The following is a 72,089-nucleotide window of genomic DNA, read 5'->3' as shown; positions in this document are numbered from 1 at the left end:
CGCTAAAAAACTCGCTGTAAAAGTAAATCAAACCCCCCTTCATCACCCCCTTAGTTAGGGAAAAATTAAAAAAATGTATTTATTTCAATTCTCCCGTTAGGGCTAGGGTTAGGGTTAGGGCTAGGGTTAAGGCTACAGTTAGGGTTGGGGCTAGGGTTAGGGTTTGGATTACATTTACGGTTGGGAATAGGGTTGGGATTAGGGTTAGGGGTGTGTCTGGGTTAGAGGTGTGGTTAGGGTTACCTTTGGGATTAGGGTTAGGGAGTGTGTTTGGATTAGGGTTTCAGTTATAATTGGGGGGTTTCCACTGTTTAGGCACATCAGGGGCTCTCCAAACGCGACATGGCGTCCGATCTCAATTCCAGCCAATTCTGCGTTGAAAAAGTAAAACAGTGCTTCTTCCCTTCCGAGCCCTCCCATGCGCCCAAACAGGGGTTTACCCCAACATATGGGGTATCAGCGTATTCAGGACAAATTGGACAACAACTTTGGGGGTCCAATTTCTTCTCTTACCCTTGGGAAAATAAAAAATTGGGGGCGAAAAGATAATTATTGTGAAAAAAAACGTTTATTTTTACGGTTCTGCATTATAAACTTCTGTGAAGCACTTGGTGGGTCAAAGTGATCACCACACCTCTAGATAAGTTCCTTAGAGGGTCTACTTTCCAAAATGGTGTCACTTGTGGGAGGTTTTACTGTTTAGGCAGATCAGTGGCTCTCCACACGCAACATGGCATCCCTTCTCAATTCCTGTCAATTTTCCATTGAAAAGTTAAATGGTGCTCCATCGCTTCTGAGCTGTCATGCGCCCAAACAGTGGTTTACCCCCACATATGGGGTATCGGCGTACTCAGAACAAATTGTACAACAACTTTTGGGGTCCATTTTCTCCTGTTACCCTTGGTAAAATAAAACAAATTGGAGCTGAAGTAATTTCTTTGTGAAAAATAGTTAAATGTTCATTTTTATTTAAACATTCCAAAAATTCCTGTGAAACACCTGAAGGGTTAATAAACTTCTTGAATGTGGTTTTGAGCACCTTGAGGGGTGCAGTTTTTAGAACGGTGTCACACTTGGGTATTTTCTATCATATAGACCCCTCAAAATGACTTCAAATGAGATGTGGTCCCTAAAAAAAAAATGGTATTGTAAAAATGAGAAATTGCTGGTCAACTTTTAACCCTTATAACTCCCTAATAAAAAATGTTTTGGTTCCAAAATTGTGCTGATGTAAAGTAGACATGTGAGAAATGTTACTTATTAAGTATTTTGTTTGACATATCTCAGTGCTTTAATTGCATAAAAATTCAAAGTTGGAAAATTGCAAAATTTTCATCATTTTCGCCAAATTTCCGTTTTTTTCACAAATAAACGCAGGTAATATCAAAGAAATTTTACCACTATCATGAAGTACAATATGTCTCGAGAAAACAATGTCAGAATCACCGGGATACGTTGAAGCGTTCCAGAGTTATAACCTCATAATGGGACAGTGGTCAGAAATGTAAAAATTGGCCCGGTCCATAACGTGCAAACCACCCTTGGGGGTAAAGGGGTTTACACACAGTGAACAGAAGCTCTTCTCCTGTATTCTGAACTGGCTGCTTTGTGCCAGCAGTGCAGGAGTTAACCTTATTGCTGAGAGCTGGGTCTCTCAGCTGAAGTGGATTTTGTAATCTCATTCTCTATATAGACCCAGCCCTGACTACAGCTATTGTCAGTGATCAGTTCTGCTGCCTGGCTTGGAGGTTGAAGGAGTGTGGGATTTGGAGTTTGGAGGTTTTTTTTTTTTTAACAGAGATTGGTGTCTGCTGTTGTGGTTGTATGTTAAACCTGTTTTCCTTCCTAAGTTTTTTCCTTCTTTTCCCTTCTCTGTGTTTCCTCTGTGGTTGTGTGAGCATTTGGTGAGTTTGAGACTTTTAGTTACCTTGTGTGTATACCCTGTTTATTGTTGTATTTATACACTGGTGCAGTGCACCTCCCTTGGGGGGAGAGGGGGCCACTGACAGGGCCTGCACAGGAGACAGGGATACGCTAGCGGCTCAGGCCTCCTTACCATCATCGGTACCCCTGAGATAAGGGAAAGCCAGGGCCCCATTATAGTGGCAGGGACAGGTGCGGGTCCCAGTATGCCATCCTGCCCCTTTATCGCCGTTAACGTCGTGACAGGTGTACTGACTAAAAAAAGAGCAGAAAACGTACTCACTGAAATTCCAGAAGTCCCGCACTGGTTTAGCATACCAAAGGTTCACAAGTCTATAATAAAAAGCCTGGGATGCCCCATAATATCGGGCATTAATTCCCTAACAGAACCTTTGTCCCATTATTTGGATTGGTTATTAAAAACACTGCTACCACAAATACCATCCTATTTCCAGGATTCTGGTGATTTTTTGTTGGCTTTAAAAGAAGTGGAGTGGCAAACTAGTTTGTCTTTATCATCAATTGATGTGGAAAAGCTATATACCCGAATTTCTCAAATCAAGGGTATTGACGCCATACATAAAATTCTAGTAAACACAAATAAAAGCCATGATTTGATCACCTTTATCCTTGATGGACTAGAGTTCGTTCTGTCCCATAATGCTTTAAAGTTTGTTAACAAATGGTATTTGCAAAAAAAAAAAATAAAAAAATCGGCACTGCAATGGGGACGCCCTTTGCATCCGTTTTTGCAAATCTTTTTCTGGCAGCTTTTGAGGAGAAATATATAACAAGTGTTTCCAATCCTTTCTTAAAGCATATTCGAATATTCTTGAGATTTGTGGATGATATTTTCATAATATGGGATGTTATAAAGAGGATTTTGAATGAAACTAATACAGATAAGATGCGTATCATCTCCTGTTTTGGGTATAATAGTCTAGAATTGTTGGACGTTAAAATTGATATCGTGGATGGAGTAATTAATACATGTGTACATAGAAAGCCTACCGCTACAAATAATATGTTACACTTTAATAGTGCACATCTAATACACACAAAAAGTAGCTTGCCACAGTCAAATGGTTACATACTTTATTAAGGTTGAACGAAGACTATAAGTCCATCTAGTTCAAATGGTAAGATTACGCAAAATAAATAATAATCACGATTAGTGTTGAGCATTCCGATACCGCAAGTATCGGGTATCGGCCGATATTCGCAGTATCGGAATTCTGATACCAAGTTCCGATACTTTCAGTATATCGGATACCGGAATCGAAAGATCCCATAATGCAAAGAGCCAGTTTCATTTCATTCAGCCAATGAGAAATCATTAGAAGTGTGGGCACATCCTGTTCTGCATGTTAGGGATGTAACTACTGGCATGGCTGTGATTGGCTGCTGAAATTATGTCATGATGCACTATAAAAGTCGCCACCGCCATTTTGGGCTCACTCTGCTGTGAATTCAGTTAGGGACAGGACGCTGTGTTCTGACTGAGGGCCAGTTTTGAGATAGCGATTTGCTTAATTGTGCTTTACCCAGGCTAATTTAGCAACCACTGTGTGAGAACCTTGTTTTTGCCTTGCAGCGCTGTTCACGGCTGTCTGCAAGGTTTCTGTGTGAGTGCAGCTCACTCTGTATTCTGTTCTGCCGCCACAGCTGGTTGTAGTCAGCTCAGGGTGCGTCACTGCCTCATACTGTTCCATTGTCCATTTTTCAATTAGTGTCGCCTGCTGCACATTTTTTCAAATTTAGCCTATTAGTGGCTTTCCATCCGTATCCTGCTAGATTGTGGAAAAACACTATATAGGAGTACATAGAGGAGCTTTTTTTTGGCCTTGCAGTGCCGTTCATGGCTATCTGCATGGTCTCTGTGTGAGTGCAGCTCACTCTGTAGTCTGTTCTGCGAAAAAAAAAAAAAGTTAATAAAGTTCAAACACTCCACCTTACAGTTGTGTAGGCCACATTAGCAGATATTAAAGTCTAGTCCACACTTTATAAAATTAGTGTTCTTATACCTCTGTTAGAAGATGTTCAGGAATAAGCACACTAAGCCTTAGTACTTTTCTGCCTATCTTTATCAGTCTACCAAGATGAAGAAGGTAGGGAGTAAGGCACGTGGTCTGGGCGTGAAGGTGGAGCAGGGAGAGGACGTGGGGATTGTGTGCCTGCTGCGGGCACAGGTGACTCATCATCCCCGTTTTAGCAGGGAACAGTCCTTCATGGGCAGCTTTGTAGGAGCTCGCAGTACCCCGCTGCTGCGGGACGAACAAATTGAAGCCATTGTCGGATGGATGGCAGCTAATGCATCGACTTCAATTAGTGCCACATCCTCTCAGGCACAGAGCACTGAAGAGCACCCATCTGTTTCTTCACCACCTGCCAAATTGCCCAGGCAGTCAGAGAGCCCAGGACAGGAGCCATCTCTACTTCTGTTCTCTGAATCTCTTGGCTTGGAAAGAGGGGGCCAGCCAAGCAGCATTCCAGAAATGGAAGAAGAGGCAGGTGGGCCAGTGCCTCCGGTCAGCACACCTCAGTACGCATCTGATGATGAGACTCAGGTGCCACTTTCTCGTGCGTACTGTCCCGCCGAGACTACCCAGGAGAAGTAGTTGTTGGAAGAGGGTAGTGTAGATGATGTGGTCCTTGACCCATCATGGCATGAGGCACAGGAAGGTGGTGGGAGCAGCTCTGAGGAAGAGATTTCCCGAATAGCCCAAAGAGGGAGAGGGAGGGGGAAGACTGCATTGCCTGTAGCCTCCACTTCGGCACCCATTAGGAGCATGCCTCTTCCAAAAGCCAAAACGGGTGCTCCCAAGACTTGCAATGCCTGGTCCTTTTTTGACACAGTTGCAGATGACATTTGCATTGTCAAATGCAAGCTGTGTCATCAGAAAGTCAAAAGAGGGAAAAGTGTCAGCAACCTAAATACCACAAATATGTGGAAACATATGCGGACCAAGCACGCAGTGGAGTTACAAAAACACACTGAAGACCTAGGCCAACCTACAGCAGGACCTACCAACTCTTCAGCTCGTGTTGTAGCCTCTTCCTCCAGCTCACACACAGCTGGTTCGGCTTCATCACAGGATCGCCATGGAAGAACCTCTGGCACTGTTGTCCAGAGACCCAGTGTAATTACACCAACAGCACCATGTTCCCAGTCATCCTCACACTCCCAGCCCAGTCTACAGGTAGCACAGGCATGGGAGAAAAGGCGGCCATTCTCGGCAAACCACCCCGAGCACAGGCTCTGAATGCTGGCATTGCAAAACTACTGTCCCTTGAAATACTGTCATTCAGACTGGTGGAGACTGACAGCTTCCGTAACTTGATGGCATTGGCAGTCCCACAATACAACGTGTCCAGCCACTTTTATTTCAGCAGGCAAGCTGTCCCTGCCCTGCAAAAGCATGTGGAGGGAAACATTAAACATGCGCTACTAAATGCCATCAGTAGCAAGGTCCACCTCACCACCGATGCGTGGACCAGTCCATGGACAGGGACGATACCTTTCCCTCACTGCCCATTAGGTAAATGTTGTGGAGCAGAGTACAGATTGTGAGAGTGGCGCTGTACGTGTTCTGCTAACTCCAAGGATTCCAGGAATCCAGTCTGTACACATTGACTCCTCCTCATACTCAAGGTCCTCTGAATCAGCGCTGCAGGAGCCGTCACAGTCCGCCTCCACATGGACCCGTGGACCCTTACCTGTTACGACCGATATGAGCACAGCTGTGGCCAAACGTCAACAGGCCATATTGAAATTAATTTCTTTGGGGAATCGAAGCCACACACAGCGCAGTAACTCTGGAATGCCATCAAGCAGGAGAGCGACGTGTGGTTTGTGCCAGCGAATCTCCAGCCAGGCATGGTAGTGTGTGACAATGGCCGAAATCTGGTGGCAGCTCTGGCCCTAGGCAACCTCAGTCACATCCCATGTCTGGCACATTTGCTCAACTTGGTCGTGTAGAGTTTTTTGAAGGACTATCCGGATCTTGATGCACTGCTGCATAAGGTCTGCCTAGAGTGTGCTCACTTGCGGCGTTCCAGCATGGCAAGATCGCGCATTGCAGCTCTGCAGCGCCGATTCCGCCTTCCGGAACATTGCATCATATGTGACCTACCCACCAGGTGGAATTCAACGTTACATGTGTTGGAGCGGTTGTGTGAGCAGCAGCCAGCAGTAATGGAGTACCAGCTGCATCAGGCGCTAAGAAGTCGCACTGCGCGCTGTTCAGACTTCACAACCACTGAGTGGGCCACTATCAAGGACATCTGCCAGGTTTTACGTGCCTTCGATGATTCCACGTGGATGGCGAGTGCAGATGATGCACTAATCAGCATGACTATCCCCCTTATCTGCCTGCTTGAAAGAACACTGCAAGCGCTAAGGGATGATGTTGTGGAAGAGGTGGAGGATGAGGAGTCACAAATGGCATCGGCTTCAGGACAGCCTGCGCTACGTGGTTCCTCACAAAGGCCTAGGCAGGGGACACTTTGTGAGGAGGATGAGGAGTCAATGGAGGAGGAAAATATCTGTCCAGAGGAGGGAGTTATACAATTCTCAAGTAGTCAGTATGTAGAGCGAGGGTGGGGTGATACAGAGCAGGGAGAGATCATGCCTCAAGCAGGGGACAGCGTTTCTTGGCCAATTGGCAGTCTGCAGCACATGGTTGATTTCATGCTGCAGTGCCTGAGAAACGACGGCCGCATCGCCCACATTCTCAACACGGCTGATTATTGGGTGTACACCCTCCTAGATCCTTGCTACCGGGACAACTGTCAAAGCCTCATAACACCGTTGATCCGGGAGCGTAAAATGCGGGAGTACCAAGACACACTGGTGCAGTCCATCATCTTCTCCAGTCCAATCGAGAGCAGTGCTGCTATTGCTTTACAAAGCAGCTCAGTGCGTCGAGGCAGTGGAGGAAGCTCTGTGCAAAGAGGGAGCAGAAGCAATGCCTCAGCACAAGGCAAGACCAGTATGGCCCAACTGTGGGAAAGTTTTGTGTGCCCGCCACAAATGTCTACACCATCACAGACGGCTCCAGTCAGCAGGAGGCAACGTTTCCGTCAGATGGTGACAGACTACATGTCTTGCCCTCTCAGTGTACTCCCAGACTGCTCTTCCCCCTTCAAGTTTTGGGACTCTAAGCTGGATACATGGCCAGAGCTTAGCCAGTATGCATTGGAGGTGCTAGCTTGCCCTGCTGCTAGTGTATTATCGGAACGTGTCTTTAGTGCCTCCGGTGGTGTACTAACAGACCGTCGCATACGACTATCCTCCGATAACGTTAACCGGCTTACTTTTCTGAAAATAAACAAGGCCTGGATCTCGCAGGAATTTGCCAGTCCTCTTCCAGATTAATGAATTGGCTGGCAACAGTATCCAGGTCTCCTGTTGTGTTCATGTTTCTACCACCTGAATTGTAATCCCTGGGCTACAACACAGCCAGTTGCTGCTCAGAAGTGCCGTCTGCACAGTCAACACATGACCCAGTGTTATTGGGTTTCAGTAACGTCAGCTGATCCCCAGCTGTATTCGGCAATTGCTCCTGCTACCTCCACACTCACACTACTACAGAAATTAAAGGGAAACTGTCCCCCCCTCCCAGGCAATTGTAACTGAAAGAGCCACCTTGTGCAGTACTACTGCTGCACAAGGAAAAGGTGGCTCTTTTAGTTATGCTCCTTGCACACGCTGAACTTAACACTTATAAAATGTGTCCCCTCATACCGTGAAACCGTCCCGGAGGTGGGACTTTCCTTCGTAATGAGACACAGCACAGCCGTCATTCATACCCCCTTGGCGCCAGGGTGCCGCCTCCTCAGCATTGTTTGAATCTGTCCCGGAGCCAGCGCTGTTATGTTCAACCATGGGCATGCGCAGTTAGTGCTGCCCATCTTCTGACATCATTTGGTGTCAGGCTGACTGTGCCTGTGCAGCCGCGCTGCCCGAGATCGCGCCCCGCAGTGTCTTCTGATTTATTCACACTGCGGGGCTGGGATTCCTGGGCATGCGCAGTGCATATCTTCGCCTCTCACATCTCCTTCTGGCTTCTTCAGACTGTGCGCCATCAGCTGATCCCTAATCGCATGCCACGGCCTTGATGCCGCACAATCTGAAGGCGGAAGGAGATGAGTGAGAGGCCAAGATATGCACTGCGCATGCCCATGAATCACAGCCTCGCAGTGTGAATAAATCAGAAGACACTGCTGGGCGCGATCTCAGGCAGCGCGGCTGCACAGGCGCAGTCAGCCCGACACCAAACTATTTCAGAAGACGGGCAGCGCTAACTGTGCATGCCCAAGGTTTAACATAGCAGCGCAGGCTCCGGGACAGATTCAAACTGAGGAGGCGTCGCCAGTCGCCAAGGGAGTATGAATGACGGCTGTGCTGCGTCTCATTACAAAAGAAAGTTCCACTTCTGGGACGGTTTAACGGTATGAGGGGACACATTTTATAAGTGTTTAGTTCTGCGTGTGCAAGGAGCATAACTAAAAGAGCTACCTTTTCCTTGTGCAGCATTAGTGCTGCACAAGGTGGCTCTTTCATTTACAAGCGCCGGGGGGGGGTTAAAGGTTCCCTTTCAACTTGCTCCATTTAGGCCTCAGCCTACACTCTGCTTCTCCTTTATTCCCTGGGCTCCAACACCGCCAGTTGCTGCTTGGAAGTGCCGTCTGCACAGTCAACACTTGCTGCCGTGTTGCTGGGTTTCAGTAACGTCAGCTGATCCCCAGCTGTGTATCCGGCAATTTGGCCTGCTACCTCCACGCTCACACTACAACAGATAATAAACTGCCTCGAGTGTAGGCCTCAGCCTACACTCTGTTTCTTCTGGATTCCCTGGGCTCCAACACCGCCAGTTGCTGCTCAGAAGTGCCATTTGCACTGAGAAAAACACTCGCTCCTGTGTTAGTGGGGTTCAGTAATGTCAGCTGCTCCCCTGCTGTGTATCTGGCAATTGCTCCTGCTACCTCCACACTGACACTTCTTCAGATATTAAACTCACTCCAATTAGGCCTCGGCCTACACCCTGATTGACCCCGGGCTCCAACACTGTCAGTTGCGGCTCGGAAATGCCGTCTGCACAAAGAAAAACACTAGCTCCTGTGTTAGTGGGGTTCAGTAATGTCAGCTGCTCCCCTGGTTTGTATCTGGCAATACCTCCACTCTGCTCCTCCTGCATTCCCTGGGCTCCAACACTGCCAGTTGCTGCCTGGAAGTGCTGTCTGCACAGTCAACCGTTGCTCCTCTGTTATTGGGGTTCAGTAACACCTGCTGCTCCCCTGCTGTGTATCCGGCAATACCTCCACTCTGCTTCTCCTGCATCGCAGCACTGCCGTCATTCATACCCCCCTTGGCGCCGGGCGCCGCCTCCTCAGCGTTGTTTGAATCTGTCCCAGAGCCTGCGCTGTTATGTTATCCCTTGGCCATGCACAGGTAGCGCTGTCCTTCTTCTGACATCATTTGTTGTCAGGCTGCCTGCGCCTATGTGGCCGCCCTGCCGAGATCCCACCCCGCAGTGTCTTCAGATTTATTCACACTGCGGGGCTGTAGGACTGTGGGTTTTCGGTAACTACGGCCAGCTCGCAGCCTAGCAATTTTTTTCTCCTGTGGACCTTCTGCTGCCTATCTGAGTTCCAGCACCATTACCTGGTTCTTAGGAAGACAAGCTTGAATAGGTCCCTCTGGTTTCAGTACCGTCTGCTGGTTCAGGGCAGAGCCTTTGGCTTAGGTGCCTCCTTCTGGGTATCCGAGTTCCACCAACGTCTGGTGGTCCTTGGTAGTGCTTTCTGGCACGGGTACCTCCTGTTTAGTAACCAGGTTCCAGTACCGTCAGCTGGTCCTCGGTAATTCCATTGAGTCTTGTACCTTTGGGTAGCCATCCGGGTTACAGTACCATCAGCTGGTTCTCGGCAGTTCCTCAGCCTTCTTGTACCTTCTGCTACATTTCCAAGTTCAAGACCCTAAAGACGACGACCCTGAAGACCACCCCGTAGACGACCCTGGAGACGACCCCTGAAACGACGACCCTGAAGACCACCCCGAAGAACATGACTCTGGAGATGACGACACTGAAGACCGAGAAGCAGAAGAACAAGAAGCTGCAGAACAAAAAGCAGAAGAACATTAAGCATAAGACTAAAAATCAGAGCAAAAGATATTATCTAAATTATAAGCAGAAGACTAAGCAGTGTATGGGGGTGAGTCCGTTCCTCCTCGTGGTGCCCCTGGAAAAACCTGCTGCTGCAGGCCAAACTGAACGCGGACAAATCCTGTTGTAAATCTTTTGGGACAGGCAGAACGGAATGTGTAATCTTCAAACTTTTATAGATAACTACAGGAAGGCCTGTCACAAACAACAATATGATAAAGAAGAAGAAGATGAAGAAGTAGAATATGAAGAATAATAATAGTTGAATAAAAAGAATATGAAGAATGTAAAAAAAAGAATAATAGCAAGAAGGTGAAGAAGATGAATAAGGTGAAGGAGAAGTTGATGAAAAAGATGCTGCTGCTGAGGATGATGAAGAAGAAAGTGTGGGAGAAGTAAAAAAGAAGGTGAAGAGCATGGAAGTAGTGAAACAAATTTCTGACAAAATATAAAAAATCTTAACAGTCAATATCTTTGTAACTCCGAACGTCTTAAAAAAAAAAAAATTCCTAAACCTCTATGCCTTTAATGTCTCCTCCACCTCCCCCAATACATCCTACCTTATTCTTTGTTGTTTTCCTTCATGTAGAATTAACCTACAAGGAAAGAAAGGATTTATTTTATTTCCGATATTTTGGTCCCATTGACTTGCATTGTTATCGGGTATCGGTATTGGCCATATCCGATATTTTTTGAATATCGGACGATCCAATCCAATACTTCTGGATATCGGAAGGTATTGCTCAACACTAATCACGATACTTTCCATGAACAGATAGATGAATTAAAAACATGTTTCTCTAGAAGAGGTTAACCCATGTCCTTGTTAAATAAAGTGCAAAATTGGGTTGAAAATGTTTCACAAATGGATTTGTTGAAGAAAAGAAAAAAAACTGAAAAAACAAGATAAAAATGATGAAAGCTCTGGACAGAGATTCATTTTCAGTTTTCAACACAGTGCAAATGACAATATAGTGCATAGAGCGATCAGTAAAAATTGTCATGTATTACCTACGAAATATCAGCTCCATCAGTCCAAAATTTGCATATAAAAGATCACAAAATTTGGCAGATTTATTAGTTCACAACCAGTTGCTACCAATAGCGAGCAACTGGTTAAAACAGAATTCCCCACAAGGGAATCACAAATGCGGTCAGTGCAACTTTTGCCAGTTTCATTTAGTAAAAAATACATTACAGATTGGTTCAATCCAACACAATGTCAGAGATTTTATTTCATGCAAAAGTAAGTTTGTAGCGCACGCTCTGTTCTGCCCGTGCCTATTTTTTAGATAGGAAAAACTATTAGAGCTTTAGGCCGGCGTCACACTAGGGAGCTTTACGGATGTATGAGAGGTGCAGAAAATACGGATTGCACACGGTACAATGATTCTCTATGGCCCAGCTCCTATCAGCCGTATTTTACTGATCTGCATTATACGGTCTTCTACGGCCATAGAAAATCGCAGCATGCTGCGTTTGTCACCGTATTGCGCAAAAAAAAAAAAAAAAAAAAAAAATCGCCAATGAAAGTCTATGGGGGCGAGAAAAATACGGATTAAACACAGACCAGCAGTGTGACTTGCGAGAAATACGCAGCGGTGTTCTATAGAAAAGCCGGTAATTCAATTGACGGCTTTTCCTATCTCCTTCTCAAACCCGACATGATATGAGACATGGTTTACATACAGTAAACCATCTCATATCCCTTTTAAATATATATATATATATATATATATATATATATATATATATATATATATATATATATATATATATAAATATTTCATACAGCGCTAGTGTATCTCACTGACATATATATATATATATAGCCAGTATATATATTTTTACAATTATTTGAGCCCATGGATCCATTGTATGTCCGTTTTGCAAGCCTGCGAGAAAATCTCACAGTACGGATGCCATACGGATTACATACGGAGGATGACATGCGCAAAATACGCTGACACAACCTGCCTACGGATGACATACGGATCACTATTTTGGGGACATTTCTGCGTATTACAGCCGTAAAAAACGGACCGTATTTTCATACGCTGAGTGTGACGCCAGCCTTAGTAAGAAGATTTTGTGAACACAATAATTCTATTACTTCAGGGAAGGGATCACTAAGATTAATAAAACACATGTGAGAGGAACATAATTCCAACACCGATTTTGCTCGTCTTGAAATAGTTACATTTCCTCCCCAAGAGGTAATCACGACAAATAATAATAATCTTTATTTATATAGCGCCAACATATTCCGCAGCGCTTTACAGTTTAACAGTTTCAAACACAAAAGTCATAAGTAACAACGTTAACAATACAATAATTAAAGCAAAATAAGACGACCCTGCTCGTGAGAGCTTACAATCTACAATGAGGTGGGGGAGATGCAAAGTACAGGTGTGTATTTACAATGATGTATTTACAATGATGGTCCAGCCATCTTCAGGGGTTGGGGAATAGATGGGGATAGTGAATAGGCTACACACACACACAAACATAAAATGACTTTGATTAGTGAACGTGATAGGCCGCTCTGAACAATTGTGTTTTGAGCGAGCGCCTAAAACTATGCAAATTATGGATGGTTCTAATATCTTGGGGTAGAGCATTCCAGAGGATTGGCGCAGCACGGAAGAAGTCTTGGAGTCGGGAGTGGGAGGTACGGATTAGTGCAGAGGTTAATCGAAAGTCATTTGCAGAGCGCAGTGGTCTGTTAGGCTGATAGACAGAAATGAGGGAGGAGATGTAAGGGGGTGCCGCACTGTGGAGAGCTTTGTGGGTGAGAACAAGTACTTTGAATTGTATCCTGTAATGAATGGGTAGCCAGTGTAACGACTGGCGAAGAGCGGACGCGTCCGAGTAACGATTAGCCAGATGGACGACCCTGGCTGCTGCATTAAGGATGGACTGGAGAGGGGAAAGTCGAGTGAGGGGGAGGCCAATTAATAGAGCGTTACAGTAGTCCAGGCGGGAGTGGATCAGGGCGACAGTGAGGGTTTTAGCTGTCTCCATGGTGAGAATAGGGCGGATTCTAGAGATGTTCTTTAGGTGTAAGCGGCACGAGCGGGCAAGAGATTGTATATGGGAGGTGAAGGAGAGATCGTAGTCAAATATAACACCCAGACAGCGCGCCTGCTGCCGGGGTGTTATTATGGTGCCACCCACGGAGAGGGAAATGTCAGATTTAGGGAGGTTAGTAGATAGTGGGAGCAGAAGAAGTTCAGTTTTGGAGAGGTTGAGTTTCAGATAGAGAGCAGACATGATGTTGGAGACTGCGGACAGACAGTCAGTGGCGTTCTGTAGTACAGTGGGGGTAAGGTCAGGGGATGACGTATATAGTTGTGTGTCGTCGGCATAAAGATGGTACTGAAAGCCAAATCTGCTGATGGTCTGTCCAATTGGGGCCGTGTAGAGAGAGAACAGAAGGGGGCCAAGGACTGAGCCCTGAGGTACCCCGACAGCGAGAGGAAGAGATGAAGTGGAGCCAGAGAACAGAACACTGAAGGAGCGGTCAGAAAGGTAGGAGAACCAGGAGAGAGCAGTGTCCTTAATGCCTAGTGACTGGAGCCTAGAGAGAAGGAGAGGGTGGTCAATAGTGTCAAAAGCTGCAGAAAGGTCGAGAAGAATGAGCAGAGAGTGGTCACCATTACGTTTTGCTGTCAGTAGGTCATTGGTCACTTTGATGAGTGCAGTTTCTGTCGAATGTAGGGGGCGGAAACCAGACTGTGAAGGGTCTAGGAGGGAGTGAGTGGAGAGGTAACGGGTAAGGCGGGAGTATATCAGGCGCTCCAATAGTTTAGAGATGAAGGGGAGATTGGAGACCGGTCTGCAGTTGTTTGTGCAGGATGGGTCGAGGGTGGGTTTCTTTAGTAATGGAGTAATGATAGAGTGTTTGAAGGAGGAGGGGAAAATGCCAGAGGAGAGGGAGAGATTAAAGATTGTAGTTAGGTGACTTGTGACAACTGGAGAGAGAGACTGGAGGAGATGTGAGGGAATGGGGTCGGTAGTGCATGTAGTCGGACGAGAAGAGGAGAGGAGCTTGGAGACTTCTTCTTCTGTGATGGGATCGAATGTGGAGAGTGAGCCAGGGGCAATGAGGGGAGGGATGGGAGTCACTGAACTTAGTTGTTGGGAGCGGATTTCCTGACGGATATTGTCTATTTTCTCTATAAAGTGGGAGGCCAGGTCACCAGCACAAATATCTGTGATAGGGGCTTGTGCTTTTGGCCTGAGGAGGGAGTGAAAGGTGTCAAAAAGTTTCTTGGGGTTGTTGGATAGTGAGGAGATCAGAGTGGTAAAGTAGGTCTGTTTATCGAAGTGAAGGGCAAAGTTATAGGTCCTTAACATAAATTTGAAGTGTATGAAGTCTTCTGGTGTGCGTGTTTTCCTCCATAAGCGTTCAGCACACCTAGAGCATCGCTGGAGAAATCGGGTTTGCGATGTGAGCCAGGGCCGTTTTATTCTGTGTTTGGAGGTTCTGAGGGTGAGGGGAGCTACTTGGTCAAGGGTACTTCTAAGAGTGTCATTGAAGTGATGTACAGCCAGATCAGGACAGGAAAAGGAAGAGATTGGGGACAATGATGAGCGTAGGGAGTCTGAAAGTGTAAGAGGGTTAATGGCTTGTAGATTTCTGACTGAATGGTGTGTAGGAGGGTGCTGGGGTGAGCGAGGATATGTGAGTGTGAAGGAGAGAATGTTGTGGTCAGAGAGGGGAAGCGGTGAGTTATCTAGGTAGGAGATTGAGCAGAGCCGAGCAAAAACCAGGTCCAGGGTGTTACCGTCTTTGTGTGCTTCAGAGGTTGAGAGCTGTGAGAGGCCGAGAGAAGTGGTTAGTGACAGAAGCTGGGATGCAGATGTGGAAGTGGGGCTGTTGTTAATGGGGATGTTGAAGTCTCCCAGGATAAGGGTTGGTAGTTCTGAGGACATGAAGTGCGGCAGCCAGGCAGAGAAATGGTCCAGGAAGTGGGTGGGTGAGCCTGGGGGCCGGTATATGACTGCTACTCTGAGGGAGAGGGGACGAAAGAGCCTGATTGTGTGGACCTCAAAAGAAGGGAATGAGAGTGATGGAACTGAGGGGATGACCTGGAAAGTGCATTGTGGGGACAGGAGTATGCCAACTCCACCACCAGGTCTGTTTGTTGGTCTCGGGGAATGGGAGAATTGTAAGCCACCATGGATAATGGCAGCAGGAGAGACAGTGTCAGAATCCTGAATCCAGGTTTCCATGAGGGCCAGCAGATTCAGAGAGTTTTTCAGAAAGTAATTGTGTAGGAAAGGAAGCTTGTTACATACAGACCGTGGATTCCAAAGGGCACAATTAAAAGAAGGAGGAGATGGAGTGCAATTAATATTAGTAAGATTATTAAGGTTTCGATGTGAGGTAGGGTAGGGGTTGAGGTTGGTGGATGGTGGACCGGGGTTTGGGGAGATGTCCCCTGATATCAGCAGGAGTAGGAAGATAAAAAGCAAGTAGCTTTTGGGATTGTATGAAGTTTTTTTATGCAGTCTGTTTGGGTAAGATGGACTGAGGTTTTTCAGGAAGGTGAGAAGTGCATGGGAGCTGTACATGGGAGAGGGAAGGAGAGAGGAGCTGATGTATATGAGTCGTGATGGAGGGGGGATTGGGCGGTGAATGTGGATTGCAAGGGAACATAGGAGGATAGGAATAAAGAACATGGATAGACGGGAGAGCAGAGTGTGGGTTACCGGACTCCTGCCCTGACTAACTGCCATGGAATAACTGTGGTATCACGACGCTTATCTTTTGTGACGCTTTGCTTATGGGACGCTAGCATGCACCCCCACTTGCCAAAGTGTTAATAAGGCATGAAGCTAGATGGATAATAAAGGCAAACACCCAGGGTCCTATTGGACTTAATGATAGACTAGATCTATCTGTAGTTTTGTAAAAATTTGTATCTAATACTATGCAGTAGCTTAGTGATTGTTTTTATGTTTTTATATATATATATATATATATATATATATATATATATATATATATATATATATATTTGTACATCAAAAAATGTGTTTTTTTGAATGTTTTTATATACCTTCACTAGTCAAAGTCCCTTTATAAGGATATGACATCATGTAATCACACACCTTCACCCGTGGAAGCGCTCGTTGCGTAAAACGTTCATCTGAACTTCCCCGCATGCCGATACTCACCTGCTGTTCCTATGGACTTTGTTTATTAACCTCGTTATGGAAAAAATAAAGGACTTTGGTATTTACTGCATCTAGGTGAGTGCCGCATCTCTCTCTATGCTTCACAGACGGTTTATGCATTTTTTGATGCGGAGCTCCTTTTACTGCATGCTATCGGATTACATACAGAATCTGTATCACCATACGAGTGTGTATATTCCCCTGGTGCCATTAGTTCTCTGACTATCCTTGGAACAAAATATTTATCTGTAGAAATGTGTCATGCCTTCTGGAGCATTCTATTAGAAAAAACAATTTCGATTCTCAAATCTAGACTAAAGGACGGAGCAAAAATATCAGCCCAAAATGCTTAGATACTGAAAAATATCCCCTGCTTTCTGCAGCACTGTACTACAACACACAATTTAGATTTTTAAATGATGAGGTACTGAATAGTGATGAGCGAGTGTACTCGTTGCTCGGGTTTGTTGATTCAGCTGGATGATTTACATCTCTTAGCCAGCATAAGTAAATGTGGGGGTTGCCTAGTTGCTAGGGAATCCCCACATGTACTCAGGCTGGCTACCAACTGCAAATCATGCTGCTGAGGTGATGAAAACTTAATCTCCGAGCACTAACAAATCACAGGTCACCCGAGCGTGCTCTGGAAAATCCGAGCAACGAGTACACTCGCTCATCACTAGTACTGAAATGTGGCTGCTTTCTGGAAGCCGGTATTAGAAGAAACAAGCCAGAGTCTCTGATGTGGACTCCGGGGTCACGCACAATATTAGCAGCACAAGAGACAAAAGCTGAAATGTGCCCTGGAGTCACTGAGCAAAAGTTCGGTTTCACAGCCACACGGGATCCTATGTATCTGAACTAGCCATCAGCCGCCTAGATAACGTTCTGACTCTCCTGTAGCAGCCGGAGCGGCCTCTGCTACGCTGACAAAATGGAGCTAAAACAACATGTCCGCTCTTTATATGAAGAGGGACATGCGACTTCGGCAAATTTAGGCCACATATCTGACCACACCCATTTCACAACTAGCCACGCCCCAACCACACCCATTTAGCACTTCTGATCACAATGTTTCATAAACAATAATTATAAACAAAAAAATATGGCCACACACGACGCTCCATACTGTACAATGGCTACACACGATGCTCCATACTGTACAATGGCCTCACACGACGCTCCATACTGTACAATGGCCACACACGACGCTCCATACTGGACAATGGCCACACACACGACGCTCCATACTGTACAATGGCCACACACGACGCTCCATACTGTACAATGGCCACACACGACGCTCCATACTGGACAATGGCCACACACACACGACGCTCCATACTGTACAATGGCCACACACGACGCTCCATACTGTACAATGGCCAGACACACGACGCTCCATACTGTACAATGGCCACACACACGACGCTCCATACTGTACAATGGCCCCACACAACGCTCCATACTGTATAACGGCCACACACAACGCTCCATACTGTACAATGGCCACACACGACGCTCCATACTGGACAATGGCCACACACGACGTTCCATACTGTACAATGGCCACACACGACGCTCCATACTGGACAATGGTCACACACACGACGCTCCATACTGTACAATGGCCCCACACGACGCTCCATACTGTATAACGGCCACACACAATGCTCCACACTGTACAATGGCCACACCCACAACGCTCCATACTGTATAGTGGCCACACATGACGCTCCATACTGTACAATGGCCATTGGCCACATTATGCTCCATACTGTATAACGGCCCCACATGATGCTGCGTACAGCATACTTGCCCCACGTGATGGTCCATACAGTATTATGGCGCCACATTATGCTTTGTACAGTATAATGGCCCCACACGATGCTGGGTATAGAATAATGGCCACACATAATGCTGGGTACAGTATACTGGCCACACATGGTTACCCCACCCCCATCATTGCCTTCTCCATCACTACACACAGACACCTTTCACCGCGCTCCCTCGCAGCAGCCGGCAGCTTCCACACCCACGGCGCTGAATGGTGTCATCCAGCTGCGCTGCTGACTGCTCACGTCGCTGCAGCTGTGATATGCCACTGATAAAGACCTCCGTGTCTCCTGTGCCAGTCCGTGTCAGAGCGAGGAGCAATATCTGCTCCGATCTGACACAGCCAGCGTCCGCTCCGCACACACGACTCCGCTCCATACACCTTGCACATGCGGCTCCGCACACACACGGCTCCGCTCCGTATACCTCATACATACGTCTCCTCCCCATACACCTTGTACACGCACGGCTCCACTCCATACACTTCGTACACACACGGCTCCGCTCCATACACCTTATACACACACAGCTCCGCTCCGTACACCTCATACACACGGCTCCTCTCCATACATCTCGTACACACATGGCTCCGCTCAATACACCTTGCACATGCGGCTATGCTCCGTACACCTCGTACACACATGACTGCGCTCCATTCACCTTGCACATGCGGCTCCGCTCCATACACCTCGTACACACACGGCTCCGCTCCATACACCTCATACACACACTGATCCACTCCCTACACCTCGTACACACACGGCTCCGTTCCGTCCACATTGCACACGCTGCTCCGCTCACTATACCTTGCACACACATGGCTCCACTCCGTACACCTCATACACATACGGCTCCTCTCCATACACCTCGTTCCCACAGGGCACCACTCCGTACACCTCGTACACATGCGGCTCTGCTCCGTACACCTCGTACACACACGACTCCATTCCATACACCTTGCACATGCGGCTCCGCTCTGTACACCTCATACACACACGGCTCCACTCCGTACACCTCGCACACACACACGGCTCAGCTCCATACACCTTATACACACACGGCTCCGCTCCATACACATTGCACATGCTGCTCCACTCCGTATACCTTGTACACACATGGCTCTGCTCCGCACACCTCGTACACACGCTGCTCCGCACACCTCGCACACACACACGGCTCCACTCCGTACAAATTGCACACACATGGCTCAGCTCCATACACCTTATACACACACGGCTCCACTCCATACACATTGCACATGCTGCTCCACTCCGTATACCTTGTACACACATGGCTCTGCTCCGCATACCTCGTACACACGCTGCTCCTCTCCGTACACACGGCTCCGTACACGTCTTACACACACGACTCTGCTCCATACACCTTTCACACACTGCTCCGATCCATACACCTTGTACACACACGGCTCTGCTACATTACAGTGTCAGACTGTCACAGGGGCTTTGGCTTAGCCCTTTTTATGCGGGGAGGGGGGCGAATAGCAGCCACAATAGCGTTGTGTTGTCACCCTCTCCCAGGGAGCTGCAGCTGCTCCTCCTCAAATGCACTGACTGGAGACAGCCATGTCAGTGAGCCATCGATCTCACTCACACTGATCTGCAGATAACACAGCAGTGAGCACTGAGCAGCCCCGAGGCAAACAGAGGAGGCTGTGAGTGTGTCCGTCCCTCCCTGCTGAGCCCCACTCATTCCAAGCACGATTACACTAGCCAGGCATTATAATTAGCAGCTCCAGTCCACTCACACTGCTCTGCTGCTTACATTGCCGCCGACACCCAGGCTGTTCGGCTGTTACCTCAAACTAGAAGGGTCCCCTCTCTCTCCCTCTCTGAACAGTGACGCTGGGAGAAAGGGCGTGGCCTAACAAAAGGGGGTGTGACGGAGTTCTCTTGCTGTCTCCCGGGATGAGAGCCTCGTGCGCTGGACAGCGGGGCAAAGAGTCAAATCCGGGAAAGTCCCGCACAATGAGGGACGGTTGGGAGGTATGCCGTACACCTCGTACACACACGGCTCCGCTCCACACACCCCATACACACACACGCGGCTCCACTTCGTACACACACGGCTCCGCTCCACACACCCCGAACACACATGGCTCCGCTCCAGGCACACTGTAAACCCCTCCTGACCCCACACATAAACTTCCCCTCCTCCAGCACCATGACAACCAGCACAGCAGAGTCCTGCATCCACTGAGGCCCCTGATCATGTGACCCCTGACTCCTCCCCTCCTGTGACCTCATCACAGGTCCTGTGCACACAGAGAGTACAGCCATATATGTGGAGTGCTGCTCTGCAGGTGGAGGTCGGTGCTGGAGGCTCCATTATCCTCTATGTGGGTTATTTATCCCTCCTCCTATATCGCTTCCATACTCCGCAGTGCTGTACACACATTATTGCATGGTCATACGCATTCAGACCCTTTGCTCAGTATTGAGTAGAAGCACCTTTTCAGCTAGTACGGCCATGAGTCTTCTTGAGAATGATGCAACACGTTTTTCACACCTGGATGTGGGGATCCTCTGCCGTTCTTCCTTGCAGACCCTCTCCAGTTCCGTCAGGTTGGATGGTGAACGTTGGTGGACAGCCATTTTCAGGTCTCTCCAGAGATGCTTAATTGGGTTTAGGTCCGGGCTCTGGCTGGGCCAGTCAAGAATAGTCACAGAGTTGTTCTGAAGCCACTCCTTTGTTATTTTAGCTGTGTGCTTAGGGTCATTGTCTTGTTGGAAGGCGAACCTTCGGCCAAGACTGAGGTCCAGAGCACTGTGGAAGAGGTTTTCTTCCAGGATATCTCTGTACTTGGCTACATTCATGTTTCCTTCAATGGCAACCAGTCATCCTATCCCGACAGCTGAAAAACACCTCCATAGCATGATGCTGCCACCACCATGCTTCACTGTTGGGATTGTATTGGGCAGTTGATGAGCAGTGCCTGGTTTTCTCCACACATGCCGCTTAGCATTATCACTAAAAAGGTCTATCTTCATCTCATCAGACCAGATAATCTTATTTCTCATAGTCTGGGAGTCCTTCATGTGCTTTTCAGGAAATTCTATGTGGGCTTTCATATGTCTTGCACTGAGTAGAGGGTTCCGTCGGGCCACTCTGCCATAAAGGCTTAACTGGTGGAGGGCTGCAGTGATAGTTGACTTTGTGGAACTTTCTCCCATCTCCCTACTGTATCTCTGGAGCTCAGCCACAGTGTTCTTGGGGTTCTTCTTTACCTCTCTCACCTTTCCTCTTCTCCCATGATTGCCCAGTTTGGCTAGACGGCCAGGTCTAGGAAGACTGTTGTGGTCCCAATATTCTTCCATTAAAGGATTATGGAGGCCACTGTGCTCTTAGGAACCTTGTGTACTGCAGAAATTCTTTTGTAACCTTGGCCAGATCTGTGTCTTGCCACAATTCTGTCTCTGAGCTCCTTGGCCAGTTCCTTTGACCTCATGATTCTTAATTGGTGTGACATGCACTGTGAGCTGTGAGGTCTTATAGACAGGTGTGTGCCTTTCCAAATCAAGTCTTATCAGTTTAATTAAACACAGATGGCTCCAATGAAGGAGTAGAACCATCTCAAGGAGGATCACAAGGAAATGGAGAGCATGTGACTTAAATACGAGTGTCTGCGCAAAGGGTCTGAATACTTATGACCATGTGATATTTCAGTTTTTCTTTTTTAATAAATTTGCAAACATTTCTACATTTGTTTTTTTTCAGTCAAGATGGGGTGCAGAGTGGAAATTAATGAGAAAAAAAAATTTGTTTTTTGAATTTACCAAAACGGCTGCAATGAAACAAAGTGAAAAATGTAAAGGGGTCTGTTATGATCTGGTGGCCTAGGAGCAGCATGAGATGGACTCTGGAGAAGGTGGTCCCTGTACTGACGGCAAACCCTGCACCTAGCAGCGCAACTAGAAGTATCCGTGGGGGGTACCTAACACTCCCTAGACCCCTCGACACAGCCTAAGAACTAACTTCCCCTAAAGACAGAAACAGGAAACCTATCTTGCCTCAGAGAAAATCCCCAAAGGATAGATAGCCCCCCACAAATATTGACTGTGAGAGGAGAGGGAAATAACATACGCAGACATGAAATCAGAATTTAGCATAGGAGGCCATACTAGCTAAAAAGAAAGAATAGAACAGAGTACAATGCGGTCAGTATAAAAACGCTAGAAAATATCCACCACAGAAAATACAAATCACCACATCTGACTAAAGACAAGGGGGGTATATCTGCATCTCCAGAGACACAGCTTGGCTGCAAAAAATCCTTCACAGACAAAGCTGGACAAAACAAAACATGAAAATGCACAGAACTATATGGTCCACAGCAGTGGACAGAAAAAACAAGGTCAGAACTTATCTTTGAAGAAATGAACAGACCAGGAGAGACCAGGTATGGATGTGAATCCTCAAAAAAAATGGACAACTGGCACTGACCAAAGGATAAAGCAGGACTTAAATAGCCCAGCCCAGATTGCAAAAAATGGATAAACCTGATAAATGCTGCGATCCAACTACCGCAGCACTACCACTCATAACCACCAGAGGGAGCCCAAGAGCAGAATTCACAACAGTACCCCCCCTTGAGGAGGGGTCACCGAACCCTCACCAGAGCCCCCAGGCCGATCAGGACAAGCCAAATGAAAGGCACGAACCAAATCGTCAGCATGAACATCGGAGGCAACAACCCAAGAATTATCCTCCTGGCCATAACCCTTCCATTTGACCAGATATTGAAGCTTCCGCCTCGAAAAACGAGAATCCAAAATCTTCTCAACCACATACTCCAACTCCCCATCAATCAACACCGGAGCCGGAGGATCAACAGAGGGAACAACGGGCACCACATACTTCCGCAACAAAGATCTATGGAAAACATTATGGATGGAAAAAGAGGCTGGAAGGGCCAAACGAAAAGACACTGGATTGATAATCTCAGAAATCTTATAAGGACCAATAAACCGAGGCTTGAACTTAGGGGAAGAAACCTTCATAGGAACATGACGGGAAGACAACCAGACCAAATCCCCAACCCGAAACTGGGAACCAACACACCGACGACGGTTAGCAAAATGCTGAGCCTCCTCGTGAGACAACACCAAATTGTCCACCACATGAGCCCAAATCTGCTGCAGCCTGTCAACCACCAAATCCACACCAGGACATTCAGAAGGCTCAACCTGCCCTGAAGAAAAACGAGGATGAAAACCAAAATTACAAAAAAAAGGCGAAACCAAGGTAGCAGAACTAGCCCGATTATTAAGGGCAAACTCGGCCAATAGTAAGAAAGCCACCCAAACATCCTGATCAGCAGACACAAAGCATCTCAAATAAGTTTCCAACGTCTGATTAATTCGCTCAGTTTGGCCATTTGTCTGAGGATGAAATGCGGAAGAAAAAGACAAATCAATGCCCAGCTTAGAACAAAAGGCCCGCCAAAACCTAGAAACAAACTAGGAACCTCTATCAGACACAATATTCTCCCGAATGCCATGCAAACGAACCACATGCTGAAAAAACAACGGAACCAAATCAGAAGAGGAAGGCAATTTAGGCAAAGGTACCAAATGAACCATCTTAGAAAACCGGTCACAAACCACACAGATAACAGACATCCTCTGGGAAACCGGAAGCTCTGAAATAAAATCCATAGAAATATGCGTCCAAGGTCTCTCAGAGACCGGCAAAGGCAGAAGCAACCCACTAGTGCGGGAACAGCAAGGCTTAGCCCGCGAACAAATCCCACAGGACTGCACAAAAGAACGCACATCCCGCGACAAAGAAGGCCACCAAAAGGACCTACCAACCAAATCTCTGGTACCAAAAATCCCAGGATGGCCAGCCAACACAGAGCAATGAACCTCAGAAATCACTTTAATAGTCCATCTATCAGGAACAAACAGTTTCCCCACTGGACAGTGGTCAGGTTTATTAGCCTGAAATTCCTGAAGAACCCGTCATAAATCAGGGGAGATGGCAGAAAGAATAACCCCTTCCTTCAAAATGCCGACCGGCTCAAGAACCCCAAGGGAATCAGGAAAAAACCTCCTAGAGAGGGCATCCGCCTTAACATTCTTAGTACCAGGAATGTATGAGACCACAAAATCAAAACGGGAGAAAAACAGGGACCATCGAGCCTGTCTAGGATTCAGCCGTTTGGCAGACTCGAGGTAAATCAGATTCTTATGATCGGTCAGGACCACAATACGGTGCTTGGCCCCCTCAAGCCAATGACGCCACTCCTCAAATGCCCACTTCTTAGCCAACAACTCTCGATTGCCGACATCATAATTGCGTTCCGCAGGCGAAAACTTCCGAGAAAAGAAGGCACACGGTTTCATCAAGGAACCATCAGAATTCCTCTGAGACAAAACGGCCCCTGCCCCAATCTCAGACGCGTCAACCTCAACCTGAAATGGAAGAGAAACATCCGGCTGACGCAACACAGGGGCAGAAGTGAATCGGCGTTTAAGCTCCTGAAAGGCAGAAACAGCCGCAGAAGACCAATTCGTCACATCAGCGCCTTTCTTCGTAAAATCGGTCAGAGGTTTAACCACACTGGAGAAGTTGGCAATGAAACGACGATAAAAATTAGCAAAGCCCAAGAATTTCTGAAGGCTCTTCACAGATGTGGGCTGAATCCAATCATGAATGGCCTGAACCTTAACCGGATCCATTTCTATAGATGAGGGAGAAAAAATGAAGCCCAAAACAGAAACCTTCTGCACTCCAAAGAGGCACTTCGACCCCTTCACAAATAAAGCATTATCACGGAGGATCTGAAATACCATCCTGACCTGTTTCACATGAGACTCCCAATCATCGGAAAAAAATCAAAATATCACCCAAATATACAACCATGAATTTATCAAGATAACTCCGAAAGATATCATGCATGAAGGACTGGAACACAGATGGGGCATTAGAGAGTCCGAATGGCATCACTAGGTATTCAAAATGGCCTTCAGGCTTATTAAATGCAGTTTTCCATTCGTCACCCTATTTCATACGAATAAGATTATATGCCCCTCGAAGGTCAATCTTAGTAAACCAGCTAGCCCCCTTAATCCTAGCAAACAAATCAGTAAGCAAAGGCAAAGGGTATTGAAATGTGACCGTGATCTTATTCAAGAGGCGATAATCAATGCACGGTCTCAAGGAGCCATCCTTCTTGGCAACAAAAAAAAAACCTGCTCCCAATGGTGAAGAAGATGGCCGAATATGCCCCTTCTCCAAAGACTCCTTAATATAGCTCCGCATGGCGGCATGTTCTGGCACAGACAGGTTGAAAAGTCGACCCTTAGGGAACTTACAACCTGGAATCAAGTCAATAGCACAATCATAGTCCCTATGTGGTGGAAGGGAACTAGATTTAGGCTCATCGAATACATCCTGGAAATCTGACAAAAACTCAGGAATTTCAGAAGAGGGGGGAAGAGGAAATTGACATCAAAGGAACGTGATCATGAACCCCCTGACCACCCCAACTAGTCACAGACATGGATTTCCAATCCAACACCGGATTATGTAGCTGTAACCATGGAAAACCCAGCACAATATCATCATGCAAATTATGCAACACCAGAAAACAACAATCTTCCTGATGGGCTGGTGCCATGCGCATGGCCAGCTGTGTCCAAAATTGAGGTTTATTTTTAGCCAACGGTGTAGCATCAATCCCCCTTAAAGGAATAGGGTTCTGCAAAGGCTGCAAGGGGAAACCACAACGTCTGGCAAATTCTAAGTCCATTAAATTCAGAGCGGCGCCTGAATCCAAAAATGCCATGACAGAAAATGACGATAATGAGCAGATCAAGGTCACAGATAACAGAAATTTTGGTTGTACAGTACTGATGGTAACAGAACTAGCGATTCTCTTGGTACGCTTAGGGCAATCAGAAATAACATGAGCAGAATCGCCGCAGTAAAAACACAACCTATTCTGACGACTAAATCCTTGTCGTTCAGCTCTAGACAAAATCCTATCACACTGCATAGGCTCAGGGCTCCTCTCGGAGGACAACGCCACAGTGTGCACAACTCTGCGCTCGTGCAAGCGCCGATCAATCTGAATGGCCAGAGACATAGAATCACTCAGACCAGCAGGCGTGGGGAACCCCACCATAACATCTTTAACGGATTCAGAAAGACCCTTTCTGAAAATTGCCGCCAAGGCATCCTCATTCCATTTAGTCAGTACAGACCATTTTCTAAATTTCTGGCAATACGATTCTGCCGCTTCTTGACCCTGACACAGGGCCAACAAGATCTTCTCAGCTTGATCCACAGAATTAGGCTCATCATACAATAACCCCAATGCTTGAAAGAATCAACATTAAGCAAAGCAGGATTGCCAGATTCCAGGGAAAATGCCCAATCCTGTGGGTCACCACGCAGCAAGGATATGATGATTTTAACCTGCTGAATGGGATCACCAGAAGAACGGGGTCTCAATGCAAAAAACAGTTTACAATTATTTTTGAAACTCAAAAATTTGGATCTGTCACCAAAAAACAAATCAGGAATGGGAATCTTAGGTTCTAAGGCAGGAGTCTGAACAATATAATCTGAAATACCCTGTACCCTAGCAGCAAGCTGATCCACCCGAGAAACTAACTCCTGAACATTCATGTTATTACTAGGTTCTGTAGTCACCCAGAGATTAAGAGGGAGGAACAGAAAAAACAGGCTAAGGAAAAAAAATGGCTCAAAACCTCCCTTCTTCTGAGATGCAATTAACTCATTCTGGGCCAGTTGTACTGTTATGATCTGGTGGCCTAGGAGCAGCATGAGACGGACTCTGGAGAAGGTGGTCCCTGTACTGACCGCAAATCCTGCACCTAGCAGCGCAACTAGAAGTAGCCGTGGGGGGTACCTAACACTCCCTAGACCCTTCGACACAGCCTTAGAACTAACTTCCCCTAAAGACAGAAACAGGAAACCTATCTTGCCTCAGAGAAAATCCCCAAAGGATAGATAGCCCCCCACAAATATTGACTGTGAGAGGAGAGGGAAATAACATACGCAGACATGAAATCAGAATTTAGCATAAGAGGCCATACTAGCTAAAAAGAAAGAATAGAACAGAGTACAATGCGGTCAGTATAAAAACGCTAGAAAATATCCACCACAGAAAATACAAATCACCACATCTGACTAAAGACATGGGGGTATATCTGCATCTCCAGAGACACAGCTTGGCTGCAAAAAATCCTTCACAGACAAAGCTGGACAAAACAAAACATGAAAATGCACAGAACTATATGGTCCACAGCGGTGGACAGAAAAAACAAGGCCAGAACTTATCTTTGAAGAAATGAACAGCAGACCAGGAGAGACCAGGTATGGATGTGAATCCTCCAAAAACAATGGACAACTGGCACTGACTAAAGGATAAAGCAGGACTTAAATAGCCCAGCCCAGATTGCAAAAAATGGATACACCTGATAAATGCTGCGATCCAACTACCGCAGCACTACCACTCATAACCACCAGAGGGAGCCCAAGAGCAGAATTCACAACAGGGATCTGAATACTTTCCATACCCACTGTATGTGCTCCCTGTAATGCTATGGTAGCACCGTATGCAGTGAAGAGGCAGTGACCCACAAGGTTCCAAAACAAAGACTCTTTAATGCGTTACTTCTCACAGTCCATTTCACACAAGTGCATATAACGCAGTATCCATTTAACACAAATACATATTATTATCAGTGTTCACTTCACACCAGTCTATTAGAATACGTAGTACACGGCATTAGGTTGCAGTCCCTAAACAGGTCGGACTTCCCTTTGTCCAGTTTTCCTGGGCGACTGTTGTGAATTCTGTGGCTGAATTCACTCCTGTGGTCACAAGTGGTATTGCAGCCTCTGGGCTTCCTCCCTCAGGTGTTTTGGTGAGCTCGTTGGCTGCCTTGTTATTTAACTCCACCTGAGTCTGTCTTCCTTGCTCCTTGTCAATGTTCCAGTGTTGGATCTGAGCTACTGCATCTTTCCTGTGGCCTGCTGCTCTGCTAGATAAGTGTTACTTTGTTTTTGTTTCCGTTTTTTCTGTCCAGCTGTGCTATTCTCTTTTGCTGGAAGCTCTGAGACGCAAAGGGTGCACCGCCGTGCCGTTAGTTCGGCACGGTGGGTCTTTTTGCCCCCCTTTGCGTGGTTCTGCTTTAGGGTTTTTTGTAGACTGCATAGTTCTCTTTGCTATCCTCGCTCTGTCTAGAATATCGGGCCTCACTTTGCTGAATCTATTTCATTCCTACGTTTTGTCTTTTCATCTTGCTAACAGTCATTATATGTGGGGGGCTGCCTATTCCTTTGGGGTATTTCTCTGAGGCAAGTCAGGCTTCTATTTCTATCTTCAGGCTAGTCAGCTCCTCAGGCAGTGCCGAGTTGCATAGGTAGTGTTAGGCGCAATCCACTGCTGCTTTTAGTTGTGTGAGGATAGGTTCAGGTATTGCGGTCTGCAGAGATTCCACGTCTCAGAGCTTGTTCTATTGTTTTTGGGTTATTGCCATATCACTGTATGTGCGCTGATTACTGCACACTGTGTTGCCTGATAGCACAGCATAACAGTACAAGGAGCCCAAACCAATGATTCTCAATAGAGGGAAAAAAGAAGTCCTGACATCATTTTTTTTTCCCTCAGCTCTGTCTTCAGTTTTTTTTTTTTTTTTTTTCCCCCTAGACATTAGAGTGCTTCAGGACACAGCTGTGGACATGGATATTCAGGCTCTGTGCTCCTCAATGGATAATCTCGTTATAAATGTACAAAAGATTCAAGATACAATTGATCAGAAATCTATGCTAGAACCAAGAATTCCTATTCCTGATTTGTTTTTTGGTGACAGAACTAAGTTCCTGAGCTTCAAAAATAATTGTAAGCTATTTCTGGCCTTGAAACCTCATTCTTCTGGTAATCCTATTCAACAGGTTTTGATTATTATTTCTTTTTTGCGCGGCGACCCACAGGACTGGGCGTTTTCTCTTGCGCCAGGAGACCCTGCATTGAGTAATGTTGATGCGTTTTTCCAGGCGCTTGGATTGCTTTACGATGAGCCTAATTCAGTGGATCAGGCTGAGAAAAATTTGCTGGCTTTATGCCAGGGTCAGGATGATGTAGAAGTATATTGTCAGAAATTTAGGAAGTGGTCAGTACTCACTCAGTGGAATGAATCTGCGCTGGCAGCTTTGTTCAGAAAGGGTCTCTCTGAGGCTCTTAAGGATGTCATGGTGGGATTTCCTATGCCTGCTGGTTTGAATGAGTCTATGTCCTTGGCCATTCAGATCGGTCGTCGCTTGCGCGAGCGTAAATCTGTGCACCATCTGGCGGTATTGTCTGAGAGTAAACCTGAGCCTATGCAGTGCGACAGGACTATGACTAAAGTTGAACGGCAAGAACACAGACGTCTGAACAGGCTGTGTTTCTACTGTGGTGATTCCACTCATGCTATTTCTAATTGTCCTAAGCGCACTAGGCGGTTCGATAGCTCTGCCGTCATTGGTACTGTACAGTCCAAATTCCTTCTGTCCATTACCTTGATATGCTCTTTGTCATCGTATTCTGTCATGGCGTTTGTGGATTCAGGCGCTGCCCTGAATCTGATGGATTTGGATTATGCTAAACGTTGTGGATTTTTCTTGGAGCCTTTGCGGTGTCCTATTCCGTTGAGAGGAATTGATGCTACACCTTTGGCCAAGAATAAGCCTCAGTACTGGGCCCAGCTGACCATGTGCATGGCTCCTGCACATCAGGAAGTTATTCGCTTTCTGGTACTGCATAATCTGCATGATGTGGTCGTGTTGGGGTTGCCATGGCTACAAACCCATAATCCAGTATTAGATTGGAACTCTATGTCGGTAACCAGCTGGGGTTGTCAGGGGGTACATGGTGATGTTCCATTTTTGTCTATTTCGTCATCCATTCCTTCTGACATCCCAGAGTTCTTGTCTGACTTTCAGGATGTATTTGAAGAGCCCAAGTCTGATGCCCTACCTCCGCATAGGAATTGTGATTGTGCTATCAATTTGATTCCTGGTAGTAAATTCCCTAAGGGTCGTTTATTTAATTTGTCCGTGCCTGAACACACCGCTATGCGCAGTTATGTGAAAGAATCCCTGGAGAAGGGACATATTCGCCCATCGTCATCACCATTGGGAGCAGGGTTCTTTTTTGTAGCCAAAAAGGATGGTTCGCTAAGACCGTGTATTGATTACCGCCTTCTTAGTAAGATCACTGTTAAGTTTCAGTATCCCTTGCCATTGATATCTGACTTGTTTGCTCGGATTAAGGGGGCTAGTTGGTTTACTAAGATTGATCTTCGTGGTGCGTATAATCTGGTGAGAATCAGGCAGGGAGATGAATGGAAAACGGCATTTAATACGCCCGAGGGTCATTTTGAGTATCTGGTGATGCCGTTCGGACTTGCCAATGCTCCATCTGTTTTTCAGTCTTTTATGCATGACATTTTCCGTGAGTATCTGGATAAATTCCTGATTGTTTACTTGGATGACATTTTGATCTTCTCTGATGATTGGGAGTCTCATGTGAAGCAAGTCAGAATGGTTTTCCAGGTACTGCGTGCTAATTCCTTGTTCGTGAAGGGATCAAAGTGTCTCTTCGGTGTGCAGAAAGTTTCATTTTTGGGGTTCATCTTTTCCCCTTCTACTATCGAGATGGATCCGGTTAAGGTCCAGGCCATCCAGGATTGGACTCAGCCGACATCTCTGAAAAGTCTGCAGAAATTCCTGGGCTTTGCTAATTTTTATCGTCGCTTCATCTGTAATTTTTCTAGCATTGCCAGACCATTGACCGATTTGACCAAGAAGGGTGCTGATTTGGTTAATTGGTCTTCTGCTGCCGTGGAAGCTTTTCTGGAGTTGAAGCGTCGTTTTTGCTGTGCCCCTGTGTTGTGTCAACCAGATGTTTCTCTTCCGTTCCAGGTCGAGGTTGATGCTTCTGAGATTGGAGCAGGGGCGGTTTTGTCACAGAGAGGTTCTGGTTGCTCAGTGTTGAAACAATGTGCTTTCTTTTCCAGGAAATTTTCTGCTGCTGAGCGTAATTATGATGTGGGCAACCGAGAGTTGCTGGCCATGAAGTGGGCATTCGAGGAGTGGCGTCATTGGCTTGAGGGAGCTAAGCATCGCGTGGTGGTATTGACTGATCATAAGAATCTTACTTATCTCGAGTCTGCCAAGCGCTTGAATCCTAGACAGGCCCGTTGGTCGTTATTTTTTGCTCGTTTTGATTTTGTGATTTCGTACCTTCCGGGCTCTAAAAATGTGAAGGCGGATGCTCTGTCTAGGAGTTTTGTGCCCGACTCTCCGGGGTTATCTGAGCCGGCGAGTATCCTCAAGGAAGGAGTCATTGTGTCTGCCATCTCTCCTGATTTGCGGAGAGTGTTGCAGAAATTTCAGGCTAATAAACCTGATCGTTGTCCGGCCGAGAAACTGTTCGTCCCTGATAGGTGGACTAGTAAAGTTATCTCTGAACTTCATTGTTCGGTGCTGGCTGGTCATCCAGGAATCTTTGGTACCAGAGAGTTAGTGGCTAGATCCTTCTGGTGGCCATCTCTGTCACGGGATGTGCGTGCTTTTGTGCAGTCCTGTGGGATTTGTGCTAGGGCTAAGCCCTGCTGTTCACGTGCCAGTGGGTTGCTTTTGCCCTTGCCGGTCCCGAAGAGGCCTTGGACACATATTTCGATGGATTTCATTTCTGACCTTCCCGTTTCTCAAAAGATGTCGGTCATTTGGGTGGTCTGTGATCGCTTTTCTAAAATGGTCCATCTGGTGCCCTTGGTTAAATTGCCTTCCTCCTCTGATTTGGTGCCTTTGTTCTTCCAGCATGTGGTTCGTTTGCATGGCATTCCTGAGAATATTGTTTCTGACAGAGGTTCCCAGTTTGTCTCGAGGTTCTGGCGAGCCTTTTGTGGTAGGATGGGCATTGACCTATCTTTTTCCTCGGCCTTCCATCCTCAGACTAATGGCCAGACCGAACGAACCAATCAGACCTTGGAAACATATCTGAGATGTTTTGTTTCTGCTGACCAGGATGATTGGGTGTCATTTTTGCCGTTGGCTGAGTTCGCCCTTAATAATCGGGCCAGCTCGGCTACCTTGGTCTCTCCATTTTTCTGCAATTCTGGGTTCCATCCTCGTTTCTCTTCAGGACAGGTTGAGTCTTCGGACTGTCCTGGTGTGGATTCTGTGGTGGACAGGTTGCAGCAGATCTGGACTCAGGTAGTGGACAATTTGACCTTGTCCCAGGAGAAGGCTCAGCTTTTCGCTAATCGTAGACGCCGTGTGGGTCCCCGACTTCGTGTTGGGGATCTGGTTTGGTTATCTTCTCGTCATATTCCTATGAAGGTTTCCTCTCCTAAATTTAAACCTCGTTTTATTGGTCCGTATAGGATTTCTGAGATTCTCAATCCGGTGTCTTTTCGTCTGACCCTCCCAGACTCCTTTTCCATACATAATGTATTCCATAGGTCGTTGTTGAGAAGATACGTGGCACCTATGGTTCCATCTGTGGAGCCTCCTGCCCCTGTTTTGGTGGAGGGGGAATTGGAGTATATTGTGGAGAAAATTTTGGATTCTCGTGTCTCTAGACGGAAACTCCAGTATCTGGTCAAATGGAAGGGTTATGCTCAGGAGGATAATTCCTGGGTTTTTGCCTCTGATGTCCATGCCCCAGATCTTGTTCGTGCCTTTCATGTGGCTCATCCTGGTCGGCCTGGGGGTTCTGGTGAGGGTTCAGTGACCCCTCCTCAAGGGGAGAAGGGGGGGGGTACTGTTGTGAATTCTGTGGCTGAATTCACTCCTGTGGTCACAAGTGGTATTGCAGCCTCTGGGCTTCCTCCCTCAGGTGTTTTGGTGAGCTCGTTGGCTGCCTTGTTATTTAACTCCACCTGAGTCTGTCTTCCTTGCTCCTTGTCAATGTTCCAGTGTTGGATCTGAGCTACTGCATCTTTCCTGTGGCCTGCTGCTCTGCTAGATAAGTGTTACTTTGTTTTTGTTTCCGTTTTTTCTGTCCAGCTGTGCTATTCTCTTTTGCTGGAAGCTCTGAGACGCAAAGTGTGCACCGCCGTGCCGTTAGTTCGGCACGGTGGGTCTTTTTGCCCCCCTTTGCGTGGTTCTGCTTTAGGGTTTTTTGTAGACTGCATAGTTCTCTTTGCTATCCTCGCTCTGTCTAGAATATCGGGCCTCACTTTGCTGAATCTATTTCATTCCTACGTTTTGTCTTTTCATCTTGCTAACAGTCATTATATGTGGGGGGCTGCCTATTCCTTTGGGGTATTTCTCTGAGGCAAGTCAGGCTTGTATTTCTATCTTCAGGCTAGTCAGCTCCTCAGGCAGTGCCGAGTTGCATAGGTAGTGTTAGGCGCAATCCACTGCTGCTTTTAGTTGTGTGAGGATAGGTTCAGGTATTGCGGTCTGCAGAGATTCCACGTCTCAGAGCTTGTTCTATTGTTTTTGGGTTATTGCCATATCACTGTATGTGCGCTGATTACTGCACACTGTGTTGCCTGATAGCACAGCATAACAGGCGACCGCACGCCGGGACCAAGTCTCTTACTCAGCTTTTTTATGTTGCAGACACTATGCACGCCAGTCCTCCTTTGACTAGTTCCTGTGGGTGTCCTGCACCGCTATATCACAGACTGTTTACTCACACATCCGTACACAGCCCAGGACATCCTCCGGATCTCAGCTGGGCACCATATCCACCTGAGTTGCAATCATTGCACACACCAGTCCTCCTTTGGGCACAGGACATCCACCTCCGCAGGTCTTTTAACATAGAAACCTGTGGGTTCCTGCCATATGGAAAACCCGGACCGGACATTAAACGGACTGCAAAAACAAAACACCCATTCCAGATATGGTTTTCCCTACATCTGTCTTGGACAATAACATGTCCAAGGCTAACACTTTTTTTAAAATTATTTCTAAATTGCATTGCAGTCACCGCTATGCCCTTGACTGCCATGCACACCTATGGACTTCTCACGTCTCCATGCACAACCTGGGGAGAACACACAGCGACACCTACCTGTGACATTGGTCACTGCTTCACCATTGCAATCACAGCTACACCTGTGACTGCAATACCCTCTCATGGCCTCACTACGCCTCCGTGCGCATTCAGGGGAGCACAAACAGTGTCCCCTATCCGTAAAAGGGGTCACTGTATCACACATCCTCCCCCTGTTCATACCTGTGGGGTTGAACACTTGTTACCCCGAATGGGCGAGAGACAGGGAATCCGCATGACCCTGTGACATCCCCACCCTACACTGCACTAAGACACCAAAATAGGGATCAGAATCATCGATCAACGCATGCATCCCTCCCCTTTGCATTTCCCCCTCCATACTTCATTCCGTGACCACCCACCACCCGGTGGGTCCATTGCTGATGGCATGCTCACTTTCATGTTTTACCGTAGGTTTGGGCCGGTTTTGGGTGGTCTCAACCTTGTTCATTTTGGGTCCACTAACCCTGCATCTCATCCTGTCACCTAAATATCCGCTTTCGGGCCCCTGGTACCATTTCCTCTGTACCCTTACTCGTGCTTTGGTGACTACTCCACGCTGAAATGTCGTGGTCCACACGGCAACTCCGAGCATACATCTGCATTACACTGCACCTGAACCTCCTGACACTGCAGTCTAGCGAGCATTCTATTTTACCCTGACCCCCAGCCACTTCCTTGACCGGTGCCAGAGGGTTACTCGTGCGCATGTCCCTAGTCGCCTCGGCGACCACACATTCCCGGTTCTTCCCAGCACCCTTTCTATTTGCCCGTTTCTTATACTTGCGTCTCCGTGTGGGACCCTGGATCTGAGCTGTCCCGAACTTAGCAGGGAACACCTCCAGCTCGGGGTTCAATGTGGTCCCCACGACCTATCTGCCAGAACCTCTAGAAGGAGCCTATTGGGGTTACAATCTATCCCCTGGCAGACATCTTAGCATCTTCGGGTTTTGCATCCGGCACATTTTCTGTGAGATTGTTGACCATGGTCTCCCACAGGGACAAGTCTCTTCCCAACACAGTCCCATATGGAAGGGTCTTCTGCCCTCCTACCAACTGTTTAAAGTCCCCACATTATGTGGAAAATTTAACCTCCACAGTTGGATATTTATGGGCTTTGCCATCGATTCCCATCACCTTCCGTCCTTTGGGGTTGTCCCCGGTAAGAAGTGACCTATGGACCAAAGTCACAATACTCTCTGTGACCAGAGACTCTGTTTTGGTACCCGTTCAGGAGTACCTGGCACAATCATGGTTTGTTGCCAACAGTGCCCATTGTGATGGTACATACTGGCTGGGCACACATAGACTCATGGTAAGTGTTCCCACAGTTCATGGGCTCAGATGTCGAACAGTTACTAGCCCCATGCCTGGGCTCTGATACAATGTTCTGAGAGAGTTTAGACTGCTCAATCAACTATCAGCCGTTCCAGGGTGCCTAGGTCCCTTAGCCTGACCCAATGCTGCATGGCGGCCAGGAGAGCCCTCAGCATACGGTCAACCTTGATTTTCCCCATCATCTCCCATGGGGAGAAAAACTCAGGCTGGAGCCATACCTCCACCAAGTGCATTAAAGGGAATCTGTCACCCCAAAAATCGTATATGAGATAAGGCCTCGGGCATCAGTGGCTTATCTACAGCACTCTATAATGTTGTAGATAAGCCCCCGATGTAACCTGAAAGGTAAGACAAAAAAAAGGTTATATTATACACACCCAGGGGCGGTCCCGCTCCAATGGGCATTGCGGTCCGAGTCCGGCGCCTCCTATCTTCATACGATGACGTCCTCTTCTTGTTTTCCTGCCACGGCCCCGGCGTACTTTGTCTGCCCCGTTGAGGGCAGAGCAAAGTACTGCAGTGCGCCTGGCCTCTCTGACCTTTCCCGATGCCTGCGCACTGCAGAACTTTGCTCTGCCCTCCACAGGGCAGACAAAGTACGCCTGCGGCGGAGAAATAGCTTGATGTGGATACCGCATTTGTATTTAGCAAGGCTGCTGATGTTTCCCAGGATTTCCTGAGGAGGCCCTCCATCTTGCACTCTAGAGTATCTTTTAACTGAGAGGAATCCTCAAATGGCAAGGAAGTTTTCTTGGCTACCCGCCCGGGCAACCTGAACGTCTACCTTGGGCACCTCGGACCAGCATTCTGCAGTCTTGTCATCCACTAGGAATCTATTCTTTAATTCTGAGGGAGTGTTCTGTCTCTTCTCTGGAGTTTCCCACTCTTCCAGCACCAACTTCCGGATATTCTTGTGTATTGGGAAAAACAGCTTCTTTTTTCATTGGAAGCCTCAGAACATTTCCTCTTGTACTGTACATGCTGGTCTTTCGTCTTCTACTTCCATGGTTCTTCTCACTGCCGTGAGGAGTTCCTCCATGTTCACTACGGAAAAGTAGTACCTCTTCTCCTCAATCTCTTGGTCGGAACTCTGCTGGCTTTCTTTCTGAAATTCCTCCGGCATGGACTCCTAGGAGTCCGAACCCTCTTCCTGCTGAATCTTCCTCTTTTTTGCTGCTAGAGGAGCACTAGTGCAACACCCGCTAGGGCCGTAGGGTACTTGGAACCGGGTTGGACGGCTCTTAAAAGGGTGGTCACGGCAGCAGTGAGCAGGTCCGGGGTCCTGGGCACGTAATAAAAGGGATGAGGGAAATGTTTGTAGGGGATTATTCGTGACTCCACCTGTGATGTTCAGCTAGAGATGGCCAACGATGCTTAAGGGGACTGCTGGTGTTGCAGCTGAGATGGTTTGACTCCCCACAGGTGGAGAGGGTCCCCAGGCCTACCAGAACAGTCTATGAGGGGTTGTGGACGTTGGGGTGCAAGAATAATTGGAGGACACAGGGATTGTAGTTTCTTTACCTTTAATTGTAGGTGCAGTCTGGAGCACAGGTAACAAGTGGTATTAGAGATCCAGGCAGCCTGGAAGCGGTTCAGAATTCCCGTAGCCAGGTGGTGTTGGAAACCTCCCGTACTGCGCTGCTCTCTGGATTCCAGATGCTTTTAGTTCTTCTCAAGTCTCTGTCTGTCCACTTAAACACTACCCACATGGCAGACAGCTTGAGCCTTTTCCAGGTGTCACTCCCTCGTGGTGACTCCAGGCTCTGATATGCGGCTGTGCCTTCGGGTGTCAGTTGTGGCCAGGAGACCTGCAATCTCCTGTCCTCTGGATTTGGCTGCGGGGCATGTAGTTCCCACACAACCACGGACTCTGGTGTCCACTCTGTTGTGCTCAATCCTGGGGTGAGCTCAATCACAACTCCACTCCCAGGCCCTCCTCACATGCTTCCTCTCCCTTCACTGTCTCACACTGAACTCACTAACCCCACCTCCAGGCCAGAATTTATAGCAAAGCTACTCTGAAACCGAGTTTAGAGCTGCCCACACTGGTCTGGAGTGAGGAATGGTGTTGTATACCAGCGTAACTGCGAAGGGAATGCCTTCTTGCCACCAGGCATGGCATCACCCCGTGAGGGAGGCAATGCCACTGTGGCAACCGGGCTCCTGTAGTGCCACATTAGGGCCTGGTATTAGCTGGGAGGATGCCAGGGAAGCTTGTATCTCCTGCCATACTATCCCTTTAATGTCTTCTTTTAAGGAGGGGTGTTCCTCCTTCAGAACTTTCTCAATACACTCCTGACATAAGGGTTTCCTATGTGAGGAGAGTCTTTTAGCACATAACGCACATTTGCAGTTAGTGGCTTTGGATTTACTCCTTGGTGCAGGATCCTTGTCCCTCTGAAAGAGAGAAGGTAGAAAGGATTTCAGTAACTCTACCTGCACCATGGAGGGGACCCAATGTCTGTATACTTACAGGGATTGGAACAGCGCCTGGCTCTTCATACGCAGAGAGGGAAGGATCAGACTCCATGCTACCCACAGTTTGTCCTACCTTACCTGAACTTCTGCCCGGGGTACTTAAGTAGGGCGATTGGACCAGCGCCTCCCTCCAATCAGTGGGGTTCCTCCCTCGCCTTCCCCAGTTGGTGGAATCTTCCGGTAGAATCCATCTAGGTCCTACGTTTGAAGTTCCCGCTGCGTTCCACCCTGGAACACCAGTCCAGAAGTGACGATCTCAGCTTGCCGCTGGCGTCTAATGTCACTTCCGGCCGCCGGGACAGCATCATATTACACCAAGGAAAGCCGGAAGCACATCTCCCTCACAGTATAGGCCAGCAGGAGCAGGGGGAGATGGGACCTGGAGAGCTCACAGAGGCCTCCCGTCCGAGAATCCCCCAGAGTTTACTCGGAGGCGCAGACTGAGCGAAAGACCACGTCCTGAGGAGCCAGGAACAGCATCACGGAGAGGGAGGGTAAGACCGACCGATCTCCTGCTGCCTGGCTATTTTAGATGTCTGGTGTCTGCTGCCAGCATAGAGCACCGGGGATGACCTCTTCAATGGAGGTTGGGGGGCTATTTGACATTTTTCGTGTTTCCTGTCCCTATGAGGATGGGATGACATCCTCCTGTGTGCTCTCATGGGGGGTTATTAGAGAAATCAAACATACACATATTTGGATTAACCTGATCACTAAACACCAGAATTACTTTTTTTGGTAGCCGCGGCATTGCATTAAAATGCAATGATGGGCGATTAAAAAAATCATATCTGCACCACAATGGTATCATTAAAAATGTCAGCTCGGAGCACAAAAAATAAGCCCTCACCCAACGAAATATCACGAAAAATGGAGCCGCTACAGGTATCAGAAAATGGCGCAATTTTTTGTTTGTTTTTTTTAACAAAGTTTAGAATTTTTTTCACCACTTAGATAAAAAAAAGAACCTAGACATGTTTGGTGTCTATGAACTCATAATACATTTCAAAAACCTGACCGGCACATCCAAACATAGACTCAGTGTGAACAGGTGCTGAACCTAGAGTCGCCAACTCGTATATAGTTAAATAAATAAGGCAGCACACTGCAGCGCTAGAACATGCGAACTTGAAATACGAAATTTGAACTGCATTACTGCACTAGAAATATGAAAAATGAGAGCGTTTAGCGCATAAAAATGGCCAATTTCATGTGTACCTGGTAGCCACATTAGGGCATCTCTCTTATACCAGGTCCTATGCTTGCCTTACCTCGCTGAGAATAAACGTCTCCATCTGAATGGGTGCATGGGAAACCTCTTCTTGGACTAAAATTCTCTCTCTCTATGGAGGGGTATTTCAAGTTCGCATGTTCTAGCGCTGCAGTGTGCTGCCTTATTTATTTAACTACATACGAGTTGGCGACTCTAGGTGTTCAGCACCTGTTCACACTGAGTCTATGTTTGGATGTGCCGGTCAGGTTTTTGAAATGTATTCTCTCGCCTTCTGATCGTGCACTCCGCCTCCTAGCCACAGGTGTTTTAATTACAGCAGGTCCAATACCCCTCCATAGAGAAAGAGAATTTTAGTCTAAGAAGAGGTTTCACATGCACCCATTCAGATGGAGACGTTTATTCTCAGCGAGGTAAGGCAAGCGTAGGACCAGGTATAATAGAGATGCCCTAATGTGGCTTACAGGTACACATGAAATTGGCCATTTTTATGCGCTAAACGCTCTCATTTTTCATATTTCTAGTGCAGTAATGCAGTTCAAATTTCGTATTTCAAGTTCGCATGTTCTAGCGCTGCAGTGTGCTGCCTTATTTATTTAATTATTTATGAACTCATAATAACCTGAAGAATCATAAAAGCAGGTCAGTTTTAGCACTTAGTGAACCTAGTAAAAAAGCAAAACAAAAAATGTGGGATTGCACATTGTTTTTGCAATTTCACTGCACTTGGAATTTTTTTTCCGTTTTCTAGTATACAACATGGTAAAAACAATGGTGCCGTTCAAAAGTAGAAAAAACAAGCTCTCACATGGCCACTTATAAAATAAAAAAAAAAAGTTATGGTTCTGGAAAGAAGGGGAGCAAAAAAACGAAAAAAGTTCCGGGGGTTAATATCACCATAACTTAACACAAAGCACGTAAAAGTGTTTGAATGACAAATTCAATCAAGAAAAAATTCTGAATGCTTATTTGGAGTGTTATATGCCACCGGGATGCACCACAAAGCACGTAATACACTATGGCTAACACTATAGTCTGTTATTTCACCCCCCAAAAATTTAACAACGTACTGCAAAGCACTAAGCCCTGCCTAGAGACTGTATATAGCCACTCCCCCTGCTCATGCAACTGTCCCTCGCTAGGTTAAATACAGAATGTATCTGAAAAAAGCAACAAAGCACAAGATAAACCCTTACAAGGACTGTTAGGCTATGTGCACACGTTGTGGATTAGGGTGCAGAATTTTCCGCACAAAATCCGCATTTCCTGGCAGAAAACGCAAGTGCGGATTTTCTACGTTTTTTACCCTTGCAGATTTCTTTTATGGAAGGGGTCAGAAACGCTGCAGCTCCACACAAAAGAAGTTGCATGCTACTTCTTTTGTTCCGCAGAGGTTTTCATGCGGATTTTCCGCAGCATTAGCACAGCATTTTTTTTTCTATTGATTTACATTGTACTGTAAATCACTGTGCAGAACTGCAGCGTTTCTGCAAGGAAAAATCCGCTGCGGATCCGCAGTAATTCCGCATCGTGTGTACACAGTTTTAATATGGTGGATCAGCTTCAACACCAAAGGACTCCGATTCGTTATACTGTGCACACACAAGAACTGTCTCTGAGCTGTGCAATGGCGTCAGTGTGCCGAGCGTGGCGGTGCCTGTTCTTTTATAACCCCCGATTATATAATACAGCCAGCCAATAACAGTAATGCCACTACCAAAATGGCTACGGCATTACAGTGACTGGCAAGCAACCCCGGCATGTTTATTGGCTGTGTAGCAGACACCAAACATGCCGGATGGTTATTCAAATTTCAGATCCGAGCAACAGCTAATGCGCACCGAGTATTTCCAAGCACCCAGATACTCAAGTGATATCCGAGTATCACCGAGCACGTTCGCTCATCCCTAGTAATTACACGACTATCTGTTACTGACAAATTGTACAAAAACATATGTAGTGTCTCCCAGTCTGAGTTATTTTTGATGATCAACAAAATAAGATTTTCCAGTAATTTATTTTCACACTCTAGGTATGATAATGGTTTCTCTCCGTGTGGGATTTTTGATGTTTAAAGGGATGTCTACTTCTTAGACAAACCCTTCTCACTGGAAAGGAAAAGATTTATCCAGCTTCTACTCCATAATTTCAAGACATGTTTAAAATGATGAATTCTTTATTTTTTGAAAATTTAAATTTAGTCAAATACAAAAGTTATTGTTTCCTTCTTGGTTGAAACATGTAGGAAAAATGTATTTAAACTAATAGAATACCAAACGCGTTTCGAAAGCAAAAGCGTTCTTAAATTTAGTTCACTGTCTCCACTATTGGACATCTCAAACAATAAGAGTAAGGTTACTTTCACACATCAAGTATAATCCGGCGAATTTTTTAAAAAAATGGATCCGTTGTTTTCTCAGACAGTTGTATTAGCGCCGGATTGCACCTGATGGCCTAATGTTTTATCCTTTTTTTGCTAGATCCGTCCAAAATTAGTTTTCCGGCAGCCAGAGAAAGCATCCAGAGGAACTTTTTTTCTGTCCGGCAGAAAACCGCACAGCGACTGATCTGGCGAAAAACGTATGAAATGTGAGGCGAAATTATCGAACCCTGCAACCGTATCCTGTTTGTGTTAAAAAAAAAACAAAAAAACAAATCATGCATTTTCCATTCTGGAATCGCTCTCTCTCACGGAAAACGAAATCCAAAGCCTATCCCTGGGCAGCACGGTAGCTCAGTGGTTAGCACTGCAGCCTTGCAGCGCTGGGGTCCTGGGTTCTAATCCCACCCAGGACAACATCTGCAAAGAGTTTGTATGTTCTCTCCGTGTTTGCGTGGGTTTCCTCCGGGCACTCCGGTTTCCTCCCACATTCCAAAGACATACTGATAGGGATTCTAGATTGTGAGCCCCAACGGGGACAGTGATGATAATGTGTATAAACTGTAAAGCGCTGCGGAATATGTTAGCGCTATATAAAAATAAAGATTATTATTATTATTATTATTATATCCCTGGTTCAAATAAATAAAAAAACAAACAAAATCAGATCCAGCAAAAAAAAAACGGATCCGTCGCAACAGTTTCACATTTTGCGGCGGATCCGTTTTTTTTTTTTAAATTCAACGGATCCTGCCTCATGGCAAAAACCTCATGTGTGAAAGTAGCCCAATTCAGAGAGCAGCCACAGCCTTGGCTTTCTGTTGATGTTCAATACATCTGTAGATAGGAACAAAGAAGCCAGCGCTGATTGGGTGCAGTGCTTGTGTTATGCAACAACCTCACATGAGCCCCGGCAACATAAGTGCCAAGATCACTGGAACAGCGCTGGCACAGAAACCGGTTTTTACGTACCGGTAATAGGATTTTACAGAGTCCACGACAGCACCCACAACGAGAGAGGGGATCCGCCCACCTTCCGGACAGGAACCTACAGGTTAAAAAGGGGCGGTCCCCCTCGCCCTCCAGTTTGTGTTCCAGAGTACAAGGGATACCGCCAATGAATCAGTACATGATAATATTATCTTAAACAATACTAAATACCACCACCTCTAAAGAGTGATCTTTAAGGCACACCTTCCAACAGAGTGCAGGAATAAGTAACTAAATGCAGGGGGGGGGGAATGTATGGGTGCTGTCGTGGACTCTGTAAAATCCTATTACCGGTACGTAAAAACCGGTTTTCCTATCGCCACGACAGCACCCACAACGAGAGACTTTCAAAGACTATTTAACTGGGAGGGACTACAGCACTAAGTACTGAACAGCCAAATTGTAAGCTGGAATTAGCTGATAGATCAAGGCGATAGTGCTTATAAAAGGTGGAAGGTGATGACCAAGTTGCCGCCTTACATATCATTTCAATGGGGACATCTGCCTTCTCCGCCCAGGATGATGCCATGGCCCGAGTGGAGTGCGCCCTGATGCCTTCTGGTGGTGTTACTCCCCTGGCAGAATAGGCAAGACATATCGCTTCTCTAATCCATCTAGCGATAGAGTTCTTCGTGACCCCAGAACCTTTTTTCTGATTCTGGAAAGAAACAAACAGAGCCCTACTCTGTCTCCAGCTTTGTGTCCTGTCCAGGTATTCTAATATCGCCCTCTTTACATCTAGAGTATGATATTTTTTCTCCTCTTCTGAACCTGGATTTTCATAGAAAGATGGTAAATAAATCTCCTGACTTCTATGAAATATAGTTGCTACTTTTGGCAAATATGCAGGATCGGGTTTTAGGACAATCTTATCCTGGAGAATTATTAGATAGGGAGGATCTACTGATAACGCATGTATATCACTGACCCTCCTGGCAGATGTTAAGGCTAAGAGTAGAGCTGTTTTTAAGGTTAAATTTTTTATAGAAATAGAGTCTAATGGCTCGAACGGAGGTTCAGTCAATGCCTCAAGTACCAAATTTAAATCCCAAGGGGGTATTCTTACAATATGGATTGGGTTCGAACGCTGACATGCCTTAATAAACCTAGCAACCCATCTATTACCAGCTATATCACTGTTATACAGAGCCCCCAAGGCTGAAACATGAACTCTCAGAGTGTTGACTGCTAAACCCAATTCCCAGCCTTTCTGAAGGAATTCTAGAATAGCTGAAATCGGAGCCTTATCTCCTAATGGTTGCTGATGAAACATAAGGAATTTTTTCCAAATTTTTGTATAGATCTTTGTAGTAATCTCCTTTCTGCTTTTCAATAAGGTAGTAATTAAAGCATTGGAGAACCCCCTCTCCTTCAGAAGCTCCCTCTCAAGTTCCAAGCCGTTAAGTGAAGAGTCTCCAAATTTGGATGACGAAACGGACCTTGAGAAAGGAGCTCCGGAACCACTGGCAACACCCAGGGATCCGTCACTGACATCGTTCTGAGGAGAGAGAACCAAGGCCTCCTGGGCCAGAAGAGGGCGATTAGGATCACTCTGGCTCCTTCTTCCCGAATCTTCCTGAGAACTATCGGAATCAGGCACATAGGAGGAAAGGCATAAGCCAGCTGGAAGTCCCAACGGACACGAAGGGAATCCACTATGAATGGTTGGTCTGCCATGTGTAAGGATGCGAACCTCCTGACCTTCCTGTTCTTTCTCGTAGCAAATAGGTCTATTAAACCCCACAGATCGACTATTTGATCGAATACCTGTTGGTCTAGGGACCACTCTCCCTGACGAAGGGAATGGCGACTGAGATAGTCCGCCTCTATATTGAGTTCTCCTTTTATATGAACTGCCGACAGGGATTGTAAGCGATTCTCGGCCAGAGACAATATCTGTGCTGTAGTGGTCATTAGGGATCGAGATCTTGTCCCCCCCTGATGATTGATATAGGCTACCACAGTCATATTGTCTGTTTGTATCTGTACATGTGCATTCCTCAGGGATGGTAGTAAGCAAAGAAGAGCCTGTTTGACTGCCACAAGCTCTCTTAGATTTGAGGAATACTGGGATTCTTGAATCGACCATTGCCCTTGGGTCAGAATGTCCTCCATATGGGCTCCCCAACCAAACGGACTGGCATCTGTTGTAATTACATTGTTCGGAGTGATGGTCCAGAGAACCCCTTTTGACAGATGTGCCAGATCGAGCCACCATCTTAGATCGTGAAGAGTGGCGGGTGATAGATCGAATTTTCTGCTCAGAGCACCATGAAGATCTTTCTCCGCTTGAAGAACCTCGTATTGAAGCATTCGAGTGTGAACCTGAGCCCATCTCACTGCCGATATACACGCAGTTAAAGATCCTAGTAGAGACATTGCGTCTCTTAAACTTAAGTTTGGAATTTTCCTTACAGCCCTGATTCTTTGGATAATCTTCTGCTTCTTCTCTTCTGGTAGGAAGGATGACTGGTCTTCTGAGTCTAGCAGAACTCCTAGAAAGATCTGACGTCTTGTGGGTTCTAGTTTTGATTTTTCCCAGTTGACTATCCACCCGAGTTCCTGTAGGGATGATATTATGGCATTTACCCTACATGTACACTGAGCAATTGAATTTCCGATTATCAAAAAATCATCTAGATAGGGCACTACAAGGGTTTCCTTTTCCCTAATATGGGCCATTACTTCCGAGATAACTTTAGTAAAAATTCTAGGTGCCATGGATAGGCCAAAGGGCATTGCCAAATATTGGAAATGTTTAATCTGATGGTTTACCCATACTGCCATCCTGAGGAATTGCTGGTGATTTCTGTGAACTGGAAGATGGTAGTACGCATCTTTTAGATCCAAGACCGACATGTAGCACCTAGGAAACAAAAGCTTAGTTGTTGACTTAATGGATTCCATCTTAAAAGCGTGGTACTGAAGATATCTATTCAATTTACGTAAATTTATGATAGTCCTAAAGGACCCATCAGGTTTAGAGATTAAGAATAGCGGAGAATAAAAGCCCGTCTTCTCCTGATGTTTTGGTACTTCTTCAATAACCCGCTTTGTAAGCAATTGTTGGATCTCTAATTCTAAGGCCTGTTGTTGGGCCGGCGTGTCCAGTGATGTTATCACAAAATGATTTGGTGGAGTTCTCAAAAATTCTAATTTTAATCCTGACTCAACCACCCCCATTATCCAGGCACTAGAAGTAATCTTTTCCCATTTTTCTGAGAAGAACTTTAGTCTTCCCCCTACTGGTAGATCAGTATTATCTGTAATTACGTCTACGTCTTGAGAAAGATGGAGGGTTCTTATAGTATCCACCTTTCTTCTTTTGATCCGATGTTTCCCAGTCGCGATTATTTCCCTGCTGGTCTGACTGGAATCTTCTGAAGGGCATGCGTCTCCGGAAGGCATTCCTAAAAGTGGGATTAAATGTTTTAGGGAATCCCTTCTTTCTGTCTTCTGCCTTTGCCAGGATGTCATCCAGCACCGGGCCGAATAGGTACTCACCCCTACATGGAATGGAGCACAATTTAGCTTTTGCCTGAGCATCCCCCTTCCAGGGCTTCAGCCAAAGTGCCCGTCGGGCTGCGTTTGAGAGACCCGCCGATCTTGCAGCCAATTTCAGGGAATCAATCGATGCATCCGCTAGATAAGCCGCTCCTTCCCTGATCTGAGACAGGGAGTTTAACAATTTATCCCTGGGTACTTTTGCTTTAAGCTGCTCCTCCAGCTGAGTTACCCAGACCATAACTGATCTTGCCGTACAGGTGCCTGCGATTGCGGGCTTAAAGGCTCCAGATGATGCTTCCCACACCTTCTTAAGGAGCATGTCAGCCTTCCTGTCTGAAGGATCTTTAAGGAGTCCTACATCCTCCAATGGTAGCGAGCCTGTTTTCGAGGTAAAGGCTACTGCCGCATCTATTTTTGGGATCTTCATCCACTGGGATAAGGTGTCATCTTCAAAGGGGTACCTTCTTTTTGCGGCCGAAGGTAAGAACCCTTTATCCAGTTTGTCCCACTCCCGTTTGACCAGATCTTTAATGGTCTCTACTACCGGGAAAGCTTTGCGACTTCTCTGGCTCAGCCCTGCGAACATGATTTCCTGGGTTGTCTTAGGCTCTTTACTCTCAGCTACACCCATCGTCGCACGGACTGCCTTAATTAAAGCCTCCATATTATCTGTGGCAAAGCAAGGCCTTCCTTCCTCATCTGAGGAGGATGGTGATGAACTCTCCGAGCACTCGCCCTCTTGCAATGAAGGGCTGGAATCGGATACCATATCCATACTAATTTTCTCATGCCGTTTAGATTTAAGAGAAGATTTTATCTCTTCCCTGATTACTTCCCTCAAATCCGATACACGAAGGGGGGCCTCTTCCTCTAACGTGCGGCATATACACGTCTGACATAATCTCTTTACATAGGTGTCAGGTAGTGGTTCCATGCATAATGCACACTGCTTATGTTTGGATTTTGAGACCTTCTTCCCCTACAATAAAACATAGTATAGAAGACAATTGTATCAGCCAGTGGCTCAGATATAACACTCACCACTGCTGATGAAATTAGAGTACCGGTTTCTGAGGGGGTGAGGTGCGATGTGGCGTGCCAGGATCCTGCTGCCCGCGTGCCACATCTCCACTCTGAGATCTGCTGCTGCTCCTTTGCTGCTCTCCTTTTCGGTGTTCGGCGTCTCCTGTGGAAGACATATCGCCGCACACCACTCACCAAGCGCTGCCTTCTTTTCAAAGGTCCCGCGCTCCTCCTCCCGGCCTCCTCCGGAAGTCGTTAGCTCACTTCCGGGTCATAAGCGCCGACCTGCTCCCGCAGTGTCGCGCGCGTGTGGACGACCCAGGGCGGCGTGCCTTCCTCTGGGAACGCCACCTCGGCGTTCAGCCGCTCCTTGCCAGACGAGGGGGGAAGCTGGACACAGAACTTCCCCCGACGCTGCTTCCGGGCCCCCGACTCTGCCGTTCTCACCTGGACACCGCACAGAGGCTTGGCGGACCCGGGTAGGTGAAACGACCTGTAGGCTCCCGCCGTCCGGACAGGAACCCAAACTGGAGGGCGAGGGGGACCGCCCCTTTTTAACCTGTAGGTTCCTGTCCGGAAGGTGGGCGGATCCCCTCTCTCGTTGTGGGTGCTGTCGTGGCGATAGGAAAAGTGAGTATGAGTTTTTTTTTTTATTTGAAATAGGCCAAACATGAAGAATGACAAAGAGGTTGTCCTAGTAATGGAAATCCCCTTTAAGAAATACATTATGAAGACGAAAAAGGCTTCTTCCCTATGTGACTTCTTTGGTGTATAACAACATTGAATTTCTTGTTAAAACATTTCCCACATTCTGGACAGGAAAAAGGCTTCTCCCCTGTGTGGGTTCTCTGGTGGTTAACCAAAGCTGACTTCTGATTAAAACATTTCCAACATTCTGAACAGGAAAAAGGCCTCTCCCCTGAGTGGGTTCTCTGGTGCCTAACTAAATCTGATTTCTGATTAAAACATTTCCCACATTCTGAACAGGAAAAAGGCTTCTCCCCTGTGTGACAACTTTGGTGTACAACAAGATTCCATTTTTGGCTAAAATATTTCCCACATTCCGAACAGGAAAAAGGCTTCTCCCCTGTGTGAGTTCTCAGGTGGCTATCAAGATGTGCTTTCCGGGTATAACATTTCCTACATTCTGAACATGAAAACGGCTTCTTCCCTGTGTGGGTTCTTTGGTGAGAAACAAGATGGCATTTCTGGTTAAAACATTTCCCACATTCTGGACATAAAAAAGGCTTTTCCCCTGTGTGGGTTCTCTGGTGCTTAACTAAGTCTGATTTCTGCGTAAAACATTTTCCACATTCTGAACAAGAAAAAGGCTTCTCCTCTGTGTGGGTTCTTTGGTGTCTTACAAGACGTGACTTGAGCTTAAAACATTTCACACACTTGGAACAAGAAAATCTTTTCTCTGCTGAGTGAATTTTTTGATGTTTAAGAAAAGACTTGTCAATGGGAAACTGGTTTCTATATTCTGAATATGAACATGGCTTCTTTGATTTAGGAGTATTTACATTTTTAATGATTATTTTGTGACTTTGATTTTCCTTAGTAGTCGGTAGTGAATCAGGAGATAGGACCTGTTTCAAAGGATCAGATAACAGATCTTTGCTGTGAAGGGATGATGCTATATCTGGAGTAATGGTATTCACATCAATTGCATCCTGTGGGATATCAAGATTATCTGATTTAAAAATTGTAGATATAAGTTGTCCCTCTGATCTCCTGGTATAGTCATCTGCCAAGATATAAAACAATTATTATTTTTGAATAAAATGTCTTTGAATTTCATTTAACATTTTTACTTAAACTGTCTGTATAGAAAATCTCATAGCTTGAAACAGTAGAGCGTGGTCTTAAATTGTTTGTTCATTCTGCCTCTCAAATATGGAATAAAAAGCCACAAAGAAATATTATGTAGACAAACATAATACCAATAAAAACTTCTATTCATTTCACAAAAAACAAGTCCCCAGTCATCCCCAGTCAGTGGAAAACAGAGGTTTCCACATTATTAGTGGCTCAAAAGCTCTTGAAAAGCAACATGCCTTCAATAAACCAGTCCACCAACAAAGTGAAATTTCCACCTTGCTTCTGAGCTTTGCTGTGTGCCCAAACCACTGAGAGGGGATGACACACTCAGCTGCTTCCCAAGGTAGACACAGGAACGTTTCTTGTAGTAGATCACCTGCTGGTTTGGTCTGGACAGCATAGACCATAGCAGCGTTTAGCAAAATAAACAGAGCCTTCTGGCATAACAGTGAACAAAAAAAAAAAAAAAAAGATAACATAAGACAAAGTCCACTTGTCTGAGGTATGTGCCTGCTCAGACCACCAGGTGTATGCAGCTCCACCTGGAGCTGCCATTTGGAGACTTGATCTCTCCAAAAACCACAACCCACACTGACTCAAGTCAAGCTTTTTAAAAGGGACTCTGTCACCTGAATTTGGAGGGAACAATTTTCAGCCACAGGGGCGGGGTTTTCGGGTGTTTGATTCACCCTTTCCTTACCAGAGCATGTGATGATCACCTGACTGTGACATCATCCCAGGTCCTCTCAGTACATATGCCGGTGACAGCTCTGCAGGTAGAGATATGGTGGGCACCCTCCCACCCACACTATGGGTGCCCACATCTGTAACTTTAATGCAGCCCTCCCAACACATAGTATGCTGGAGCAAAATATCTGTTGTTATTGTACAGAATTCACACTTGGCCCTCACTGCACATTTAATGTTGTTGATCATAAAAGCAAAGTTGACACCAGAAAGACTGAACTTCAACTTGTAGGGACCATATGAGCACATTCAGCAGCACAGAAGGGAGAGAAGGGAGATTCATCCAACAAGATATCAGAGTTCAAGGAAGCCAACAGCATCATTACCCTCCACTTTCTCTTACAGGCCCATTATAATATTTTCCTTCAAGTTATATTCTAACTTGTCAGTGCATTCTACGTACAGCGTCATTTGCATTTGTAGTTTACAGATCTGGGCAGGTAAGAGTCAGCATCTTCCAATTCAAGGGGGTAGGTGAATCCTTGTTGTAAGTTCTATTGAAAAGGATTTCACAATTTCACAAAGTGAGGCTGCAGTCACACTATCAGTATTTGGTCAGTATTTTACATCAGTATGTGTAAGCCAAAACCAGGAGTGGGTGATAAATACAGAAGTGGTGCATATGTTTCTATTATACTTTTCCTCTAATTGTTCCACTCCTGGTTTTGGCTAAAAATACTGATGTAAAATACTGACCAAATACTGCTAGTGTGACGGCAGCCTAATTGTAACATTTCCAAATGGAAGAGAATGTTGCGGTCTAAAGGCAAAATGGTGATCACACGATTGTAATACAGCCGGACTACACCACCGATAATGCAGCCACAGCCGGTGAGTGAGAAGAATCTGTGATTTCTCTGCATTTAGTGGTCACTACTCACCTGGGTAATCAAATCTAGGAATCTTCTCTTTACGCCCCTCATCACCCCTCACATATGTTGCTATAGTATTAATATGGGTCAGATCTTCACCCTGAAAACAGTCACAGACAGATGGAGAAGTCCCATCTATGATCAGCTCTAATCCTGCAATTTCCACCGTTCTCATTACACAAGTATAAAACATGGAATACTTGTAGATAAGACAAGACTGAACACAAGACCTTCACAGCCGTCTACACATCATAGGGGAGATCTCATGACAACTTCTCTCCATCTACCTGATGATCCTGAGGAACATTGGGATCTTCTTGTTTACAATCCTGTGGAAGAAGAGGACGGGGACATCTCTCTGGTGATGTCCTCTTACTGTATTGATCTGGAGGAAACAAATACAGGTACTGAAATCAGTCATAACATACATAATTATAGTCCGTATGTATTTAGTCCTGTCTATTACCTAGAGATGCGAGTGTCTGGGAAACCTCCATCATGACGTCCTTGTACAGATCTTTGTGTCCTTCTAAATATTCCCACTCCTCCATGGAGAAATAGACGGCGACATCCTGACACCTTATAGGAACCTGACACATACAATGATACCATCATCCCCCGATCCCTTCATAGCATTACTGTTTAATGTCCCATTATTCCCAGCAGTGTCACCTCTCCAGTCAGCAGCTCAATCATCTTGTAGATGAGTTCTAGGATCTTCTGGTCATTGATGTCTTCATGTATCAGGGTGTGAGGTGGAGGTCCCGTGATTGGGCTCAGGGGTCTTCCCCTATCCTCAGACACAGGGTCTTGACATTGCTCACTAGAGGTCTTCTTCACTACTGTGTAATCCTGGTAATGAAGAGACATTAATAAATCTCACTACGGACATCTCTAGAGTCCTCACTTCTCCAGTTCTGTCCAGCTGTTATTCCCATAGACAAGAATGACGTAATGTGACGTCATCTGAATCTCTCACCTCTCCAGTAAGCCGGAAGAGGATCTCTAGGGTGAGGTGTAATATCCTCTCCGCCATCTTGTCTCTGTCGATATCCATTCTTGATGGGCAAGTCAAAAAGATTCTCTTATATAGATCTTCACTGAGAGGATCCAATATTGTAGAGCCCTGAATGAGAACATGAGCCGATGTAACATCTTAAAAATCCTGTAATAATACAATTACTGGAGATAATAAGAGAAACATATGAAGAGATAGAACGTGTAGATGTTGTATTCTTTAGTCTTGTATGGGACTAGAACACATGTTGAGTTGCTGACCAAGGGCTCATACTCACCTGCGAGAAACTCGGATGAGTCTCACACGTCAATACCCGGCGCTGCTGCTGGCACTCAGGAGCGGAGCGTGAGGATGCATGTATTCCTATGCGGCCGCACGCTCCGATCTGAGTGCCGGCAGTAGCGCCGGGTATTAATATGCGAGACTCATCTGAGTTTCTCGCAGGTGAGCATGAGCCCTTAAGGCCCCATCACACATAGCGAGATCGCTGCTGAGTCACAAGTTTTGTGACGCAACAGCGATCTCAGTAGCGATCTCGCTATGTGTGACACGTACCAGCGATCAGGCCCCTGCTGTGAGATCGCTGGTCGTGTCGGAATGGCCTGGGCCATTTTTTGATCGTTGAGGTCCCGCTGACATCGCTGAATCGGCGTGTGTGACGCCGATTCAGCGATATCTTCGCTGGTAACCAGGGTAAACATCGGGTAACTAAGCGCAGGGCCGAGCTTAGTAACCCGATGTTTACCCTGGTTACCATCCTAAAAGTAAAAAAACAAACGCTACATACTTACCTATCGCTGTCTGTCCTCGGCGCTCTGCTTCTCTGGTCTGGCTGTGAGCGCCGGGCAGCCGCTCTGCTTTCCGGCCGCTGTGCTCACAGCCAGACCAGAGAAGCAGAGCGCCGGGGACAGACAGCGGTAGGTAAGTATGTAGCGTTTGTTTTTTTTTTACTTTAACGATGGTAACCAGGGTAAACATCGGGTTACTAAGCGCGGCCCTGCGCTTAGTTACCCGATGTTTACCCTGGTTACCGGGGACCTGGGGATCGTTGGTCGCTGGAGAGCTGTCTGTGTGACAGCTCTCCAGCGATCAAACAGCGACGCTGCAGTGATCCGGATCGTTGTCGGTATCGCTGCAGCGTCGCTATGTGTGACGGGGCCTTAAGACATCTCCTCCATGCTCCTAATCACTGGTTATGTTGCTCACTGCATCAGCAACTGATTAGCTCTAGGAATCACAAGTTCGTTAAGACTGACCATGAAATACAGAGACTGGTGGGGACCCAAGCAGCAATGGTATTTGTATTATTTTACAACATACTGCGTTTTTCCCTGACATCTTCTAAGAGAATCTATATATTTAGGCCACAGACAACAAGCAGTTTCTTCCTCGTAGTCGGCAGCTGAACACGTTTCTCATAGACTCATCTTCCATAACGCTAATTCTCGTCACATTTACAGACACTGGAATCGGCATTAGCAATACTGCAGGAGATAATCATTACACATGACAGGAGAAATAACTACTTCATGATGAAGACGACATCTTCATCTTCTAAAACAGATCTAGAAACATATTTGGCCACAGTCGGTCACAGACTCCATCACCACTGGCCGTCTATATGAAGGTTTCCCGTCTTCCCCAGAATGTAATCTGATTCACACACAGAAGTTTAAGGCTTTTATAAAAGCTTTTATCTTCAGAAGTTCAAGACAGGAGATATTTGATGCCAATATCTGCAAGCAATGTGTTTTTTTCCTTGTGGAAATGACGTGTTTTTTTTGTTTTTTTTTATGTCCATCTCCCGCCCCCCCCCCCCCCCCAAAAAAAAAAAAAAAAAAAAAATTGGGGAATTTCGATACTGTGGGAACATTATACTGTGTTTGGGGGCCAAGAATCGAACACCATACTATTAGAATAACATGTTTCCGTCACAAAAAAACCCTGCCCTTGTAGTACTGCAGCACATAGGAGTTAAATCCTGGATGAGAGGCTTCCCTGCTGTCCTAAAATAGTGTCCCTCTACTTATGGACCAGGCACTGAATGTCATTGAAATGGTTATTCAAAACTTTTAACTCTCTCCTTCGTCCACCGCTGCTGCCCCCTCCAACCTCCTTTATCTCTGCTGGGGACTTTGCCACACACTTCAAAAATAAGATCGACCAAACAAGGCAAGTCTTTATTGTTCAACCACCACAACCCCTTTGTATACCAGACCAATGCCCTTCCCCATAACCTCCCTCTCCAACATCACTGAAGGCCAGCTTAATTGTCTTCTCTCCTATTTACACCTCAAGACTTGTGCACTAGACCCCATCCCATCATTTTACAGATCCTCTCCTCTTTTGGCATCAAAGACTTTGCCCTATCCTGGATCTCATCATACCTTTCCAACAGCACATTCAGGGTCTCCCACTCCCAACACTACCTCCTCATCCCACCCTCTCTGTTGGAGTCCCCCAAGGCTCTGTTCTAGGACCCCTACTCTTCTCAATCTTTACACTTGGCCTGGGACAACTCATAAAGTTCCATGGATTCCAGTACCACCTTTATGCTGATGACATTCAGATCTACCTCTCTGGCCCAGACGTCACCTATATGCTGTCCAGAATCCCAGAGTGTCTATCAGCCATATCCTTCTCCTCTCGCTTCCTCAAACTCAAGGTGGACAAAACCGAATTAACTATCTTTCCTCCATCTCACAGTTATTCCTTACCTCATCTATCACAATAAATTACATCACGCTTACAGCCTGCAATGACCCCGCTGCCTCCTCACCACTAGCACCTCACCAACACCGGAGCTGCTGCAACCCCCCAACCTACTGTCTCCTTCCACACCATCCTGTAGAATGTAAGTCCGCAAGGGCAGGGACCTCGCCCCTCTATCAGTCTGTCATTGTTAGTTTGCTTACTGTAAGTGATATCTGTAATTTCTATGTAACCCCTTCTTATGTACAGCACCATGGAGTCAATGTTGCTATACAAATAAATAATAATATAACATTTATAACAACCCCACAATTTGCGAATCTTCAGAGTAAATCGCTCTCTCCCCATTGGATTAGAGTTGATGCTATGAAGCTAAAGTGACTAAACAGACTTTCTGTCACCTCCATAAAGGGGCACTTTTCCGTGTTTGTCAGAACTGTCCGAGGATTATTAGAGGTGATAGTTTCCCCCCAATTAGAGGGGACACCTGTGGATATTGGGGTCTTTACTTGGTAAAGTGCTGGAATCACTTTCTCCTAAAGGGTTAAAAGGTGTCTGTAACTTCAATGTCTTTCTATGAAGCTTCTTCTCTGAACTTTCTTCCTGTTTTCTGCCGTATTTCTATTACTCTCCGGAATCAGGAATGTATTAAGTTCTATAGAAACTGGGGAGAAAGAATCATTTCTAATTCTGTGTTTCCAGGGAATTGGCTGCGATATCTCATGTGCAATATATTCCTAGTATTAATGCACCAGTAATGGGGAATCTACACATCCCTCCACCGCAGAGCCGCACTCCACATGGACAATAATGGAGCCTCCAGCACCGACCTCCACCCGCAGAGCCACACTCCACATAGAGAATAATGGAGCCTCCAGCACCGACCTCCACCCGCAGAGCCGCACTCCACATAGAGAATAACGGAGCCTCCAGCACCGACCTCCACCCGCAGAGCCACACTCCACATAGAGAATAATGGAGCCTCCAGCACCGACCTCCACCCGCACTCCACATAGAGAATAACGGAGCCTCCAGCACCGACCTCCACCCGCAGAGCCACACTCCACAGAGAATAATGGAGCCTCCAGCCCCAACCTACACCCGCAGAGCCACACTCCACAGAGAATAATGGAGCCTCCAGCCCCAACCTACACCCGCAGAGCCACACTCCACAGAGAATAATGGAGCCTCCAGCACCGACCTCCACCCGCAGAGCCGCACTCAACATAGAGAATAATGGAGCCTCCAGCACCGACCTCCACCCGCAGAGCCGCACTCCACATAGAGAATAATGGAGCCTCCAGCACCGACCTCCACCCGCAGAGCCACACTCCACATAGAGAATAATGGAGCCTCCAGCACCGACCTCCACCCGCACTCCACATAGAGAATAATGGAGCCTCCAGCACCGACCTCCACCCGCAGAGCCGCACTCCACATAGAGAATAATGGAGCCTCCAGCACCGACCTCCACCCGCAGAGCCGCACTCCACATAGAGAATAATGGAGCCTCCAGCACCGACCTCCACCCGCAGAGCCGCACTCCAAATAGAGAATAATGGAGCCTCCAGCACCGACCTCCACCCGCAGAGCCACACTCCACATAGAGAATAATGGAGCCTCCAGCACCGACCTCCACCCGCACTCCACATAGAGAATAATGGAGCCTCCAGCACCGACCTCCACCCGCAGAGCCACACTCCACAGAGAATAATGGAGCCTCCAGCACCGACCTCCACCCGCACTCCACATAGAGAATAATGGAGCCTCCAGCACCGACCTCCACCCGCAGAGCCGCACTCCACATAGAGAATAATGGAGCCTCCAGCACCGACCTCCACCCGCAGAGCCACACTCCACATAGAGAATAATGGAGCCTTCAGCACCGACCTTCACCCGCACTCCACATAGAGAATAATGGAGCCTCCAGCACCGACCTCCACCCGCAGAGCCACACTCCACATAGAGAATAATGGAGCCTCCAGCACCGACCTCCACCCGCACTCCACATAGAGAATAATGGAGCCTCCAGCACCGACCTCCACCCGCAGAGCCGCACTCCACATAGAGAATAATGGAGCCTCCAGCACCGACCTCCACCCGCAGAGCCGCCCTCCACATAGAGAATAATGGAGCCTCCGGCACCGACCTCCACCCGCAGAGCCACACTCCACATAGAGAATAATGGAGCCTGCAGCACCGACCTCCACCCGCAGAGCCACACTCCACATAGAGAATAATGGAGCCTCCAGCACCGACCTCCACCCGCAGAGCCGCACTCACATAGAGAATAATGGAGCCTCCAGCACCGACCTCCACCCTCAGAGCCGCACTCCACATAGAGAATAATGGAGCCTCCAGCCCCGACCTCCACCCGCAGAGCCACACTCCACATAGAGAATAATGGAGCCACCAGCACCGACCTCCACCCGCAGAGCCGCACTCCACATAGAGAATAATGGGGCCTCCAGCACCGACCTCCACCCGCAGAGCCGCACTCCACATAGAGAATAATGGAGCCTCCAGCACCGACCTCCACCTGCAGAGCCGCACTCCACATAGAGAATAATGGAGCCTCCAGCACCGACCTCCACCCGCAGAGCCGCACTCCACATAGAGAATAATGGAGCCTCCAGCACCGACCTCCACCCGCAGAGCCACACTCCACATAGAGAATAATGGAGCCTCCAGCACCGACCTCCACCCGCAGAGCCGCACTCCATATAGAGAATAATGGAGCCTCCAGCACCGACCTCCACCCGCAGAGCCACCGACCTCCACCCGCACTCCACATAGAGAATAATGGAGCCTCCAGCACCGACCTCCACCCGCAGAGCCACACTCCACATAGAGAATAATGGAGCCTCCAGCACCGACCTCCACCCGCAGAGCCGCACTCCATATAGAGAATAATGGAGCCTCCAGCACCGACCTCCACCCGCAGAGCCACACTCCACATAGAGAATAATGGAGCCTCCAGCACCGACCTCCACCCGCAGAGCCGCACTCCACATAGAGAATGGATCCTCCAGAACCGACCTCCACCCCCAGAGCCGCACTCCACAGAGAATAATGGAGCCTCCAGCACCGACCTCCAGCCGCAGAGCAGCACTCCACATAGAGAATAATGGATCTTCCAGCACCGACCTCCACCCACAGAGCCGCACTCCACATAGAGAATAATGGATCCTCCAGCACCTACCTCCACCCGCAGAGCCGCACTTCACATAGAGAATAATGGAGCCTCAAGCACCGACCTCCACCCGCAGAGCCACACTCCACATAGAGAATAATGGAGCCTCCAGCACCGACCTCCAGCCGCAGAGCCGCACTCCACATAGAGAATAATGGAGCCTCCAGCACCGACCTCCACCTGCAGAGCCACACTCCACATAGAGAATAATGGAGCCTCCAGCACCGACCTCCAGCCGCAGAGCAGCACTCCACATAGTGAATAATGGAGCCTCCAGCACCTCCCTCCACCCGCAGAGCCGCACTCCACATAGAGAATAATGGTGCCTCCAGCACCGACCTCCACCCCCAGAGCCGCACTCCACATAGAGAATAATGGAGCCTCCAGCACCGACCTCCACTCGCAGAGCCGCACTCCACAGAGAATAATGGAGCCTCCGGCACCGACCTCCAGCCACAGAGCAGCACTCCACATAGAGAATAATGGAGCCTCCAGCACCGACCTCCACCCGCAGAGCAGCACTCCACATAGAGAATAAAGGAGCCTCCAGCACCGACCTCCACCCGCAGAGCCGCACTCCACATAGAGAATAATGGATCCTCCAGCACATCCCTCCACCCGCAGAGCCACACTCCACATAGAGAATAATGGATCCTCCAGCACATCCCTCCACCCGCAGAGCCGCACTCCACATATAGAATAATGGAGCCTCCAGCATTGACCTCCACCCGCAGAGCCGCACTCCACATAGAGAATAATGGAGCCTCCAGCACCGACCTCCACCCACAGAGCCGCACTTCACATAGAGAATAATGGAGCCTCCAGCACCGACCTCCACCCGCAGAGCCGCACTCCACATAGAGAATAATGGAGCCTCCAGCACCGACCTCCACCCGCAGAGCCGCACTCCACATATAGAATAATGGAGCCTCCAGCACCGACCACCACCCGCAGAACCGCACTCCACATAGAGAATAATGGAGCCTCCAGCACCGACCTCCAGCCGCAGAGCAGCACTCCACATAGAGAATAATGGATCTTCCAGCACCTACCTCCACCCGCAGAGCCGCACTTCACATAGAGAATAATGGAGCCTCAAGCACCGACCTCCACCCGCAGAGCCGCACTTCACATAGAGAATAATGGAGCCTCCAGCACCGACCTCCACATAGAGAATAATGGAGCCTCCAGCACCGACCTCCACCCACAGAGCCGCACTTCACATAGAGAATAATGGAGCCTCCAGCACCGACCTCCACCCGCAGAGCCGCACTCCACATAGAGAATAATGGAGCCTCCAGCACCGACCTCCACCCGCAGAGCCGCACTCCACATATAGAATAATGGAGCCTCCAGCACCGACCACCACCCGCAGAACCGCACTCCACATAGAGAATAATGGAGCCTCCAGCACCGACCTCCAGCCGCAGAGCAGCACTCCACATAGAGAATAATGGATCTTCCAGCACCTACCTCCACCCGCAGAGCCGCACTTCACATAGAGAATAATGGAGCCTCAAGCACCGACCTCCACCCGCAGAGCCGCACTCCACATAGAGAATAATGGAGCCTTCAGCACCGACCTCCACCCGCAGAGCCGCCCTCCACATAGAGAATAATGGAGCCTCCAGCACCGACCTCCACCCACAGAGCCGTACTCCACATAGAGAATAATGGATCTTCCAGCACCGACCTCCACCCACAGAGCCGCACTCCACATAGAGAATAATGGATCCTCCAGCACCTACCTCCACCCGCAGAGCCGCACTTCACATAGAGAATAATGGAGCCTCAAGCACCGACCTCCACCCGCAGAACCACACTCCACATAGAGAATAATGGAGCCTCCAGCACCGACCTCCAGCCGCAGAGCCGCACTCCACATAGAGAATAATGGCGCCTCCAGCACCGACCTCCACCCCCAGAGCCGCACTCCACATAGAGAATAATGGAGCCTCCAGCACCGACCTCCACTCGCAGAGCCGCACTCCACAGAGAATAATGGAGCCTCCAGCACCGACCTCCAGCCACAGAGCAGCACTCCACATAGAGAATAATGGAGCCTCCAGCACCGACCTCCACCCGCAGAGCCGCACTCCACATAGAAAATAATGGATCCTCCAGCACATCCCTCCACCCGCAGAGCCACACTCCACATAGAGAATAATGGATCCTCCAGCACATCCCTCCACCCGCAGAGCCGCACTCCACATATAGAATAATGGAGCCTCCAGCATTGACCTCCACCCGCAGAGCCGCACTCCACATAGAGAATAATGGAGCCTCCAGCACCGACCTCCACCCACAGAGCCGCACTTCACATAGAGAATAATGGAGCCTCCAGCACCGACCTTCACCCGCAGAGCCGCACTCCACATAGAGAATAATGGAGCCTCCAGCACCGACCTCCACCCGCAGAGCCGCACTCCACATATAGAATAATGGAGCCTCCAGCACCGACCTCCACCCGCAGAACCGCACTCCACATAGAGAATAATGGAGCCTCCAGCATTGACCTCCACCCGCAGAGCCGCACTCCACATAGAGAATAATGGAGCCTCCAGCACCGACCTCCACCCGCACTCCACATAGAGAATAATGGAGCCTCCAGCACCGACCTCCACCCGCAGAGCCGCCCTCCACATAGAGAATAATGGAGCCTCCAGCACCGACCTCCACCCGCAGAGCCGCACTCCACATAGAGAATAATGGAGCCTCCAGCACCGACCTCCACCCGCAGAGCCGCACTCCACATAGAGAATAATGGAGCCTCCAGCACCGACCTCCACCCTCCACCCGCACTCCACATAGAGAATAATGGAGCCTTCAGCACCGACCTCCACCCGCAGAGCCGCACTCCACATAGAGAATAATGGAGCCTTCAGCACCGACCTCCACCCGCAGAGCCGCACTCCACATAGAGAATAATGGAGCCTTCAGCACCGACCTCCACCCGCAGAGCCGCACTCCACATAGAGAATAATGGAGCCTCCAGCACCGACCTCCATCCGCAGAGCCGCACTCCACATAGAGAATAATGAAGCCTCCAGCACCGACCTCCACCCGCAGAGCCGCACTCCACATAGAGAATAATGGAGCCTCCAGCACCGACCTCCACCCGCAGAGCTGCACTCCACATAGAGAATAATGGAGCCTTCAGCACCGACCTCCACCCGCAGAGCCGCACTCCACATAGAGAATAATGGAGCCTGCAGCACCGACCTCCATCCGCAGAGCCGCACTCCACATAGAGAATAATGGAGCCTCCAGCACCGACCTCCACCCGCAGAGCCACACTCCACATAGAGAATAATGGAGCCTCCAGCACCGACCTCCACCAGCAGAGCCGCACTCCACATAGAGAATAATGGAGCCTCCAGCACCGACCTCCACCCGCAGAGCCGCACTCCACATAGAGAATAATGGAGCCTCCAGCACCGACCTCCACCCGCAGAGCTGCACTCCACATAGAGAATAATGGAGCCTTCAGCACCGACCTCCACCCGCAGAGCCGCACTCCACATAGAGAATAATGGAGCCTGCAGCACCGACCTCCATCCGCAGAGCCGCACTCCACATAGAGAATAATGGAGCCTCCAGCACCGACCTCCACCCGCAGAGCCACACTCCACATAGAGAATAATGGAGCCTCCAGCACCGACCTCCACCAGCAGAGCCGCACTCCACATAGAGAATAATGGAGCCTCCAGCACCGACCTCCACCCGCAGAGCCGCACTCCACATAGAGAATAATGGAGCATCCAGCACCGACCTCCACCCGCAGAGCCGCACTCCACATAGAGAATAATGGAGCATCCAGCACCGACCTCCACCCGCAGAGCCGCACTCCACATAGAGAATAATGGAGCCTACAGCACCGACCTCCACCCGCAGAGCCGCACTCCATATAGAGAATAATGGAGCCTCCAGCACCGACCTCCACCCGCAGAGCCACACTCCACATAGAGAATAATGGAGCCTCCAGCACCGACCTCCACCCGCAGAGCCGCACTCCACATAGAGAATAATGAAGCCTCCAGCACCGACCTCCACCCGCAGAGCCGCACTCCACATAGAGAATAATGGTGCCTCCAGCACCGACCTCCACCCCCAGAGCCGCACTCCACATAGAGAATAATGGAGCCTCCAGCACCGACCTCCACTCGCAGAGCCGCACTCCACAGAGAATAATGGAGCCTCCGGCACCGACCTCCAGCCACAGAGCAGCACTCCACATAGAGAATAATGGAGCCTCCAGCACCGACCTCCACCCGCAGAGCAGCACTCCACATAGAGAATAAAGGAGCCTCCAGCACCGACCTCCACCCGCAGAGCCGCACTCCACATAGAGAATAATGGATCCTCCAGCACATCCCTCCACCCGCAGAGCCACACTCCACATAGAGAATAATGGATCCTCCAGCACATCCCTCCACCCGCAGAGCCGCACTCCACATATAGAATAATGGAGCCTCCAGCATTGACCTCCACCCGCAGAGCCGCACTCCACATAGAGAATAATGGAGCCTCCAGCACCGACCTCCACCCACAGAGCCGCACTTCACATAGAGAATAATGGAGCCTCCAGCACCGACCTCCACCCGCAGAGCCGCACTCCACATAGAGAATAATGGAGCCTCCAGCACCGACCTCCACCCGCAGAGCCGCACTCCACATATAGAATAATGGAGCCTCCAGCACCGACCACCACCCGCAGAACCGCACTCCACATAGAGAATAATGGAGCCTCCAGCACCGACCTCCAGCCGCAGAGCAGCACTCCACATAGAGAATAATGGATCTTCCAGCACCTACCTCCACCCGCAGAGCCGCACTTCACATAGAGAATAATGGAGCCTCAAGCACCGACCTCCACCCGCAGAGCCGCACTTCACATAGAGAATAATGGAGCCTCCAGCACCGACCTCCACATAGAGAATAATGGAGCCTCCAGCATTGACCTCCACCCGCAGAGCCGCACTCCACATAGAGAATAATGGAGCCTTCAGCACCGACCTCCACCCGCAGAGCCGCCCTCCACATAGAGAATAATGGAGCCTCCAGCACCGACCTCCACCCACAGAGCCGTACTCCACATAGAGAATAATGGATCTTCCAGCACCGACCTCCACCCACAGAGCCGCACTCCACATAGAGAATAATGGATCCTCCAGCACCTACCTCCACCCGCAGAGCCGCACTTCACATAGAGAATAATGGAGCCTCAAGCACCGACCTCCACCCGCAGAACCACACTCCACATAGAGAATAATGGAGCCTCCAGCACCGACCTCCAGCCGCAGAGCCGCACTCCACATAGAGAATAATGGCGCCTCCAGCACCGACCTCCACCCCCAGAGCCGCACTCCACATAGAGAATAATGGAGCCTCCAGCACCGACCTCCACTCGCAGAGCCGCACTCCACAGAGAATAATGGAGCCTCCAGCACCGACCTCCAGCCACAGAGCAGCACTCCACATAGAGAATAATGGAGCCTCCAGCACCGACCTCCACCCGCAGAGCCGCACTCCACATAGAAAATAATGGATCCTCCAGCACATCCCTCCACCCGCAGAGCCACACTCCACATAGAGAATAATGGATCCTCCAGCACATCCCTCCACCCGCAGAGCCGCACTCCACATATAGAATAATGGAGCCTCCAGCATTGACCTCCACCCGCAGAGCCGCACTCCACATAGAGAATAATGGAGCCTCCAGCACCGACCTCCACCCACAGAGCCGCACTTCACATAGAGAATAATGGAGCCTCCAGCACCGACCTTCACCCGCAGAGCCGCACTCCACATAGAGAATAATGGAGCCTCCAGCACCGACCTCCACCCGCAGAGCCGCACTCCACATATAGAATAATGGAGCCTCCAGCACCGACCTCCACCCGCAGAACCGCACTCCACATAGAGAATAATGGAGCCTCCAGCATTGACCTCCACCCGCAGAGCCGCACTCCACATAGAGAATAATGGAGCCTCCAGCACCGACCTCCACCCGCACTCCACATAGAGAATAATGGAGCCTCCAGCACCGACCTCCACCCGCAGAGCCGCCCTCCACATAGAGAATAATGGAGCCTCCAGCACCGACCTCCACCCGCAGAGCCGCACTCCACATAGAGAATAATGGAGCCTCCAGCACCGACCTCCACCCGCAGAGCCGCACTCCACATAGAGAATAATGGAGCCTCCAGCACCGACCTCCACCCTCCACCCGCACTCCACATAGAGAATAATGGAGCCTTCAGCACCGACCTCCACCCGCAGAGCCGCACTCCACATAGAGAATAATGGAGCCTTCAGCACCGACCTCCACCCGCAGAGCCGCACTCCACATAGAGAATAATGGAGCCTTCAGCACCGACCTCCACCCGCAGAGCCGCACTCCACATAGAGAATAATGGAGCCTCCAGCACCGACCTCCATCCGCAGAGCCGCACTCCACATAGAGAATAATGAAGCCTCCAGCACCGACCTCCACCCGCAGAGCCGCACTCCACATAGAGAATAATGGAGCCTCCAGCACCGACCTCCACCCGCAGAGCTGCACTCCACATAGAGAATAATGGAGCCTTCAGCACCGACCTCCACCCGCAGAGCCGCACTCCACATAGAGAATAATGGAGCCTGCAGCACCGACCTCCATCCGCAGAGCCGCACTCCACATAGAGAATAATGGAGCCTCCAGCACCGACCTCCACCCGCAGAGCCACACTCCACATAGAGAATAATGGAGCCTCCAGCACCGACCTCCACCAGCAGAGCCGCACTCCACATAGAGAATAATGGAGCCTCCAGCACCGACCTCCACCCGCAGAGCCGCACTCCACATAGAGAATAATGGAGCCTCCAGCACCGACCTCCACCCGCAGAGCTGCACTCCACATAGAGAATAATGGAGCCTTCAGCACCGACCTCCACCCGCAGAGCCGCACTCCACATAGAGAATAATGGAGCCTGCAGCACCGACCTCCATCCGCAGAGCCGCACTCCACATAGAGAATAATGGAGCCTCCAGCACCGACCTCCACCCGCAGAGCCACACTCCACATAGAGAATAATGGAGCCTCCAGCACCGACCTCCACCAGCAGAGCCGCACTCCACATAGAGAATAATGGAGCCTCCAGCACCGACCTCCACCCGCAGAGCCGCACTCCACATAGAGAATAATGGAGCATCCAGCACCGACCTCCACCCGCAGAGCCGCACTCCACATAGAGAATAATGGAGCATCCAGCACCGACCTCCACCCGCAGAGCCGCACTCCACATAGAGAATAATGGAGCCTACAGCACCGACCTCCACCCGCAGAGCCGCACTCCATATAGAGAATAATGGAGCCTCCAGCACCGACCTCCACCCGCAGAGCCACACTCCACATAGAGAATAATGGAGCCTCCAGCACCGACCTCCACCCGCAGAGCCGCACTCCACATAGAGAATAATGAAGCCTCCAGCACCGACCTCCACCCGCAGAGCCGCACTCCACATAGAGAATAATGGAGCCTCCAGCACCGACCTCCACCCGCAGAGCTGCACTCCACATAGAGAATAATGGAGCCTTCAGCACCGACCTCCACCCGCAGAGCCGCACTCCACATAGAGAATAATGGAGCCTGCAGCACCGACCTCCATCCGCAGAGCCGCACTCCACATAGAGAATAATGGAGCCTCCAGCACCGACCTCCACCCGCAGAGCCACACTCCACATAGAGAATAATGGAGCCTCCAGCACCGACCTCCACCAGCAGAGCCACACTCCACATAGAGAATAATGGAGCCTCCAGCACCGACCTCCACCAGCAGAGCCGCACTCCACATAGAGAATAATGGAGCCTCCAGCACCGACCTCCACCCGCAGAGCCGCACTCCACATAGAGAATAATGGAGCATCCAGCACCGACCTCCACCCGCAGAGCCGCACTCCACATAGAGAATAATGGAGCCTACAGCACCGACCTCCACCCGCAGAGCCGCACTCCACATAGAGAATAATGGAGCCTCCAGCACCGACCTCCACCCGCAGAGCCGCACTCCATATAGAGAATAATGGAGCCTCCAGCACCGACCTCCTCCCACAGAGCCGCACTCCACATAGAGAATAATGGAGCCTCCAGCGCCGACCTCCACCCGCAGAGCCGCACTCCACATAGAGAATAATGGAGCCTCCAGCGCCGACCTCCACCCGCAGAGCCGCACTCCATATAGAGAATAATGGAGCCTCCAGCACCGACCTCCACCCGCAGAGCCGCACTCCACATAGAGAATAATGGAGCCTCCAGCACCGACCTCCACCCGCAGAGCCGCACTCCACATAGAGAATAATGGAGCCTCCAGCACCGACCTCCACCCGCAGAGCCGCACTCCACATAGAGAATAATGGAGCCTCCAGCACCGACCTCCACCCGCACTCCACATAGAGAATAATGGAGCCTCCAGCACCGACCTCCACCCACAGAGCCGCACTCCACATAGAGAATAATGGAGCCTCCAGCACCGACCTCCACCCGCAGAGCCGCACTCCACATAGAGAATAATGGAGCCTCCAGCACCGACCTCCACCCGCAGAGCCGCACTCCACATAGAGAATAATGGAGCCTCCAGCACCGACCTCCACCCGCAGAGCCGCACTCCACATAGAGAATAATGGAGCCTCCAGCACCGACCTCCACCCGCAGAGCCGCACTGCACATAGAGAATAATGGAGCCTCCAGCACCGACCTCCACCCGCAGAGCCACACTCCACATAGAGAATAATGGAGCCTCCAGCACCGACCTCCACCCGCAGAGCCGCACTTCACATAGAGAATAATGGAGCCTCCAGCACCGACCTCCACCAGCAGAGCCGCACTCCACATAGAGAATAATGGAGCCTCCAGCACCGACCTCCACCCGCACTCCACATAGAGAATAATGGAGCCTCCAGCACCGACCTCCACCCACAGAGCCGCACTCCACATAGAGAATAATGGAGCCTCCAGCACCGACCTCCACCCGCAGAGCCGCACTCCACATAGAGAATAATGGAGCCTCCAGCACCGACCTCCACCCGCAGAGCCACACTCCACATAGAGAATAATGGAGCCTCCAGCACCGACCTCCACCCGCAGAGCCACACTCCACATAGAGAATAATGGAGCCTCCAGCACCGACCTCCACCCGCAGAGCCGCACTCCACATAGAGAATAATGGAGCCTCCAGCACCGACCTCCACCCGCAGAGCCGCACTCCACATAGAGAATAATGGAGCCTCCAGCACCGACCTCCACCCGCAGAGCCACACTCCACATAGAGAATAATGGAGCCTCCAGCACCGACCTCCACCAGCAGAGCCGCACTCCACATAGAGAATAATGGAGCCTCCAGCACCGACCTCCACCCGCACTCCACATAGAGAATAATGGAGCCTCCAGCACCGACCTCCACCCGCAGAGCCGCACTCCATATAGAGAATAATGGAGCCTCCAGCACCGACCTCCACCCGCAGAGCCACACTCCACATAGAGAATAATGGAGCCTCCAGCACCGACCTCCACCAGCAGAGCCGCACTCCACATAGAGAATAATGGAGCCTCCAGCACCGACCTCCACCCGCACTCCACATAGAGAATAATGGAGCCTCCAGCACCGACCTCCACCCACAGAGCCGCACTCCACATAGAGAATAATGGAGCCTCCAGCACCGACCTCCACCCGCAGAGCCGCACTCCACATAGAGAATAATGGAGCCTCCAGCACCGACCTCCACCCGCAGAGCCGCACTCCACATAGAGAATAATGGAGCCTCCAGCACCGACCTCCACCCGCAGAGCCGCACTCCACATAGAGAATAATGGAGCCTCCAGCACCGACCTCCACCCGCAGAGCCGCACTCCACATAGAGAATAATGGAGCCTCCAGCATTGACCTCCACCCGCAGAGCCGCACTCCACATAGAGAATAATGGAGCCTCCAGCACCGACCTCCACCCGCAGAGCCGCACTCCACATAGAGAATAATGGAGCCTCCAGCACCGACCTCCACCCGCAGAGCCGCACTCCACATAGAGAATAATGGAGCCTCCAGCACCGACCTCCACCCGCAGAGCCGCACTCCACATAGAGAATAATGGAGCCTCCAGCACCGACCTCCACCAGCAGAGCCGCACTCCACATAGAGAATAATGGAGCCTCCAGCACCGACCTCCACCCGCAGAGCCGCACTCCACATAGAGAATAATGGGGCCTCCAGCACCGACCTCCACCCGCAGAGCCGCACTCCACATAGAGAATAATGGGGCCTCCAGCACCGACCTCTACCCGCAGAGCCGCACTCCACATAGAGAATAATGGAGCATCCAGCACGGACCTCCACCCGCAGAGCCGCACTCCACATAGAGAATAATGGAGCCTACAGCACCGACCTCCACCCGCAGAGCCGCACTCCACATAGAGAATAATGGAGCCTCCAGCACCGACCTCCACCCGCAGAGCCGCACTCCACATAGAGAATAATGGAGCCTCCAGCACCGACCTCCACCAGCAGAGCCGCACTCCACATAGAGAATAATGGAGCCTCCAGCACCGACCTCCACCCGCAGAGCCGCACTCCACATAGAGAATAATGGGGCCTCCAGCACCGACCTCCACCCGCAGAGCCGCACTCCACATAGAGAATAATGGGGCCTCCAGCACCGACCTCTACCCGCAGAGCCGCACTCCACATAGAGAATAATGGAGCATCCAGCACGGACCTCCACCCGCAGAGCCGCACTCCACATAGAGAATAATGGAGCCTACAGCACCGACCTCCACCCGCAGAGCCGCACTCCACATAGAGAATAATGGAGCCTCCAGCACCGACCTCCACCCGCAGAGCCGCACTCCACATAGAGAATAATGGAGCCTCCAGCACCGACCTCCACCCGCAGAGCCGCACTCCACATAGAGAATAATGGAGCCTCCAGCACCGACCTCCACCCGCAGAGCCGCACTCCACATAGAGAATAATGGAGCCTCCAGCACCGACCTCCACCCGCAGAGCCGCACTCCACATAGAGAATAATGGAGCCTCCAGCACCGACCTCCACCCGCAGAGCCGCACTCCACATAGAGAATAATGGAGCCTCCAGCACCGACCTCCACCCGCAGAGCCGCACTCCACATAGAGAATAATGGAGCCTCCAGCACCGACCTCCACCCGCAGAGCCGCACTCCACATAGAGAATAATGGAGCCTCCAGCACCGACCTCCACCCGCAGAGCCGCACTCCACATAGAGAATAATGGAGCCTCCAGCACCGACCTCCACCCGCAGAGCCGCACTCCACATAGAGAATAATGGAGCCTCCAGCACCGACCTCCACCCGCAGAGCCGCACTCCACATAGAGAATAATGGAGCCTCCAGCACCGACCTCCACCCGCAGAGCCGCACTCCACATAGAGAATAATGGAGCCTTCAGCACCGACCTCCACCAGCAGAGCCGCACTCCAGTCCACATATGGCAGGTCTGTGCACACAGGACCTGTGATGAGGTCACAGGAGGGGAGGAGTCAGGGGGTCACATGATCAGATGCCTCAGGTGTATGCAGGACTCTGCTGTGCTGGTTGTCAATAGAAATGGTGCAGACAAGCACAGGACAGGGTGCATGGGAAAAGTAAAAAAAGGCTTCCTAGTGTTAACCCTTCAGTGCCCTCAGACTGCAAGGATTAGTGTTGCACCATCCTTCAGTGCTGGATTCAGGATCTGAGTTACCTTAGTCCCAAATAATAGGAGATAAAAGATGGGGGCGGCGCCTCTCTCCTCAGTTTGGTTTCCTGTTCCTGCGGGCAACCTGCGACATCGTCCCAGATGGATCTCTCTCTGGAGGTGCCGATCCGGAGACCGAGGCCCACGGTGGGAGCAGCTGGCGGCGTACACGGCCGCATCACTCACGTTAGGTGATCTGAAGCTGCGTTGGTGGCGTCCTTCCCACGGGGGGCTCCCCAGTGTCCGCTCCTGACCGGAGGCTGGGCTGGGGCAGAAGTGTGTCCCATCACTAGGCTGGCGCCGGGGTGAATGGGAGTACTTCCGAGTTCAATCGGAAGTAGCGTCACACGCCGAGGAGAGTGCTGTGCTGACACTCCCAGGAGGGAGGAAGTTCAGAGGCGCTCACTCCGCTCCCTCCCCTGTACTATATTAAGAGGCAAGGCTTAACCAGTAGTGCCAATAGCCTCTTCAACATAGCGGACCCGACTGCGGAATCGCCGGTACTGGTGGACGTTCCACAGACCCCCGTGGTAAAGGTTTCTGTGGGTGAGTGCCTTTGTAAGGCAAAATGACATGTCATCAACACAGTATCTCTGTATTATATTGTGCAGGGGAAGAAGGCTACGGCCAAGCAGAAAAATAAAGTCTGCGCACTCTGTGATAAAGCTCTCCCTAAAACTTATGACAAGCGGATCTGTCGCTTATGTATAGAAAAGACTGTGGCTGAGGAGTCTTCATCATTACTCCAAAATATAAAGGCTATTGTTAGGGATGAAGCAAAAATCACAGCAAAGGAGCAAATGAAACAGCATGGGTTACATAGCTCCGAAAATCCACCTCCTAAACCTGCCCAAACCTCTGACGTGGAATCAGAAGGCGAACCAGGGGAATTGCCACCTGAGGATATCTCTTTAATAAGCCTCCTCAGAAATCAGACCCCAAACAACAACGACGCCGATATCCAGGTGGGACGCAGGCTTCGGTTTTTTGTCCACCAATGGAAAAAATGACAAACATCACAATGGGTAATATCCCTTTTGACCAAAGGCCTGCGTCTAAATTTCACCTCCCTCCCTCCTCATCGCGTAAAAGTCACCCATGTCGCAAAAAGAAATCAGGCAACATTGGAAAGGGAAGTTCATCTCGTAAAAGTACCAGCACAAGAAATTGGGAAAGGGTTTTACAGTACCCTATTCCTCACGCCGAAGCCAGATGGTTCGCTAAGAACAATCTTCAATCTAAAATCCCTAAATCAATATATCAAAGTACAGAAAAATAAAAAATGGAGACATTAAAACCTACAACAAAACTGCTATATCCAGGCTGTTACATGGCAGTAATAGTCCTGTACAACAACAGTCGCACTCAAGAAAGAGGTCTTTAGATTTTTTTAGCCAAAAAAAGTGTTTTTTTTATTGTGAACAAACACCCCATTTTTGTGGTATCACCGCAGTGTTTCAAGGTTTCAAGGTTACGTTTCGACCCACTGGGTCTTTCTCAAGCCTTACTTCCAGTAGTAGATACCGAGAAGGGCACAAATTCCTGGAGAGATGCAGGAGTCCCGTTAGGGGCTGTAGTTTAGCAGTTGCGGGTGTCTGCGGTGGTCACACCACCACCGCAGACACGATTTGTGACCTTCTCGTTATCTACTATTGGAAGTAAGGTTTGAGAAAGACCCAGTGGGTCGAAACGTAACCTTGAAACACTGCGGTGATACCACCAAAATTAGGTGTTTGTTCAAAAAACCACTTTTTTTGGCTAAAAAAATCTAAAGACCTTTTTCTTGAGTGCGACTGTTGTTGTACAGGACTATATTCTGGAGGATCCCTCCATGTTCAGTCTGCACCACTAGTAGCGAGAGTGCACGTCTTGTCCTTTACTACATGGCAGTAATAGACCTCACAGATGCCTATTATCATGTTCCCATTTGTGTAGAATATCAACAATTCTTAAGACTAGTAGTAGAAATAAATCAAATCCCTACTCATCTACAGTACCAATGTCTCCCTTTCGGGGTGTCGGTGGCTCCTAGGATCTTTACAAAAATAATTTCAGAGATAGCGTCGTTATTAAGAAAGGAGAATATCTTACTAATACGCTATCTAGACGACTTTCTCCTTGTAGCGGACAGCCAGGAAGAATGCGTAATTCTCAAAAGTACGGGACCTATTGTCCAAATTAGGGTGGCTGATCAATTTAAAAAAAATCAAAAATGCTTCCAGTCCAGATACAGGAATTCCTGGGAATTCAACTGGACTCAATCAAGCAAGTTTGTATCCTTCTGGACAGGAAAATCAACGCCATAAAACAAAAAATAAATCAAACACGACTGGGCCGGTCCATCTCATTAAGAGAAGCCATGTCCCTTCTGGGAATGTTGTCAGCCACAATCTCAGCGCTTCGGTGGGCACAATTGCACTCAAGGAATTTATAATGGCAAATACTTACCGAACAAGCAAAAAATCCTCACAATTTAAACCAGAAGATCATTCTGTGGCCACAAGTGCAGGACTCTTTAGATTGGTGGCTAAAAATAGAAAATTTAAAAAATGGGGTGCCATGGTCGGTCCCAAATCCAGTGGTGCTGACCACGGATGTGAGGCCTCTCGGCTGGGGGGCACATTTGGAAGGTCAGATTCTGCAAGGCAGATGGGATCCTCAGATGGAGTCAGCATCCTCCAACCTAAAGGAGCTAACAGCAGTATGGCTAGCAGTTCTACAGATGGAAGAGATTATCAAAGGGAAACACCTAGTGGTTTTGTCCGACAACAGCAGTCTCTTACATAAATCGTCAAGGAGGAACAAGGTCAAGATCTCTGTTAGAAGAAACCGAAAGACTGTTTTCTTGGGCAGAAAATCACTCCCATCATT

General features: G+C 48.6%; 1 protein-coding gene across 1 annotated transcript; it reads right to left on the bottom strand.

The window, feature by feature from the left end:
- Window positions 1-47,722: 47,722 nt before the first annotated feature.
- On the bottom strand, window positions 47,723-54,889 carry LOC138663686 (oocyte zinc finger protein XlCOF22-like). Its single transcript, XM_069749981.1, has 7 exons — window positions 54,769-54,889; window positions 51,531-51,677; window positions 51,224-51,403; window positions 51,018-51,141; window positions 50,839-50,936; window positions 50,561-50,651; window positions 47,723-48,858 (listed from the first exon to the last, which is right to left on the bottom strand). The coding sequence occupies exons 2-7, from the start codon at window positions 51,606-51,608 to the stop codon at window positions 47,837-47,839; spliced, it is 1,593 nt and encodes a 530-aa protein (XP_069606082.1). The 5' UTR covers window positions 51,609-51,677; window positions 54,769-54,889; the 3' UTR covers window positions 47,723-47,836.
- Between the last annotated feature and the right edge of the window lie 17,200 nt (window positions 54,890-72,089).

The sequence above is a fragment of the Ranitomeya imitator genome, chromosome 2 (genome assembly GCF_032444005.1).
Source record: "Ranitomeya imitator isolate aRanImi1 chromosome 2, aRanImi1.pri, whole genome shotgun sequence".
Classification (NCBI taxonomy): Eukaryota; Metazoa; Chordata; class Amphibia; order Anura; family Dendrobatidae; genus Ranitomeya; species Ranitomeya imitator.
The sequence above is the reverse complement of the archived record's forward strand: the minus strand, read 5'-3'. Positions and strand labels throughout refer to the sequence as shown.

Excerpts from the sequence above, each read along its gene's own strand:
- LOC138663686 (XM_069749981.1), bottom strand. The coding sequence starts at position 51,608 with ATGGATATCGACAGAGACAAGATGGCGGAGAGGATATTACACCTCACC. Across the intron at positions 51,142-51,223 it reads TTGAGCTGCTGACTGGAGAG|GTTCCTATAAGGTGTCAGGA; the intron begins GTGACACTGCTG and ends TGTATGTGTCAG. Across the intron at positions 48,859-50,560 it reads TCCTAGATTTGATTACCCAG|ATGACTATACCAGGAGATCA; the intron begins GTGAGTAGTGAC and ends ATATCTTGGCAG.